The sequence below is a fragment of the Nesoenas mayeri genome, assembly GCF_963082525.1.
Source record: "Nesoenas mayeri genome assembly, chromosome: 3".
Lineage (NCBI taxonomy): Eukaryota > Metazoa > Chordata > Aves > Columbiformes > Columbidae > Nesoenas > Nesoenas mayeri.
Window position 1 is genome coordinate 3,647,685 of NC_137544.1, and position 71,147 is coordinate 3,718,831.

Genomic DNA, 71,147 nt, shown 5'->3' on the forward strand with positions numbered 1-71,147 from the left:
ACCTGAGCTGGTGCAGATGTCCCTGCTCATGGCAGGTGTGGCACTAAATGAGCTTTGATAGTCCCTTCCAACCCAATCTACTGTATGATTTTGTGATTCTATCACAATTGGGGGAGACCCTCAAGAAACCTCGATGCCAGGATGGGTGCATCCTGAAAACTATTCCCCATGATGGATCTGGTGCCCCAGTCTTGCCCCTTGTGTCGGTGCCTTGCAGACAGTGTCCAGAGCTCATCAGGAGGATGCCCAGACTGAATTGCTGCCCCTCTGGGGAGCAGCTCTGTGCCGGCAGCCCCGGCTGGCGCTGCGTTGAGCAGAGCTGGGCCCGGCGGCTCCGCGGTGGAGTCCTGGCAGCCGGATCTGGGGGAGGTGACTTGTTCCCGCGTGTCCGGGTTGGTGAAAGCGGCCGGCGAGTGGTGAGGAGAAGCCCAATGGAGCATGGACCTGGCGGCCAGGAGCCTTTGTGAGTGGGACCAGCGGGTCGGGGTGACATTGCACACACTGGCAAGCAAACAGCATCTCTTTGGAGATGAATTTGCTCAAGTTTCTCCTGCTCCCGTGCCGCTCATGGCAGGAGTCCACCTCTAAGCACCAAAGTCTCTACCTTTTTTTTTTTTATTATTAATATTGTTTTTCACTCCCAGTGCACCAAAATCTCCCCCAGCCTCCAGGCATAAGCATTTTCTAAACTGTTTTGCTTTTCTTTTGTGTTTCCCCTAGTTAACACAGCAGCTAAGAGGGCAGAGAGAGCTGGAAGGTCAAAATTAGGAATTACCAGCTTCAGAATCTTCTTGTCTGGGTGACCTGCACTGGGACAATTTTTAATACACTCTCCAACAGCCATAAATTTTGTGTGTTCAGATTGTGGAAGAGTAAACTGGAAAAAGGCTCTTCTTAGTCTAATCGCTGTAACTCATTTACCCCCTTCCCGATTTCTCCAATTCTTCTCTCTTTTTTATGCCTCTCTCCAACTCTTTGCCACTACATGTTCATACCTTCCTCACTCCCTCCTTCATTCTTTGTTTTTCCCATTGCTCTTCACTCTATATCTTTTTCTTGTTTCCCATGACCACTACGGGGAAATAACCCCGCACATTTCCACAAATGACCATTCATAAACTTTTAAATTTAATAACTCAATTTACTGGAACTTTAAAGGAAAATAAATAGCTACTCTTATATCAAGCATCTTCTTTATTTTTCTTGACAAGTAACTGTGTTTTTTGCAGATGCAGAGTTGATTTTATAGATATCGAATGCGTATGTTCCTGTGAATGTTCAACGGAGAATCCCTCATTCAAGCTATTCACATTTGAATTCAAACAAACACCAACACTCATTGCTAATGTTGGCTCAGCACGCAGAGCTGCAGTGTTTGCCCGTATTCATCTTTTCTGGGTGCAAAAACCAACAGCTAAAATTTCCTCCTTTCACTTAAGGCACAAAGACCAGAAAGGATGAGTCTGGATGAGCCTACAAATACACAAAACAAACCACTGCTGGGCGATGCTGGAGGACTCTGCACCACAGCAGAAACAGCAGAGCTGGAGAAAAGCCGGCTCAGGAGGGGAAGGATCTTTTATATTTATTCACAAAACATATTTTTCACCATGTTTTTGAATTTTGTGTGATCTAGCCTTGATGTAATGGCTTTTTTTTTTTTTTCAGAAAGTCTAGAATCATTAGCCCCCAGGAAGATCTGTCACCTTGTGCAGATGTTTTCATGGGGCTTACTTCTTTCCAACTTTTTCCTGGTAAGAACAGTGACCTCCATGATCCCTGTATTGTTTACACAGGCTGTCTCTGTACCAGTAAATTAAATATTTCCAAGAATGGTAATAAGAAATGTCTAGCCCATCACCATGAATATAAACCTGGGCTCATTTTCCCTTGTTTTTGCAAATCTTTCCCAAAATTCTCAGCAGTGAACATAGACTTAGTCTAGCCTACTTCAGAGTATGAGGTACTGAATCACAGAATCGCCTGGATTGGAAAAGACCTCAGAGATCATCAAGTCCAACCCTTGGTCCAACTCCAGTCCACTGGCTAGATCATGGCACTAAGTGCCATGGCCAATCTCAGTTGAAAAACCTCCAGGGCCGCTGAGTCCAGCACCTCCCTGGGCAGCCATTCCAATGCCTGACCACTCTCTCTGCACAGAATTGCTTTCTAATAGCCAGCCTCAATTTCCCCCGGCAGAGTTGAAGCCCATGGCCCCTTGTCCTATTGCTGACTGCCTGGGAGAAGAGCCCAATCCCCACCTGGCTAGAACTGCCCTTCAGGTAGTTCTAGAGAGTGCTGAGCTCCTCTCTGAGCCTCCTCTTCTCCAGACTAAACAAGCCCAACTCCCTCAGCCTCTCCCCATAGGGCTTGTGTTCAAGTCCCTTCCCCAGTCTTGTTGCTCTTCTCTGGACCCGCTCCAGCACTTCAATCTCTTTCCTGAGCTGAGGGGCCCAGAACTGAACACAATACTCCAGGTGTGGCCTCCCCAATGCAGAGCACAGGGGAAGGATCACTGCCCTTGTCCTGCTGACCACGCTACTTTTGATACAGGACAGGACACCATTGGCCTTCTTGGCCACCTGGGCACACTGCTGGCTCATGTGGAGCTTCCTGTCCATTAGTCCCCCCAAGTCCCTTTCTGCTTGGCTGCTCTCCAGCCACTCTGTGCCCAGCCTGGAGCGCTGCAGGGGGTTGTTGTGGCCAAAGGGCAGGACCGGGCACTTGGCCTTGTTGAACTTGTTGAAGATTTCCACTGTGCAGCAACTGGTAATTGCCAGATTAATTAGACTCATAGGATACCGCTATCGAGGTGCTCTAGGAAAGGCAAATGCAATGGATGCAGTTGTAGAAATTTGGTACCTTGACCACTCTTTAAAACTAGAGATACATTAGCCAGCAAAATAAATAATGATGGTCTTCGCTGGTTTTAAGCTAGACCCCCTTGGTTTTCACCTGTAATAAATTATGTTTGGCACATTTTTGAGGGGCAAGGAGGTCAGGAAGAAAACTATCCCATCCCATCCCATCCCATCCCACCCATCGTATCCTATCACCTTTCAAGGGTGTCAGACACCTACGAGCTATCTGGAAACCCCTTCTGTTGTAAATTTTCATACAAGCAGATAAAGGTCCTCACATAGTTCTTCTAAAAACATGTGGTTTCTTTCTGTGGGTCATAGTGCCCAGGGGACCTCCCATTTCCACTGCTCTTGGTTCACTTAATCCATAAGAGGGAAAGACAAGGGGATGAACAGCTCAGTGAGACAGCAAAGGGAACAGGGATCTCTTGACTCCTCTCATCTGGCTCTTTGCCGTTGAAAATTTGAAGCCAAGTCCTTGGCATGTCTAAGTGAGATGAATCTTATGCTGTGCAGCAAGACATCAAAAGCTCAGATGTGGAGGCCAGGTTGTTTGCAGTCTTGGTTCATCTTGCTGCCTTTGTTTTTCTGCTGAACTGCTCATGGATTTCCATTTGCTATAAACTGTCCACAGGCCAGCTGGCCTGGTTTGGCCATCACCGTGATATTAAACTCTATCAGCTTCCAAACACAGTTTGATTCTGTCCAAAATGCCTCTTGGGCTTGGTCCTTTGTCCGTGGTAGCTCCTGAGCTTGCATTTGGAATCTGATGAAACTGGGGCTAGTTGTCCTGTCCTACAACAGCTCTCAGGACAGTGTCAACCATTTAGGATTACAGTGCTGGTTAAATTATAGCATGGGGGCATCCTAGGGTAGCTCAAGATCACAACCTGTCTATTTGTTAAAGAAAGGAGGAGTAAATCACATCTTCTGGACTTCACAAGCCATGGTGAAAATTTTCCCTGGTGAAAAGTATCCAGCCATGAATTGAAGACCTCCACGAAACAAAGATATAACCACTTCTGTTATTAATTACCCTCGCTCTTAAGAGCTAGGCTTTCTTTCTAAGTTTATTCTGTTTAAATAAGAACAAGCATCAGGAGGTTTTGCCTTCCTCTATTCAGTTAAACAGCTGTTTTTATTTTTTGGTATATTCTCCCTGTGGAGATACTTGTGTCCTGAACCGAATCACGCCCCAGCACAAACCTTTGATAAGCCACACTGCTTCAGTTCCTTATCTTCCCTCAAGGTGACATTTTCTCCATTTCACTATATAAATCCACATCCCTTTTTTCCAAAACATGTTCTTTTCCAGTAACATCACCAACCACAAACATGCAGCTCAACATGAGTCAGCAGGGTATCCTTGTAGCAGTGAAGGCCAACTGCATATTGAACTGTATCAGCAAAAGCATGGCCAGCAGGTCAAAAGGAGTGATTATTTCGCTCTACTTGGCATTTATGGGACAGCATCTGGAGTCCTGTGCAGTTTGGGGTGAAAGAAAAACAACAGCAAAAGTATGAGTCCTGCTCTGGTTCTGTCCAGTTTGATGCCTCCGATGCATTTGCCTTCTCCACAGTTACATGAATTTATCTGCTGTGATCAGACTCACCCAGCTCTTCTTTTTTCCTGTTCTGGTGATGAGGTATTTGCAAGGGAGTCTTGGTTTCAGTCTTCTGGCACGTGAACAACGATTTTGCACCATGTACAATTTTACACTAAGAATCTCATGGGGTTTTTTTCACTGTGAATCCTATTTCTATAGCTCCAGTCCTTAGGGTGATCCAGTTCTTTCTGTATATTACCTTAATTTTTTCCTGTATTGATGGCACACGCTGGCTTTGGGTCCAGTACATTACTTCTTTACACTTGAGTTTTCGTTCTAAGAATAACCCTTGACAAAATTCTCAGTAACCTCCCTCTTGCCTAACTTCTCCCCTTTCAAGGTTATACTTCAGCCAATTTACAGTGCCTTTTTTAATACCCTTCACGTCACCTAAAGTAGTTTTAAATGAACTAGTGCTCTTCACTAAAGTGCATTTGATGAGATCTGATGCCTTCTCTTTACTAAGAAACGCTATTCCATGAGGTTGGTCTGTTGAAATCTGTTCAGTGGAGAACACATGATGCAGTGTGTTCCAGTATAAGTTGGGGAGGTTCCAGTATAAGTTGGGGAATGATCTATTAGAGAGCAGTGTAAGGGAAAGGGACCTGGGGGTCCTGGGGACAGCAGGGTGACCATGAGCCAGCACTGGGCCCTTGTGGCCAGGAAGCCAATGGGACCTGGGGTGGGTTAGAAGGGGGTGGTCAGTAGGTCAGAGAGGTTCTCCTGCCCCTGTGCTCTGCCCTGGGGAGACCACACCTGGAATCTTGTGTCCAGTTATGGCCCCTCAGTTCCAGCAGGACAGGGAACTGCTGCAGAGAGTCCAGCGCAGCCACCAAGATGCTGCAGGGAGTGGAGCATCTCCCGTGTGAGGAAAGGCTGAGGGAGCTGGGGCTCTGGAGCTGGACAAGAGGACACTGAGGGGTGATCTCATTAATGTTTACAGATATATAAAGTCTGAGTGTCAGGAGGATGGAGCCAGGCTCTTCTTGGTGACAAACAATGGTAGGACAAGGGGTAATGGGTACAAACTGGAACATAAGAGGTTCCACTTAAATTTGAGAAGAACCTTGTTGGGGGTGAGGGTGTCAGAGCCTGGCCCAGGCTGCCCAGGGAGGTTGTGGAGTCTCCTTCTGTGCAGACATTCCAACCCGCCTGGACACCTTCCTGTGTAACCTCATCTGGGTGTTCCTGCTCCATGGGGGGATTGCACTGGATGAGCTTTCCAGGGCCCTTCCAACCCCTCACATTCTGAGATTCTGTAATTCTGTGATGCATTTTATTTCACATTCTTGCTCCCCTGTTTGTTCTCAAAGCCTTGCATAACATTGAGATCAGATCATACTCACCTGGATGACTTGTTTTTAATTCTCTTCTTGCTCTGAACTGTAATACTGTGTTCTCTGTTCTCAGTTTTTACAGTGGAATCACAGACGGAAAAGACTCCTGACTTCTTGTTATCTGACCCTGGTTTTATGTGCCACTTTTCTGAATTTGGGGAATAATGAGGCTCTCCCTTGGGGAAGAATAAGGCTCTCCCCTTCCATGAGACAACATCAGTGAGGCCATTCCCAGTTCTTCTCCATTTCTTCACCCCACTTCTTCCTGAACACTACAGCAAGATACTCGTCCACGGGCTGCACTGATGCTCTCTGCAAAGCCATCGCACTACAAGAGCAGCTCTGCTTTGCCTCTGATCTTCCAGCTAAAGAGATTTTTACTCTGTTCAGCACTGCTGGCGAGTTACAGCACAGCTTGACTTTTTTTCCAGTGCTCACTTTCTCTGTGTCCTTTTTGATTTCCGAAATGACAAGTCATGGCTCTAAATTTATCCCTCTCCCTACAACAGGGAGCGGAACAGAAGATATTTTAGCTTGTAGGAGTGTGTCTGACCCTACTGGGCTACCCTGTCTCTAATCTCTTTGTCACATATAAGCATGGGTACTCTGGCCATTCAGTCTTTATTAACTGGAACCGTTAATTGGATCCTGAAGGAAAAGATTTCCACTTCGGAACATCCAACAGAGAGAATATTTACCCCCACGCTGAGCACTTTCTTTTCCCCTGATGAGCAATGCTTCAGATGCAGCCTCAGGCTACTCTAGACACTCAGCAAACTCTAATTCAAGCCTATTCGTATTTGATCTTAAATACTCGGCACAACCTAAGCAGTCACTGCAGAACTGACAGCACCAGCGTGTGGTTGCAGCTCCTGACATTTAAAAGCATTTCACCTGGTTGTAAAGCTCACAGGACCTGTAGGCACACAGTGAAACGTGCAGAGGTGCCCGCTGTAACCCAGTGTGCACAAAGCTATGGATATTTGTAGGAAAACGCAGCTGTGGGAAGTGTGGCAGATTCATAGAGATGTTGCTCAGGCTGACTTGGTGGCCAAGAAGGGTCTGTCGAGGAAGAAGGTGGTCGGTTGCTGCTGCTGCTCCTCTCCTGCTTTCCAAAACAGGCTGTTCACGGCTGTTTCTGAATGAGACATGAGCTGGCTTTGCTGTGTCTGTCTCCTCTGTTTGCGGAGGCTCATACTGGTTCTACGAAACCTGTAGCTCCTCCAAGTGTCCCTGCCTATTCCAGCCAATCTTCCTAAGCCTTTAAACCAGATTTCCATTATCATAGAATCATATAAGAGTCTGGGTGGGAAGGGACGTTCAAAGCTCATCCAGTGCCACCTCTGCCATGGGCAGGGACATCTTCACCAGCTCAGGTTGCTCAGAGTCCCGTCCAGCCTGGCCTGGGATGTCTCCAGGGATGGTTCATCCACCACCTCTCTGCCCAACCTGGGACAGGCTCTCACCACCTTCAGTGCAAACAATTTCTTCCTCATGTAGGGCACTTCCTTTAGTTTAAAACCATCACTCCTTGTCCTATCACAATAGGCCCTGCTAAAAACTCTGTCTCCATCTTTCTTATAATCCCCTTTTAAGTCCAGAAAGGCTGCAATAAGGTCTCCCTGGAGCTTCTCTTCTCCAGGCTGAACACCCCAACCCTCTCAGTCTGGTGACGGTAGGTTTTAGCATCAAAAGGTCACCCTGGAGCTGATTAAATGGTTCCTCAGGTCCTCTTGCTGTTGCCTATTTAACCCATCATGAAACACGCTGTTCAGAAAATGCTTCAGCAGGAGACTTTCCTCCCTGCCCATCAGGGCTGCGATGCAGGACCACAGCTGTATCAGATGGATCTACGGCATAACCACAGGGTTTGAATACACAGATAATACAAAGAGGGAAGAAATGAATTCTTAAGCCCTTTAACAGAAGCATGACAAGCCTGTTCACTTTATAGGGATGAACTAATAGTTAACCAGGCTGCAATTTTTATAAGGCAACGTGCCAAGTTTCACCAGTTCTGATCTTCCTGCATAAAACCTTTTATAAAACCTTTTTTTAAGCCCTCATCAAGTCTCCATCAATTCCAGGAGGGTTTGGTTTTGAAGATATATTAATTTACAGTTTTCAAGAGGCAATTAGTGATGAAGCTTTCTCAGGAATGATCTGGTAATTTCCTAAATTCAGTCAGACGCCAAGAACCCAGCTTTGAAGTCATGAAGCATATGCACCTCCTGGGACACAAGGAATCTGACCCATATTCTATGGAAAAGCACCCAGAACTATGCTTTCAAAGCACCACAGCTTTTAAATAGTAATAATTCAAAAATCAGTTCATAAAGAATTTAGCAGATTACGTTATCCTCATTTGCCCTTTCAGAAACAGAAGGAATGGGATGGGATGGGATGGGATGGGATGGGATGGGATGGGATGGGATGGGATGGGATGGGATGGGATGGAATGGAATGGAATGGAATGGAATGGAGGACAGGACAGGACAGGACAGGACAGGACAGCATAGCATAGCATAGCATAGCATAGCATGGCATGGCATGGCATGGCATGGAATGGAATGGAATAGAACAGAACAGAACAGAACAGAACAGAACAGAACAGAACAGAATAGAATAGAATAGAATAGAATAGAATAGAATAGAATAGAATAGAATAGGAGTCAGAAGGGACCTTCAAAGCTCATCTAGTCCAATCCTGCAATGAGCAGGGACATCTTCACCCAGATCAGGTTGCTCAGAAGACTCCTGTTCATTTGACTGACACAACACTTTCTTCTAGGCTCCAGAGAAACCATATTTGCCTCCATTACAAACTGCAGTCACTGTATAAATGTCTGTTTAATTATCAATTAAAAAGATTTATCAATCAAAAAAGATTTATCAGACCTCTATGCAGCATCTGAAGTTGAAGTTTTCTACAGAATTCAATATTGTTTCAGTCTATGAAAAGTTCTGAACAAAAGTTCTGAACAATTTCTGAACAAAACAAATGCAGATGGTATCAGATATCCTGCCCTTCCCATACAGATAGTAATGAGTGCTGGGTAAAGTTTTGGGGACAATTCATACCCGAGCAATTGTTTTCACTCAGAATAATTGCACACAACTTTGGCATCGAGTTGTCCATGTGTTTCAGATGGCCAGCCCTAAAGATAATCTGATAGCACAGGAACCTGTAGATCTGTCCTTGATGAGTGGCTGCTTAATTCTACAACAATAAGGGATTTTCCCTAAGTGTCAAGAAAACAAACCCAAAGTTCCCTTTTCATTGAATCATTGAATTGTAGAGTCACAGAATCACAGAATGTTAGGGATTGGAAGCGACCTCGAAAGATCATCGGGTCCAATCCCGAATCATAGAATAGTTTGGGTTGAAAGGGACCTTCAAAGCTCATCTAGTCCAACACCCCTGCAATGAGCATGGACATTCTCAAGTAGAATTGAGGTTAATAAATGAAAACTAAAAAAGCCTTGGGATGGAAAAGACAAAAAGCCTTGCAAAAATACGTCAGCTTTCTGGACATTATGCAGTGTCCCACGATTATGACAAAATGGAAAAGCTTCACCAGAAACTAGCTATTCCCTGAAAAAAAAAAAAATCTGCTAAAAATAATTTATTATGTAAATTTAGACCCAAGGAACATTTATTCTGCAGTGTTGGGTGCATATGTCTGCTCCATTGCATCCTGGCTCCTGCGGGCTGACTTCAGACTTGCCCACTCAGTCTCTGGTTGCCAAATCCCCATGTTGCTGTGGTTCCAGGAGAGGTAACTGGGAAGCTCTCCCACACCTGCAGGCTCCTTCCTCCCAGCTGTCAAGAGGATGAACCCGGTTTATGGGAAACCATCTATTTTGGAGAGGGTTTGGCGAAAAAGTGTGGATGGCAGCTCTTAGGACGTGCTGTATGCTCAGACATACTGACAGATATTAAATGGAAAATAGCGCATAAATCAGGTTCAGCTGGCTCTCTTGCTGTTATAGCAAATTTTGTATAAATAGAATAATTTATCTGCTTCTTTACGGGAGGGTTTTGCTCCCCACCTCTTTCTTTTCCATTCCTTCACTGGCTACATCCACACCAGTAAATGAAACAGTGCCAGGATGGGGATAGAACATAAAATTTAGCACAGCCACTGGCACACTTTTAGTCTGAGCAAACTGGCTCCTAGGCAGAGCTCAAGAGTTAGAACAGAGACTAATACCCAGCAAGCTGCCCAACACAGATCCCTTTTTGGGAAGCGAAGAGACCTTAATATCCTGCATATGGCTTGGCCGTGCCAGCCAGCATCATGGATGCCTTGGATTTATTGCTATGGATGCGGTCACTGTGAACACAGATGATTTTCAGCCCCAAAATATCCTTTACCTTGTGCTTGTTGCTCTTTCACTCCCCTTGCTGGGAAAACATCAAAGGGTAAAACGTCTGGGTGTTTGGATAATAAGATCACAATCTATTTCAGGAATGAAAACAAGCAGATAGAGAGCCCTAAAAAACATGAGTGCTCATCCAAGAGGCAAATGGTCATGGGACTGCAGCATATGGAGGGTGATTCTCTGCTCTTCTGCAGCCAATTACTTATTGGATTTCACAGACAAAACCCTGCTGGTGCGAATGCATGTAGCAGAGGAGAGTTTGCTTGCCGAAAAGCCTAAAATCGTGATGATTTGGGAGATGTGGTCTCACCCATGAATCCAGGCCATAGAATCATAGAATGGTTTGGGTTGAAGGGACCTTCAAAGCTCATCTAGTCCAACCCCTGCCATGAGCAGGGACATCTTCACCAGCTCAGGTTCCTCAGAGCCCTGTCCAGCCTGGCCTGGGATGTCTCCAGGGATGGTTCATCCACCACCTCTCTGTCCAACCTGGGACAAGCTCTCACCATCCTCACTGTAGAAAATTTCTTCCTCAATATCTGGCCTGAATCTCCCCTCCTTTAGTTTAAAACCATCGCCCTTTGTCCTAAACTACGACCAACTTTGTCCACCTCCGCAGGGTCTGCCTCATGTCCTGGGGTCCTTTGGGGAGATGCAGGACAAGTGGACAGAGACCTGGATGATTCCTGATCCTGTTCTCCAGATGGGAAAGGAAGACATGGGAAAAGCCCTTTCTCCTGCTGAGGCCAAACAAATCCTCTTGGGGAACCTCTTCAGGACACGTTATGGGGCAGAGGGAAGCAGATGGCTGAGTCTTTAGGGCTCTGGGAGGAAGAATCTCTGGGCATTTCACAAAGAGTCCTGATTTAGCTGCATTTCCTTCTGCTTGGACACTTTTTAGATGTCCATGCTACTCCTGCTTGACAGGGATGCTGTTTCTTAGGAGACTCTATCAGAGCAAGTATGAGCTTACGGTGCAGGGCAGCTGGTGAGCCCTGATTAATTAACCCATTATCTGTTATTATGAACCAAATGCATCCTCACAAATACCTATACAAGTTCTCTCCCTCATGCAGGGAAGTCTGTACCCCCTTGCCCTGAGCTTATATTAAAATATTGGTGTGCACAGCCTGTGGGTTGAGTTATTTCTCCTCAACTGTGGAGCAGCAGCTGTGGGTTTGGGAACACAGCGCAGGATAATTAGTGCAGGATCAAGAGAAAAAGTTATCACGCTGGTGGAGTTTTTTTGCACAAGAGACATGTTGTACTTTTCATGATGTCCCATACATCTTCCATTCTTCAGAAGACTGTAGTAACATTTACTGACTGCTATCAGGGCCGGGTTGCAACAAGCGGTGTTGAAATACAAGAAGGGAACTGCTCCAAACCTTATTTTACAGGAGGGAAAATGAATCCAAAAGAGCAGGTTGACTCTCACTGTAATATTCAAAGGTTCCTCTGGTACAGATAAGATTCGAGCCAAATTGTTTTGAGTGCAAGTCTTTCGGCTTTGCCACACAGTGGCAAAGACACAGAAAAAGGCAGGCAGGGAAACCCACCTGAGTGCCAGTCGCTATTTTGACGCATATTTCTAAAGCACCTCTTACTCCTTTTAGTCAGTGTGATATCCGATAAGCCCTCGATTTAGGGAATGTATTTAATGCTTTTCTTTTTCCCCTCTGACCTGAGATGGAGAGAATCCATTTCCACACATTGCCTGGGGACTGTGGAGCCATCAGAACTAATCTGAGGGAAGCACAAGGTTTATAAATAGTGCTGGGGTGTGCAACCACTGCCCGAAATTTTCTTTTACCCTCCTTCATGGAGGAAATGGTGCTGTGTCCCCACTGTCCATGGAGCTAAAGCCTTTGTTTTCTTTCGTGGCCACTCTTTAGCTGATGCCCCATCCCTGGAGACATCCCAGGCCAGGCTGGACGGGGCTCTGAGCAACCTGAGCTGGTGAAGATGTCCCTGCTCATGGCAGGGGGGTTGGACTACTTGGACTTTAAAGGTCCCAAATCATTCTGTGATTGGATATTAGGAAAAAATTTCTTCCTGGAAAGGGCTGTTGGGCATTGGAACAGGCTGCCCAGGGCAGTGGTGGAGTCACCATCCCTGGAGGGGTTTAAAAGATGCAGAGATGAGGTTCTTAGAGACATCATTTAGTGACAGTGTGAGGGTAATGGTTGGACGGGATGGTCTTGAGAGTCTCTTCCAACCAAAATGATTCCATGATTGTAAGATCCTACTAAGGAAGCATTTAATAAATACAACTGCCCACAGCACCGTCAGCAAGATGGAGACCACCCCACCAAGAAAGCGTCTGTCCCTTGGTCTGGCGGTGCTTTGTGAGGATGAAGGCCATGAGGCACATGGGGAGGGAGAGGGAGAAAATGTGAGAGCCCAGACAGTGTCTTCTGGAACGTTCATGGTGTTTAATCCCCACACTTTCATTGCAGGGGAGCTGTATGAGACTTCAAAAGACCCCAAAGCACCAGCCCTCCCTGTGCAATCACACAGGGACCTCCCGCATGGGAAGGGACAGTGAAGTAGCTTTTATCTTCAGCCAAGATAAACTGCACAGGTGAGCAGCACTTTAACAGTCCTGCCCAAGCCCTGAGAGTTTGTGTTTAGCACTGGATTCACACCAAAGGCTTCCCAGTCTGCCCAGTAAAATGAGGAGAGTTAGTCCTGTGCTCCTTCCAGGCCATCTCAGGACCAGACTGAAGCAGCAGTGTAGACATGGTTTTATTTTAGGTTACACATGGGATTCCAGATCTAGAAGAGACCCCTCTTCTCTTTTGGATGGGTCGATGATGTGGAACAATGCAAACCATTGTAAGGGGAGAATTAATCTTCCTTATTATGAACATTTGCATATATCTATGAGAAGAAAATGTCACTAATTAGACTTTCAAATCTTCCTCAGATATTGAAATCACCTAAACTGCCAGCATTAGTAAGACATTCAAGTAACAACCTGGACAAACTCAGAATGAACTCACCACCAGAGGTGAGTATAGAAAGTCAGGTCACCGTATCTAAACACCTCTGCAATCCTTCTTGTGTGCAATTACCTAGAACGGGCTGTCATCAAGGGCTGCCTGTTTGCATCTGCACAGATAGTTCCAGCCTGTTTCCATCATGCAGGGACTGAACAACCTTGAACTTGCACCACCGAAGTAATCACGGGCAGGATGGTACTGAACAGCTATTCATCTTCTGCAAAGAGAGTCCTAGAAACATCTGATGACCTGATTTTCAGGCTTTGTTCTTCTTCAGAGATAAAGCAGGTGGAGGCGAAGGAATTGGAGTTTCTCCAGGTGAGCAAGACGTGGTTCTGCATCAGAGCCCACATCCACCCGCCTGGTCCAGTGTCCCATTTTGGGAAGCAGCCATGGCCAAAGTAGCTGGCAGAGCCGCTCTTCGGGACAGCTCTGGCGTCTGCTGTCTGTGTCCACCACCAAAAAGGCCACCAGCATCCTGGCTGGTACCAGCACTGGTGTGGCCAGCAGGCCCAGGGCAGTGACCATCCCCTGTGCTGGGTGCTGGGGAGGCCAAACGTGGGATCAGTTTTGTGACCCTCATACCAAGAAAGCCCTTGAGGTGCTGGAGCGAGTGGAGAGAAGGGAACGGAGCTGGTGAGGGGCTGGAGCACAAGTGTGATGGGAGCAGCTGAGGGACCTGGGGGGTTCAGCTGGAGAACAGGAGCTGAGGGGAGACCTTCTGATCTCTGACCTGCCTGAAAGGAGCTTGGAGCCAGGGGGCTTGGGGTCTTCTGTGATTCTGTGTGGGGAAGATGCTGAGCTCAAGACTGGACTCATCGCAATGCACAGAGCCACCCCCACCACCCACTGCTCTCCCCAAAACCAAAACCACTGTATGGGCATCAGGGGAGTGGTTCACAAAATGCGAGTGTGTGGTGGAAGGTCAGAATTTTTGGCCACACTGGTCTGGGACCTGCAGGGAGCTCTGCAAAGTCTGTGCATTATTCCAGGCAAGGGGTGCTGGGGGGCTAAAGATGGGACATGAGCCGGCAATGTGCGCTTGCAGCCCAGAGGGTCAATCGTATCTTGGGCTGCATCACAAGGAGCGTGGGCAGCAGGTGGAGTGAGGTGATTCTGTAGCAAATTATCATCTTGCCAATACAATAGGCTCAAGCAGCATCTCTAAGCAAAGCAGATTTTATTAACAATTTTGCAAAACCAGGTGGCCTACCTAATGATAAGCACACGGAATAGGGCAAAAAGCACTTGCTTATATCCGTTCCCCCCCGAATCCCATCCATAAATTCCCTCTCCTGTTCCCTGCTGGTTGGTACTGCAGGGTTTACAGACTACCTCCCACCTGCCTCAATTTCCCTGTCTCATTCATCTAATTCTAACAGCCCCCTCCCTTTATCGATTTATTTAAAATATGGATTCCTGGCTGCCCTTCCCCGTAGTTTAACTTTTTAAATACAGGAATCAGTTTGTATTCTGGGATTAGCTTGAAGAGACTTTGTTCTACATTAAAGATTCACAGTCAGATGTCTCTCATCACCCCTCTCACTGAGGGTGGGTGCCAGGCCTGGTGTAGAAACAACATTTCAGCCCCTCTGCTCCGCTCTGGTGAGACCCCCCTGCAGTGCTGGTCCAGCTCTGGGTCCTCAGCACAGGACACACATGGAGCTGCTGGAGAGGGGCCAGAGGAGCCACAGAAATGATCCGAGGCTGGAACAGCTCTGCTGGGAGGACAGGCTGAGAGAGTTGGGGTGTTCAGCTGGAGAAGAGAAGCTCCAGGGAGACCTTATTGTGGCCTTTCTGTACTTAAAAGGGGCTGATAAGAAAGATGGGGATGGACTTTTTAACAGGGGCTGTTGTGATAGGACAAGGAGTGATGGTTTTAAACTAAAAGGGGGAGATTCAGGCCAGACATGAGGAAGAAATTGTTTACAGTGAGGGTGGTGAGAGCCTGTCCCAGGTTGGCCAGAGAGGTGGTGGCTGAACCATCCCTGGAGACATCCCAGGCCAGGCTGGACGGGGCTCTGAGCAACCTGAGCTGGTGAAGATGTCCCTGCTCATGGCAGGGGGAACTGGGGGGGCTTTGAAAGCCCCTCTCAACCCAACCCGTTCTGTAACTCTGACCCTGGGGCTGTTCCCGCCCCGGGCCTCGCCCCCATCGCCCCGCCCCTTTCCCAAACCACGCTCTAATAGCCACGCCCCCTTCCCTAAAGCCACGCCCCTTTCTCCAAGCCCCGCTCCCACGCCGCTTCCCCTCCCCGTTACGTCCCCTCCGTCAGGCCCCGCCCCTTCCCCCAAGCCACACCCCTTTCCCCGCCCACCGCTGTTAAATTCCCCCATGAGGCAGCGGAACTGTTTCTCTCGTCCCGCGCGTTCCGCCGGGCCCTTTGCGCCAGCTCCGTTTCCGGTAAGGGCAGGAGTGGGCGTGGATTGGACCCGGTCGCGTCACCTGAGCGCCCGGCATCCGGGACAGCTCCCCGGTGAACTTCCGGTCGGTACTGCGCTCCGCTGCGAGCGGCCGGTCCGGGGGTCCCGCCCGGTGTCAAGCACCGCGGGCTCCCCGCACCTCCCCTCAGCCGGGCCCCGCTGAGCGGGAGCCCCGGGAAGGCCCCGGGGGGTTGTGGTGTCACCCCGTCCCTTGGGTTCCAGGCCCGTTCCCTTCCCCGGCGAACATGGAGTTCGCGGAGCTCATCAAGACCCCCCGGGCGGACAACGTGGTTCTGCACCAGCCGCTGTCGCAGGCCCTGGAGGGGACCCTGTGCCTGACCGGCCATCACCTCATCTTCTCCTCCCGGCGCCGCGATAACGCCGAGGAGCTGTGGCTGCTGCACTCCAACATCGATTCCATCGAAAAAAGGTATTTTATTCCGATTTTCCTTGCTTTGGCGCCTCGTTTGGGGTTGGAAAGTGGTTGGCAAGACTGGCTGGTGCCTCATGCTGCTCACATCCAGCTCTGGAGAGGAGAACACACAGAGCAGGTTGATTCTCAGTCTGTTTAGATATTTGTTTGCTTTATATATATATATATATATATATATATATATATTTGTCCTATATAGAGTTGGAATTTTTATGTGTAAACACGTTTGTCATTTGTGCTCAAGTATTAATTGTTAACCATAGGTTGGATATTAGGAAAAAATTCTTCCTGGAAAGGGCTGTGGGGCATTGGAATAGGGTACCCAGGGCAGTGCTGGAGTCACCATCCCTGGAGGGGTTTAAAAGACATTTAGATGAGCTTGGAGCCAGGGGGGTCGGGCTCTGCTCCCCAGGAACAAGCGCCAGGAGCAGAGGAAACGGCCTCAAGTTGCGCCAGGGGAGGTTGAGGTTGGATGTGGGGAACAATTTCTTCCCCAAAGGGCTATTGGGCATTGGAACAGGCTGCCCAGGGCAGTGCTGGAGTCACCAGCCCTGGAGGGGTTTAAAAGACATATAGATGATGCTCTTAGGGACATGGTTTAGTGGTAGAGTTGGGTTATGGTTGAACTCAATCTTGAAGTTCTCTTGTAACTGAAACGATTCTATTCATCAGTAGCTCTTGAAACGCCTTTTATAAAGGATGCAGCTTTACCACCGTTCAACAGAGGTGGAAGCTGAGGTGCTGATGAAGTGATTTGCTTTGTGTCACCCCGCAAAACCGGCGGCAGATGCGAAATCCAGACTTTCTCAGCCCTGTGTCAGCCTTCTGCCGCTCGACAGCATCACCCGCTTATTCCCCAAACTGCTCAATGAAATCAGTAAAGTAACTCTTTAACAGCTCACTGCTTATAGGAACAACATGGTGAAGCTGAAATGTAGCTGCAGCTGAATTTTATATTGAGCTGTAGCTCAATTTTATTTTCACGCATCCTCTTTTGCTGCAGGGAATTGAGAGATTCATTTTCTTACCCTCGCTTCTATCTGCTTTATGTGGACCCCCACCCCATCACACTTCCCTCACCGAGTGGCTGTCACGTCTCACCTGGTTGTTGTGTTCTTTTTCACCTTCGTCTTTTTTCACTTTCCTTGTCGTAGTTATTTATTTTCCTTAATTAAAAAGTCAGCCCACTGTTTTCCTCACATTTTAAGGCAACCTGGGAGAATATACTTCCTGGCTGCATTCAAGAAGAGACTGGACAATGCCTTCAGACACATGGTGTGAATTTTAGGTTTGTCCTGTGCAGGGACAGGAGTTGGACTCAATGATCCTTGTGGGTCCTTCCAGCTCAGGACATTCTGTGATTTCTGGTAAAATTTCTAGTAAAATCAAGCAGCAGCAATTAAAAATAGCAGGTGACCTATGAGTCTGAAAACGGGTGAAGCGCTGGATGCTGATTAAGTTTGTTCCCATGTTCCTGGTTTCTCGGAGCATTTCTGAGAAATGCTGCATCTTGGCCTGAGGGTGGAGAGGAACAGAGTGATGGAAACCTGAGGAAATCATTCCCATCTAGTTCTGCTCCATCATCAGGGCGGTTTGGCCTCCCCGCTCCTCGCAGCTTAAACTAAACCAGCCGTAGCTCCATTTTGAAAACCATTGTACGCAAGCTTTTATTTCTTTTTTATTTTTTAATGAGTTTAGTTGCAGTTACAAAGTAATTTAATACCAAATGAGCAAGGAACATTCGAAAGTTGTGGCGAGGGAGTGGTGCGTCATGTACATGATTTATAACAGATTTAACTACGTCTGCAGATACTCTCAGCCCTAATCGTTTCTAGAGCAGATGTTTTCCTCCCTGAGAGAAGCTTTGCGTGAATGTAACTGCAATGAAGCTTTGTGATATAAAAGAATAACAGTATGTTTTTCCTCCGTGCAGGAGAGAATGGAATAACAAGGCTCTTAAACCAATAAATGTTGGAGAAAGGTCCAGTTTAGCACCAATAAAGGTTGTAGAAAGGTCCAGTTTAGCACTGCCTCATGTTATCGGTGCACAACAGTTGTGCTGGGTTCATGAAGTCAGTTCTCCCACCTTCATAACGTGAATGTCTTTTGTACAAAACAGTGTTTTCCCTCATTATTTGATGATCAAACGGCTGCTAAAATTTGTGTAGCTTTTTAAGCAATTTAAATATGACTTGTAGGGTTTCTTGAAGTGCAGCAGTCTCTAGTGATCTCCTATGATGTTTTTGCATAAAGAAATATGGAAAGGAAGAAAGGAAGCACAGCCCTGATGATGAGTTGTAGCTGCACTGTTACTACATTGAGGATCTGTGAAACAGAGCTGCAATGAGGGCAAGTGATGCACACACTGGCTCTGCTGGAGTTACAGAACTGCTCTGTCGAAACGCCTGCAGTTCTTCCTTCAGCACTGCCCAGATGTAATAATAATTGTAAGTTAAATTAACTTTTGTAGCACAGGTGAAGCAACCCAAAGCTTAGTGATGGGGATCCCTGTGGAGCGTGGACAGCTCTGCCCTTCCTTTTACTTCCTTTTTCCCTTTACGACAAGGGGCAATGGATACAAACTGGAATACAGGAGGTTCCACTTAAATATGAGAAGAAACTTCTTCTCAGTGAGGGTGGCAGAGCCTGGCCCAGGCTGCTCAGGGAGGTTGTGGAGTCTCCTTCTCTGCAGACATTCCAACCCGCCTGGACACCTTCCTGTGTAACCTCATCTGGGTGTTCCTGCTCCATGGGGGGATTGCACTGGATGAGCTTTCCAGGGCCCTTCAACCCCTGACACTCTGGGGTTCTGTGATTACAATCGTAGAATCATTTTAGTTGGAAAAGATCCTCAAAACCATCAAATCCAAATGTTAACCCATCTCTGGCACTAAACCATGTTCCGAAGAACCTCATCTCCGCGTCTTTTAAACCCCTCCAGGGCTGGTGACTCCAGCACTGCCCTGGGCAGCCTGTTCCAATGCCCCACAGCCCTTTGGGGAAGAAATTGTTCCCCACATCCAACCTCAACCTCCCCTGGCGCAACTTGAGGCTGTTTCCTCCGCTCCTGGCGCTTGTTCCTGGGGAGCAGAGCCCGACCCCCCTGGCTCCAAGCTCCTTTCAGGCAGGTCAGAGATCAGAAGGTCTCCCCTCAGCTCCTGTTCTCCAGCTGAACCCCCCAGGTCCCTCAGCCGCTCCCATCACACTTGTGCTCCAGCCCCTCACCAGCTCCGTTCCCTTCTCTCCACTCGCTCCAGCACCTCAAGGCCTTTCTTGGCCTGTTGGGCCACGAGGGACTGAAACTTGGTCCTTCAGGTTTCACTGCTTCTTGCATTGCCCTTGGCTGCTGCAGGCACTGCTGTGGCGTATGAGGAGACTCAGCTGCTTTTCATTAGTTCACTGCTTTGTGGAATAAAACCTACAGCATTTCTGTGAATGCAAGTGGCTGGTTAAGGTATAGAAAATACTCAGTTTCTGTTCAAGCATCATCCTTCTTTCGGGTATTATGAAGGACTGGAGAGGGCGTCTGTGCGCTGCACGTGTGTTGTAACCCAGAGGGTTTTCTGCGTTGAGTTGCGGTGATAAAGCCTTAACTCCTCTGAGGTCTGCAGAGCAAATGTCTCTGTGGGACTGCAGGTATCAGAAACCAAACTTCCTTGTTTAAAATAACAGACGAGTGTAATGTAGCCAGACTGAAAGGTTATTTTAAAAATTAATTTCAACTCAAATGCTTGTAGCAATCCTCAAAGTTTCACCACATGACTGTAATGAAATACAAAACTTGCAGCTCAAGCTTCCAGTACTATCAGGAAATACCTGGTTTGGGTGTTTTAAAGGAAAGCTGGGAAGAAAATCTTCTCTATCTTGTGATATTTACACTTCCACTCACTTCCATATCACAAGGATGGAATTACAAAACAAAAGTGGAGATCAGCTGGCAAATAGCAAAGAGAGGGTTTGTTTTTTGTTTATTTTTTGAAATTGTGGTATTACAGACAAATTATTGCTAAAGGAGTTTTGTCACGTAGGCAAGTGTTGTGGGGAGAGCTGTAATACCTCATCATACCTTCCAAAATCCTGTTCCTGAGAGACTCTTTCTTCCTGTCTTGCTGTAGGTTTGTGGGATCACTGGGCACCATCATTATAAGATGCAAAGATCTGCGGATTATTCAGCTGGATATACCTGGAATGGAGGAGTGTTTGAACATTGCAAACTCCATAGAGGTAAGAATTCATCATGATAAATCACACTTATGGTCTCAGATGTTGATCAGACCTCAACCTTCACAGCTTTTTGTTTTCGAGTTACGAAGGTTTTAATGGCTATTCTGGAAGGCAAATGAGAGTTGGCATATTTCCTTCCAGTTGTTATGATATTGCTTGTTGCTTGTAGGTGTTCTTTAAAAAAACAAACAGCTTCCATCTTTTCTTGATCAAATATCTTGCATTAAGGAAAGTGAAGCTCAGCTTCATTATGCTGGAGCATGAGGAGGCAAAACCAAATCCAGCTGGATGAGTTTCACGTATCTCAAGCCAAGTTAAGTGCCTGAGTTTAAGTTCTGTGGTTAGTCACCAGGTAAATGTGGCGTAGGATGTGTCCCATTAGTTATATCTGCTCAGGGGGCACCTTTCTCATCCTTTAATGGTCCTGTTACATAGTGTAGCCTGCAGACATGATGCACAAATCCCCGGTTGCAGTTAAATTGTCTGTTATCTCTGTTTATGCTACTGTTTTTATGTGCATTACACTACCCTGCAGGTCACTTAGTATTTCAACCTTAACAGCTGGATACTTTTGGGTGGCTTAAGTTTGCCCCACCAACATTAGAGCAAAACATTATTTGCCTTTTATTTTTAAAAAAATAGCAGTTTGAATGAATTAAGTATTTATTTCTCACCATGCAGGCACTTTCCACCTTGGATTCTGTCACTCTGATGTATCCCTTCTTCTACCGGCCCATGTTTGAAATCATTGAGGATGGCTGGCGCTCTTTTCTGCCTGAACAAGAATTTGAGCTCCTCAGTTCAATGGTAGGTTGGATCTTGAGGATTTGCACGGACGTTTGGATGTACTTGTGCAAGTAATTTGTGGTTATTTCATCCAGTAGTAGCAGGAGTGGAAATCTTGGATGGTAAAAAGCTGTTCTGTGCTGGGTGGAAAGTGAGTGTTGTTCAATTATTCATTCTGGAAACATCAGGCATTTCTATTTATGTGCTAAATATTCCTGTGGTTCACCTTCTACAAAGGGATTTTTGAGGCCTTTTTGAAAGTTACCTGGGAGGACGTGAAGGTAGGAAATGTTTTTGTCGTTTGGGGATGGGCTTCATTATTGTAAGAACCAATTTAGAATTGCTAAGGATTTCTTAGCCAGATGCCCAGTTTGAAACATTCTTCACTCTGGTCCATGCTGGAGAGATATTGGGGTGTTCACACAGCAGGAAATTTCCAGCTGTGTTCTTCCAGGTGCTGTGAGCACAAGTTGATATTATTTTGGTACCTGTAGGGTAGGAATTGTTCTTGTGGCATTGCCTGTTGTATCTGTTATTCCAACTTCCTTTTCGAATGCTGGATTTGATGTATTTGGAGCTGGCTTGGTTGCAGATCGCCTGTTTCAGTAGTGCCTTGGGTTAGCATCTCTATGTTTCATGTCTTTGTTTCACATTAAATATGTGCACTTGCTGCATCATCTCAGGTTTCTGAGGCCACATCCATTAGTACAGCATCAAAAAAGATCAATTTTTTTTCTTCTATCTGCAACTCAGCTTGTCTGCAGTGTGTATTGCTTCCTGTTTATGACTAATAACAGCGTAATATGATGAGCCTGACCAGATTCATGATGAAATCACTAGAAAATTAAAGGAGTTCAAGAATCTTCCTATTTTTATCTCATAATGGGAGTACTTTCACATACCTCATCTTCATCTGTTGCCAAAAGACATACAAACTGACCTGTTAGAATAACTAGCACCACAGTTTTGGTTTTAATTTCAGCTGGGCAAGTCTAACGTGCGATCAGAGCGTTCTCCTGTTTGGAGGCAAAGCAGCAGCCGCTTTCCCAGCTCAGCAGAGGAACCTTTGCTGACGCCATGATGAGAATCACACAGTATCACAGTATGTTTGGGATTGGAAGGGACCTAAAAAGATCATCTAGTTCAATCCCTCTGCTGGAGCAGGAACGCCCAGGTGAGGTCGCACAGGAACATGTCCAGGCGAGTTGGAATGTCTGCAGAGAAGGAGACTCCACAACCCCCCTGGGCAGCCTGTTCCAGTGTCTGTCACCCTTACTGAGAAGAAGTTTTTTCTCAAATTTAAGTGGAACCTCTTGTGTTCCAGCTTGATCCCCTTACACCTTGTCCTATCATTGTTTGCCACCGAGAAGAGCCTGGCTCCATCCTCATGGCACTCACCCTTTATATATTTATAAACATTAATAAGGTCACCCCTCAGTCTCCTCTTCTCCAAACTAAAGAGACCCAGCTCCCTCAGCCTTTCCTCATAAGGGAGATGCTCCACTCCCTTAATCATCTTTGTTGCCCTACGCTGGACCCTCTCCAGCAGTTCCCTGTCCTGCTGGAACTGAGGGGCCCGGAACTGGACACAAGATTCCAGGTGTGGTCTCCCCAGGGCAGAGCAGAGGGGCAGGAGAACCTCTCTGACCTACTGACCACCTCCTTCTAACCCACCCCAGGTACCATTGGCTTCCTGGCCACAAGGGCCCAGTGCTGGCTCATGGTCATCCTGTTGTCCACCAGAACCCCCAGGTCCCTTTCCCCTACACTGCTCTCTAATATGTAATTTCCCAATCGAAAGACCTGAAGCTGCAATGGTGTCTGGTGAGAAGGGAGGAGTGTGAGGGCAGAACTGAAGGCGCAGCAGCAGGAAATCCCTCAAACCTCAGTGGAAAATTGCAGCAGATGGTTCCGCTTCTATTCACATTTTGCTTTCTACATAGCTGAAATCCCTCTTAGATTTCAGGGATCCAATCACTTCTGATGGTTGTATTTACCATCCAGATGCTAACGTAGATCTGGTGTCATGCTCCTTTTTTTTTGTCCTTTTTCTTTCAGGGGTTTAAAAGTGCCCTGGTAGCTTATTTGTGGATCTCTTGGCTTTCTGAACATATGTTCCTTGAAAGTCTTAAATTTAAAAACCTAATTGCTTTACAGCGTTACATTTCAAGGGCAATAATTCATCTCTTTAAAATACGCGTGTCTAATCGCTGTTGGTTAATTCTTGGCTTTTAACCCAAAACTTCAGGCACTACTCCTGTTAAAACAAATGATGACAAAAGCCATGTCCAAGTGGCTTACTCCTCCTGAACAACAGATAAGTGTTGTTGACCAAATATTTCTTGTTCCATATTTAAGCTTTATATCGTGACAGACTAGAAAAAGTAAATGGCTGTTGTATTCTTTTCTTCTCCCATAAGTCAAATGAGTGGCATTCAGGTTACCTCCCTATCCATTAAATCATCCATCTACATCTGTTATGCTTTACCTTCCCCAGTATGGTAACAACTTGTCAAAACTGCATTTCACCCACGCTGCAGTTCTGGTAATGTATTAATTCCATAATTGTCTGCTGGGGAGGGTTGTTTTAAAATTGGCACATTCTATAACGGCAAAATAAAACTGTGAAAGTTAAGATTTAAAAATGAAGTAATACTTTTAAAATTTAGATAATGTATTATGATACTATACCATATAATAATTTATCTGTTTGTTTTGGCATTTACTGTGTCAAATGTGTTTTTCTCACAACACATACACCCTCTGTGTGATTTCACTCCATTGCATTGATTGGCAAAGTGTCATCTAACGTTGCACTTAAAATTCGGTAGCAAACATTCAAATACTCATCCCCTACTGAAATACTGTCACAGCATTCCTGCATTTAGTCCATGAAGGTGTTGAGGGAAGAATCATTAAGGCAAATGACTTCATTTGATCTAAAAAAATAAAATGAGGGAATTAAGTTTTGGTGGGTTGCCGTGTGCTGATGGCTGTTGCTGTGAGGGATTGGAAGGGACCTGGAAAGCTCATCCAGTGCAATCCACCCATGGAGCAGGAACACCCAGATGAGGTTACACAGGAAGGTGTCCAGGCGGGTTGGAATGTCTGCAGAGAAGGAGACTCCACAACCCCCCTGGGCAGCCTGGGCCAGGCTCTGACGCCCTCACCATCAAGAAGTTTCTTCTCAAATTTAAGTGGAACCTCTTGTGTTCCAGTTTATACCCATTGCCCCTTGTCCTATCATTGTTTGTCACTGAGAAGAGCCTGGCTCCATCCTCCTGGCACTCACCCTTTGTATATCTGTAAACATTAATGAGATCACCCCTCAGTGTCCTCTTGTCCAGCTCCAGAGCCCCAGCTCCCTCAGCCTTTCCTCACACGGGAGATGCTCCACTCCCTTCAGCATCTTGGTGGCTGCGCTGGACTCTCTGCAGCAGTTCCCTGTCCTGCTGGAACTGAGGGGCCACAACTGGACACAAGATTCCAGGTGTGGTCTCCCCAGAGCAGAGTAGAGGGACAGGAGAACCTTTCTCCACTGTGTGTGTCACCTGTTAGTTTTCTTTGGACAGGTCAGCAGGGCTTTTGTCGAACATTTCATGAACTACTTTTGTGATAGATCCAATGTATCAAGAGAATTAAGTCATATGAAGAAATCATCTCCATATTTCACAAAATGTGACAGCAAAAACTCCACAGTGCCTGGAGGCTCCAAATTATTATCCTGCGAGATGAGACGTTAAAGGTACTACTGACAAATATATGCACAGGATAGTAAATGTCTGCTCATCCAGCTTGTGGTTATGTTTTTGCTTGAAGAACTAGGTACTACATGAGATCTGGTTTGGTTACAGGTATGTCAGGTGAAATTCTTGTCAAAATTGGGATTCTTCACTGTACTGCTGCATAGCCACTGGAATTAAGAGTATACACAAAGGGGTTGATATTTTTTGAGAAGTCAGAGAAGAGCTAATAGGTTTCTCTACTGCCAAATTCTATAACTGCAGGATTCTGGAAATTCAATTTCTTCTTAAGGTTAAGTGGAAATGAGAATTTTGCACACTAACAGTATAATTAACATGAAGGTATTTAACTGCCACAACTTTCCCCTTCCCCTTCCCCAAGAACTCAAGTTTTGGGACAGCTCAGCTGTGCTTTATCTACTCTCCTGGAGCTTCTTAAAACTGAATTTTCTGGTTTGGGGCTCAGTTCTCAATGGTGGGGATAGCCCACATTCTGCTCTTATCAGACAAGCATCAGTCTTTGCATCTGTTGTTCTTCTTCTCCACCCACATGCTGTCACTAACAGGGCTCGTTGCCTTCTGCCTGTTCCTTGGGAGTGATCTGTCTCTGCTGCTTTGCAAGGTCCTTGCTGGTTTCTTGACTTTTCTTTTAAGGCTTATTAGTAGAGCTTGAATTGTTTCACAGAGTTTTATGGAAAACCTCTCCTAGTCTAGCCTACTTCAGAGTATGAGGTACTGAATCACAGAATCGACTGGGTTGGAAAAGACCTCAGAGATCATCAAGTCCAACCCTTGGTCCAACTCCAGTCCATTGACTAGATCATGGCACTAAGTGCCATGTCCAATCTCAGTTGAAAAACCTCCAGGGCCGGTGAGTCCAGCACCTCCCTGGGCAGCCATTCCAATGCCTGACCACTCTCTCTGCACAGAATTGCTTTCTAATAGCCAGCCTCAATTTCCCCTGGCAGAGTTGAAGCCCATGGCCCCTTGTCCTATTGCTGATGCCTGGGAGAAGAGCCCAATCCCCACCTGGCTAGAACTGCCCTTCAGGTAGTTCTAGAGAGTGCTGAGCTCCCCTCTAAGCCTCCTCTTCTCCAGACTAAACAAGCCCAGCTCCCTCAGCCTCTCCCCATAGGGCTTGTGTTCAAGTCCCTTCCCCAGTCTTGTTGCTCTTCTCTGGACCCGCTCTAGCACTTCCATGTCTTTCCTGACCTGAGGGGCCCAGAACTGAACACAATACTCCAGGTGTGGCCTCCCCAATGCAGAGCACAGGGGAAGGATCACTGCCCTTGTCCTGCTGACCACGCTAGTTTGGATACAGGAGTCCTCTCCTTCCCTTTCTCCACGTCCCCTAATCCTTTACTGCTTCCATCCTTAACTGTTTAGGTTTTTTCTGATTCCCTATAGTACAGATCTCTCGCTGGGAGAAGTAAATGTTAACTTTGTAGTTTCATGCTCTTCCAGTTAGTAATGGCAATATTTTTTCTTCCAAATTGTGGACATACCCCAAGCAGAAGCCAAGAGGAGGTTTGCACTGTTGGCTTTACTATCTGATTCGTGCTGGAATATATTTTAGCAGCCTGAAGCTGGCGTTGCACAGGTAAACTGGGTCTCTGCAGAAGTAGCCGTGCTACAGAAAATAAATGATGCTAATTGCTGCCCTTCTCCTCCTTCCCACATAACAGCAAATTATAACTGAAAGACATAACAGTGTCTTCTCTCTCATGTTATAAATGGTGAGGGGAGGAGGTTACAGGCAGTGTTAAATTATCGAAGTGGGAGATAAATCAGATGGATCCATTCCTTTCCATACTGGTGATACCAGTGACGGCCACTCTCTCAAAAAGCACACTGGAGTTTTCATTTTGCCTTCTCTTCATCCATTGGGCAGTAAGTTATTTATCAGTTCTATTCTGTATCCGTGCATACTCTTTTCTTTGGAAACAAATTATAGAATCTCAGAATGGTTGAGGTTGGAAGGGACCACTGGAGATCATCCAGTCCAACCCACCTGCTAAAGCAGGGTCACCTGGAGTAAAACTGAACACCGTTGGATGAAATCTGCTGTGATTTAACACAGACACCCCAGAAAGCTGTAAAAAATGGTTGGTGCATTAAAAGCTTGAACAATTTCCACCTATGATGTGATTGCCAGAGGTGATTTAACTTTGCACCTGGGCGAACCTGTGCTTTTTATAGAATACAGATGTTGAGAGAAGCTGTTTTGAGGCTAATGAATAATGAAATAAGCTTACAACAGGGCTGGTACAAGTCTGCCTGGATATGCTACTGAACACAGGTAGCAGTTGCTGTTTCGGTGATGATAATACACACATGTTCCTTTCCCAACAGCTTTTTCTTAGGCTGCCACCAAAAGGGACAATTTTGATGTCTCCTACACTGCACACTTGGGATCTGCCGATGATGAGGCAGTGTTGTGACTCAGATCAGCTTGTTCATCTGATATAAAAGCTTCATCACCAGAAAACCTCTCTAAATCAATCCTAGTTTTCCATTGGGCCAGTCAGATGGATTTATATCCATTTGCCATTCAGGAGGTCGGAACCCTCTAGAAGAAAGGAAAGAGGAACAGAGACTTATTTCTTCTCAGAGCTGGGTGATTAATTCATACTAAACCAGCCTGCCTGAATCAGCATGGGTTTTTTGTTACTACATTACTACATAATTTAAATGTTTTCCTCTTCTCTTGCTTTCTGGGAGACCCAAGTTATCCCTCTGCCTTTTTGTCTTGCTGAAGCTTTGTTGGAGCACAAACAAGCGGAGTTTTTTTGTGGCATCTCTATGAGGTCTCTGCCCTCAAATGCTCCTGAGCCTGTACCAAAAACACCTCAACTGAGAAGTTATTTAAGGTCTTGTTCGCTGTCTGGCACCTTTGTCTGTGCAAGGGAGTTTATAAGAAAGAAAGCAAAAAGATACCTTGGTAGCAGCTGCCTGTTTCTCTTCAAAAGTTATTTTTTTATATTACATTTTAATTTATTTGTGTCTGGAGCTTTTACAGGCAAATTTGACTGCAGTTCTGCTACTACATCTAAGAATTTCACGCTGCTGCTAAAATCCAAAGATATAGACTCTTCTGGGTTGTTTTCCCCACCAAGACTCCTGCCAGCAGGTTTTGTTGGCCATAAGGATACAGGAGAAGGATGCGCTGACTGGAGATGCAGCTCAGCCAAAGCCACCGTCCTGCTATTGAGGACCATGAGCTCAGTTCCCTGCCAAATTTTAGGCAAGGTTCTGCTGTGTGCTACGTGCCCCTGGGGAAAATTTGTATCTCATGGTTATTTGGTGTCCTGTGATGGTGTCCTTAACGCAGGAGACAGGCCTGTGGTACAAACCCAGAAGCAACAAGCCCTCCATGAAGGTCTGGCCTGTCCAAGGCTGTAGTTAGGGCAGCGTCAGCTCTTCCAGCCTGGACTTTGGTAAACAAGGACTCCTCGTTAGTGAGGCCGCTCGTTAACCTTTGTTTTTGCCTGGGATGGAGCCAAATCCTGTGTCTGACGCCAGGTGTCCGGTAGCCCAAATTCTTGTGCCAAGTGCCCACGAGAGTGCGGGAGGACAATATTCAGCACTTCTTTTACAAGCATTTGTAGGTCACCATGAGACCTCTGTGCTTTAATGCTGTGCTGGTTCCAGGAGATGTTTTTGGAGGAGTGGTTGTGGTGGTTTACATAAAGCACAGCCTGTAGAAAAGAACCAACCTGGAGATGTTAAATTGCAGTTTCAGCCACAAAGCAGCTTCATTGTCTGGAGTTGGTGGATGTTCTTGCTTTTTGACTGGCAGCGTTCTTGTGGACAGCATTAATAACTCTGCTTTCAGCACAAATAGAGGTTTGCGCAGATGTTATTTGCATTTATATCAACTTTTTTCTCCTAAATCTGCCGATTTAGGAATATATTGGAGAAGATAAGGCTCTGGGGAGACATTATTATGTCCTTTCATTACTTAAAAGGGGCCAATAAGAAAGATGGGGACAGGCTTTTGAGCAGGGCCTGTTGCGATAGGACAAGGCGTAATGGTTTTAAACTAAAGGAGGGAGATTCAGGCCAGACATGAGGAAGAAATTGTTGACAATGAGGGTGGTGAGAGCCTGTCCCAGGTTGGGCAGAGAGGTGGTGGATGAACCATCCCTGGAGACATCCCAGGCCAGGCTGGACGGGGCTCTGAGGCTTGTTTATTCTTGAAGAGCATCCTTTTTGTCACATTTTTGTTGGAGACAGGATATAGTGCTGGGTTTAATCTGTCTGATTAGCATAATTATGCTGTTACGGAGGGACCAGATTCCTGGATGAACAAAAGTGTTTATGCCAATAGAGACAACTGAGCTTTCATCTGTGGTGCAAATGGGATAGGTCACTGATATTACTCTGTGTGTGCTTTATTCTGATTACGCAAGTTCTGCTTCCTTTGTATGTTATGCCATAACTGTAATATTCTGGTTTTTGACCCAAAGCCTTTATGTTCTTATCTTTTTCAGACAACTGAATGGCGTCTAAGCTACGTCAATAAGGAATTCTCCGTCTGTTCCTCCTACCCTCCGGTTGTCATTGTCCCCGAATCTATCAGTGACGACGAACTTCGGAGAGTTGCCATCTTTCGCCAGGGCGGTCGCTTCCCAGTCCTCAGCTATTATCATACAAAGAACAAGATGGTAAGCTGCGTTTGAGTAATGGTTTTACTTGAAGGAAGTGTGTGAATCTGTTTAATGAAAAAAAACCCCAAGAAACAAACCAAACAACTCATGCTCTAGACTTAATACAGATCACGAGATGTTGACTTGGTTTCTTTTCCAACTTATTCAATGCAATGAACCTGGTTCTGGGGGATGGAATGAGTAATCTCCATCTTAGAAAGAGCTATTAATGTGCTGGTTTGGGAGTGTAAGTGGCACGAGCTTGCTCGTGAGATGAGAATTGCAAAGCCACCGCTGGCACCCTTACTTGCTTCGTCTGCCAAGAGGCTTCATGCTGGAAGGACGGCAGAAACCACATTGTCCTGTCTCGGGGTGCTGGGCTGTCTCCTCCATAACAGTCACAATGACAGCACGTGTGCCAGAGCCAGCGCCACTTCTGCTGGGGAACTGTCGAACGAGCCATCAGAACAATCTGTTCCCCGAGTCTGTCAGTATAACGTGTCAGGAGTAGCAAATTTTGGGTGTCGCACAGATTTTACCACCTTTCGGTGAGCCAAAAATCTAATTGAGTGACTGATAAGCTATAATTAAGAAATGCACTTCATGCAGCTCTTGAGGAATTCTTTACTTCTTGCTGATGTAACCTAGTTTGGGGATGTTGGGGTGTCCAACCTGTGGTTTACAAACCTGATCCAGGCTTCTGAGTCAAATGCTCTAATGTGCTTTCACCTCCTGTTGCCAGGATTATAAGCCTGGAATTAGAGGGTGTCAGGTCTGACTTAGCATTGTACTTTGGGTTTGTTTTTTTTTCCTTTGCTTTAAAATCAGCCATCAACAACCTTCCTAACAGTCCTGCTTTCAGCTCGACTGAAAACTGTTGAAGGAGGATTTCTTCAATTATCTCTCCGAATTTTGTATGTTTTAAGTGCGAGGAGTATAATGTCATTTGACTTGGAGGGCTTGAGCTTGTGACAGTAGCACTGTCTGTCACGTTGCTTTTCTGTCTCGCAGCGTAGCTGGGGTTGCTGACTGGCTGCCCTCACACTTTAGTTATCATTTGAGTGGCTGGGATGCTTTCTGAATTGAAAGGCATTTCCTAAAGACAAATCTCAACTCGTAAATCTGTGGACCTATGGTTTTTATTAGTCTAACCGCTGGGTAAAATTGTACCTCGTAGGCATCTTTAACACATGAATGACTTGAGTGTTTTAAAAACAGACTTGGGAAGAAACCTGAAAAATGACAATCCTGAAAATGTTGGTTCATAAAGGAGCTGTTGGCAGGAAGCGAGGTCAATGGCTCACAGAGATGGTGCTACGGGAATAATTGAAGGGATAAAGCATCTAAGAAGATGTCTGTGATTTAGGAAGTGGCCTGCCAAATAATTGCTCAATTCAAGGATTTCTAGTTTGTTTTTTTAAATAAATTCAGTCCCTGCAAGAGAACTGAAAGAGAAAACTGAAAGAGAACTGAAAGACTCAGGATGAGGGAGAACAACAGCTGTAGGAAGAAATAGAGAATCATTCTGTGTATCCAGCTGTGCAGATCAAGGTGTTTGCCTGAGTCCAGATGTGGGTTAAGCCTGAGGTAGATGGAAGCAGAAGTGTGGTGTGAGCTGTGCCGCTTGGGCTTTACACCTGAACTGAGAGAGGAAGCTTTGTAAGGTTCTCTCACTCCTGTAAGCATTCTTGAAATGACCTGAATTTTTATGGAAAATAGGAGTATCCAATGTGAAGTTGAGCAGCACATATCTCCAGAGAGTCTGTTCCGTGCCTGGCAATGAGACCCAGCGATCTAATGCATCGGTTTGCTGTTTGCACCCCAAAGAAACCCTCTAGTGGAGCGGTGTCCTTTACAGAGTGACTTGAAACCTTCAATTCTTGGAGCTCAAGTAGTTGGTAACTTTCAATCTGGAGTCTCTCCATTTCCAGTGCCTAATTCAAGGTTATTTGTCCCCACAGGTGATTATGCGAAGCAGCCAGCCACTGACAGGTACGAATGGGAGACGATGTAGAGAAGATGAGAAGCTTATAAACGCCACTCTACAGCATGGGTTTCGTGGCTACATCATTGACACGAGGTCCTTGAACGTTGCCCAGCAGGCCAGGGCCAAGGGAGGTGGCTTTGAACAAGAAGTACATTATCCCATGTGGAGGAGGATTCACAAATGTATTGAGAGGTGGGTGAAATCACACAGTCCCTCCTCTGTGCTCAGCTTTGTAGGGTTGCATTAGCGGAGCCATGCTAGCTCCATAAAGCCTTTCCTTCTGTAAGAAATGGCCATGTATCGTGGTTCCTGTCAACAGGGTCGCATTCCTTTTTAGCAAAACAAGGTTATGTGGATGATATAGGGATTTTGTTCCTTGTTTTGAGCAACCTGCTGCAGGTTACAGGCATTGGGCAGATTTTCTTGTGCCAGCTCTTTTTGTGACCATCTACAGCTGTGCTCCAGCCTTCCTGTCTTCCCCTTTTGCAGTGGTGCAAGGGATAGAGGGATGGAGAGCAGCCCCCAGGAGAAGGACATGGGGTGCTGAGGGATGGAAGATTGGACATGAGCCAGCAACGTGCGCTTGCAGCTCAGAGGCCAGTTGTATCTTGGGCTGCATCACAAAGAGCGTGGGCAGCAAGTTGAGGTTGGTGATCCTGCCCCTCTGCTCCGCTCTGGTGAGACCCCCCTGCAGTGCTGGTCCAGCTCTGGGTCCTCAGCACAGGACACACATGGAGCTGCTGGAGAGGGGCCAGAGGAGCCCCAGGAATGATCCGAGGCTGGAACAGCTCTGCTGGGGGACAAGCTGAGAGAGTTGGGCTGTTCAACTGGAGAAGAGAAGTTCTGGGGAGACCTTAGAGTGGTCTTTCTGTACTTAAAAGGGGCTGATAAGAAAGATGGGGATGGACTTTTTAACAGGGCCTGTTGTGATAGGACAAGGAGTTTTGAACTAAAGGAGGGAGATTCAGGCCAGACATGAGGAAGAAATTGTTGACAATGAGGGTGGTGAGAGCCTGTCCCAGGTTGGGCAGAGAGGTGGTGGATGAACCATCCCTGGAGACATCCCAGGCCAGGCTGGACGGGGCTCTGAGCAACTTGAGCTGGTGAAGATGTCCCTGCTCATGGCAGGGGTGGCACTGGGGGAGCTTTTGAAGGTCCCTTCCCATCCAAGCTATTCTGATTTTCGGGACATCTAGTATTGTTTGGTTGTTTGGAGACAAGCTTTTTGAGCTAAATAGACTTGTAGTCTGACCTTTTAACCCTTAGTTTTGGGGAATCCTTCTACACAGGCATACAGTAACGTTACTGAAGCTGTTGGTAAGTAATTGCTCCCCTGATCACTGTAGGCCAACTCTTGAGGAGCTAATATAAGGAATTTCTTGGCTGTTTCATTGAAGTATTTGGCTTTCCTTCTAAAAATTTTGTGTGGACTTCTGTTTGGTGATCATTTTACACGTGGACATAAGCATTAGATAGGGAGGAATGGTTAAACCACAATATATAAAGACTAAATATCTCATGCTATTATTATTAGGCTTTCTCAGCTATTTTGAGATCTAGTCCGCTAGTTGCATCCTCCATTAGACCAGAGCACACGCTGGAATCAGCATTAAGTGGCATTTGATCCATCTGTAGTTTGGTCCCCCTGGAAGACATAGTGTGAAGCCACACCAGAGAAGTATCTGTTTTTATCGGCTGCATGCTAAATACCAGCTTTCCATGGCTTGAGGGCATATTGCAACAACTGCAGAAGTGATACAAAATGTGTCCCCTTCCCCACCTTTTTCTTAAGAAATTAGCTAAATTAATCTTAAGGTGGTTCTATGTCAAGAAGTTGAGTCTAATTTAAAATTTTCTGGGGTTGTGACCTGGTAACAGGTGACTTCCAGGTTAAAAATCCCCCAAATTTTCTGGTGTAGCTTCACTGACACTTGATAATGTCCAGGTTGTCACTACACTTACACTTGGTAAAGAAAGTGAGATCACCGAAAACGTGTTTTACATGGAAAGTGCGAGATGTGGCCGAACGCACACAGAGGTCAGGTAGGATGGGGAAAAGGCCGTACTGTTGTAATGCTTGATGGAGCAATTTATGTTGGAAGGCAAGAGGCTATTTATGTCCAAAGAGCGTTTTTCTGCTGGCAGTCGCCCAGGGTTTGGCATTAGCCATGAAAGCATGAGGAGACATGACTTCTATAGGGTCATAGTTTAAAATAACAGCATATAAATCATAGCGATTTATTCTGATATCCTTGTATTTCTATAGGCACATTGTCCTAGTTGTTAGTGCTTATGTTTTCCATAATATTTTCCTTTTCCCACAGGTTTAATATTCTGCAGGAAAGCCTCATCAAGCTCGTGGAAGCTTGTAATGACCAATCGCACAATATGGACCGCTGGCTTAGCAAACTGGAGGCTTCCAACTGGTTGACTCATGTCAAGGAGATACTGACTACGGCTTGTCTGGTTGCTCAGTGTATCGATAGGTAAGTATGTTTTCAGAAAGCCTTGAGTTTCTCATCCGCTGATTAGATTGTTTGTTAAATACCTTTATTTCCACTTTATTAGTAATTGACCACTGCAAACTGGCTTGTACTCATGCAAGATACTGTTTCCTCATGGTTAAGGGATCACGCTTGCATTTTTAGTAGTACAAGCACAAGAGAGGAGAACTTGACTAAGAATAGGTATTAGATTATTTAGTTCAGGTATATCCCGATGTCTGATGCAATCAATCTAATTTAGTTAGTTTTACTCAAAGTTTAGCTTAGAATTTGCCCATCTTAAATGCTGTTTTGGTGGCCTAGTAAAGTGACAACACAGAGGTTGTTCTTTTAATAAATTGTTTTAGTTGGAAGTTTCCAATACCTCACCTTGCTTCTCAAGATTAAAACAATGGCTTTTCCTTGTTTTCCCCAGGAGTTAGTCCAGTGCTTTTTCCTCTTGAAATTTGTATTGCCATAGTCCTATCTAAGCAATCCTGTTCTTCCCTTATGTCAGGTTAATTGAGGCCACAAGCACTTATTTCTTTAATAAATACTGCTGACTTGGCTAACTTACCATCAGTCCTCAGGCTGCAGAGCAAAAGCTGACGCTGCCAGGCTTTGTAAGACCAGACACAGGGGTTTAAATGTGAGTTCCTTGTAGCTCTGAGAGGGGAAAACCCTTCTCAATGCTCAGGGAAAACTTTAGGAGGTTGAAATGCAGTCTCATTGGTAAAACAGCATTATTGGATTAAAACATAAGCAGCTGCGCTTTTTAAAAGCACTGACGGTGCGTGCTTAGTTATTGACTCGTGCCAGAGAATGATTGCTCTTGATCAATAGTTTTATCTGTAATTCTTTCCTGCGTGCATGCAATGAGAAAGATCGGTGATGAAACTCTTTTGGCTCGTTGGGATAGTGGACAATTTCATAATGTTTAACGTCGGCTTTGCTTTTTTTCTGTTTACCCGGAGCTGTGTCGGGCCAGCTTGGCATTGGAGATCATCACTGAGCCGATGAGGATGGTTCAGTTATATTTGCCACGGGGAAGGGATGCCCTGGACAGGTCTTGCAGCATCTTTAAAGTCTAGGGACAGAAATATAAAAGGTGAAAATAGCATTATTCTGATGTGCCCTGCTTTGGGAAGACCATAGGCTTGCAGTCAGCCTTTGCAATTTTGCTTGGCTCTTTATCAGCTGCTGCATGGGGGAGGAGGAGAGAAATTATCTGAAGATTATCATAGAGGCACCGGGTTTGTTTTAGACATTGGACTATAGACAAAGATGTCGCAATGTTTAAGGTATAGATTTTTATGCTTTTTGCTTCGAAAAGCGAGCCATGTCTGTGGGGTTTCTCTTTTTGTAGGTTGATCTTTTACCCCGCGCTTTGCCGCTCACCTTGGATCTCTGCACAGAAACAAACGCAACCTGCAGCTCGTTTTCTCTGTTCTGGGTGTTGGCAAAACTGAGAGAGTGGGTCAAGGTTTGGGAAGACTAAGGGGAATTAGTGGTTTTTAATACCATCCAGTCTTTCTTTCAGGAGCATGTGGGTGAGATTCTGATATTGTACCCAAACCCAGCCAAGGATGGAGAAGAGGGGAAAGAATTTGCTGTCCCCTCCGGGGCTTGGGGAGTGACAGCAAAGTGCTAAAACCTTCTTGCCCCAAACTCTCTGAGCTCCCTCTGCTCCTCACATTGTTCTGCTGATTCACTGGTGCTGGCAGGTGAGCGAGGAGCTTTTGTGCTTGGCTCTTTGACAAGTGTCCTTGCTCAGCACACTAACTCTGCTGCATTTCTGGAGGCCAAGCTCTGCCTTTTCATTCTTTCTCCTGAACTGGCTTATTTGCCACTACTTTGCTTGCAGTAAACCCTAATTGTGACCCAAATGCAATTAAGCCCAGGTTTAAGCAAGAATCTTATAGCATTGTTGTGCAGAACATCCAGGGGGATGATACCTCTTCGTTGCAATGGTTATGGAAAGATTTCAGAGTATGTAACAAAGTCATAAATGACACCAGTCAATTTTGAGATGCGTTTCCATGCTATAACTCAAAGGGGTACGAATTCAAATTGTTAAGCACTACAAAAGAGATTTCACTGTACATTTTCAGTCAACGCGGCCAAGTTTCTGGATTTCCAGACTCCTTAGCAAGAAACTAAGCTCTGTTTAGCGTTGGTGAAGGTCCAGGTGGAGAAGGTGATACGCTTCCATGTGGGGTAGAAGAGAAGAAAGGGTCACCAAAACAGTCAGGGTAGTGACACTGGTGTCCATCGGCATCTGTTGGGATGCGTAAGTCTTTGGGATGTGCTCAGCTCATTCACACTGTTACTCCTTTCTGTTCTTTTTCTCTCGCAGGGAAGGTACGTCAGTGTTAGTCCATGGGACTGAAGGAACTGATTCGACACTCCAGGTGACTTCTCTGGCACAGATTATCTTGGATCCAGGTTGCCGGACCATACGTGGCTTTGAATCTCTTGTTGCGAGGGAGTGGCTACAGGTAAGAAAGGCCTTTGGGCAAAACGGCAATTTATTCCAGTGACAGTTTTATTGAGAAATAGCCTGAGAGGCAGCAGACAGGTTGGGCCCTGTTAAGCCCTGCTTAATGTGAATGGCCTTTGTCCTAAGAGCAGCATTGTTCCTGAGTCATTTGTACCCCTGGCACTTTCACAGTAGTTCTTTGTTTTTGGGGAAGTGCCTGTTATATGTGCTCAGGGTAAACATCTCTTTAGAGAACACTGTTCAGACTAAACCACAAAAACATCGTTCTGCTTGTTGTATTCTTGCAGCTGATATCCTCAGCCTGGTCCTTCGCTGCACTTACCCAGGTTTGTTCTTGGTAAAATTGTCTTATTAAATACAGTGCAATTTATATTTGTATTTATTTATAAAAAGCAGCAAAGTTGGTCATGGTTGCTAGCAATTTGTCACTGGATGCTTGGTGAACTTACAGTTGTAGAAAAGAGCAGTTACAGCATAGTTGCATGGACACAACTAGCTCTGAGTCTTTGCCACATGAACTCCCACCCCATTACTTTGTGTGTGATGCTTTATCTTATTTCTTGCATATAGGCCGGTCACCCTTTCCAGCAGCGCTGTGCCCAGTCAGCCTATTCGAATAGCAAGCAGAAATGGGAGGCCCCCGTGTTTCTCCTCTTTTTGGACTGTGTGTGGCAAATCCTTCGTCAGTTCCCTTGCTCTTTTGAATTCAACGAGCAGTTCCTCATCATGCTCTTCGAACACGCTTACGCTTCACAGTTTGGGACTTTCTTGGGAAACAACGAAAATGAAAGGTTGGTGAGGATGTTTGCATTGAACCCTTTAAATATTGGGCTGTATCTGACCAAAAATCAAAAGTCTCTTAGTTTGAAAAAGGGTGAAGGTGTTTGTGTGGTCCCCTTGACACAGGTGAGCTTCTCATGTCACATAGTCTGCAGCATCTCAGGGAACTTGTCCCTCTTAAAAGTGGGACATTGTGATGAAAGACATCTGTGGCATGGTTATAGAGTTGAATTAGTTTTCTCCAAGACTTAGACTGTCTTTTCATTGAAAAATCTCCACCCATCACCAGTTTATATAGTCCCTGACACAGAAAATCTTTGCACAAAACAATAAAGAGCTAGAGTTCAACAACAATGTGAATCGTAGCTGTGGGAAGCCAACTTGTCCACACAGGCCTGGAGAAGGTCAAGGCAATCAAAGGCCAAACTGGAAAGTCTGGTTCTTACCTCAGCTGCCAGATAAAACCATGACTTCTGTAGGCTGCTGGTTCCAGTACCCCAGGGAGAGGAAGGCGCTGCTTTTTATCCATTAACTGCTGAAAGTTAGAAACATGGAAGAGTTCCTTTCAGGAGGATCTGCTTCGCAGTTACACTTTTGATTGTTTAACTATGAGCATCGCGATTAGGTTTTGAGGTCCTTTTCGCCATGCAGTAGCACAGCTTCAATAGGAGGATGAAAAATCCCTTCAGCCATAGCCTGTGACTTGGAGAAATGTGAATTAGCTGAGGTGGTGAGTGGATGCTGTGAGCACTGGGATGTTTGTGCAGCTTTGAAAGGAAGCAGCCAGGACTGTGTTTTGCTGGAGTTTGCCTCGTCAGGTAATGATAGACCTGTGCTGAGCTTCCTTACAAGCTCGTGGCATTTAAGTTTAGTAGTTGATCTGCTCAAATACCTTCTGATTCCCAGCCTGGGTTGGGTGCTGTGCTGTCCTGGTGGTGCAGCTCTAGGCATGCCCTGAGTAGGGCTGCTGGGAGGAGCAAACAGAAGGGCAGGAGCTTCCCACACCTGCCACAGAGGTTTGGATTCCTGTTTTCATCTCGCCAGTTCTGTTCTCAGGACTCCTGACTCCAGTAAAATCATGTATTATGGTCTCCTGCTTAACTGGAGAGCACTGAATAAGTAGAAGGGAAAACCAGAGCTGATATTACAGATAAGGAAGGCAATTTAAAGCTTCCTATAAACCTCCCTGCTCTTAAAGTCGCTTTTGCATAGAAGAGACTCGTCTGTCTTTTGCAGGGCTGCTGAACTAGTCATCTGCAAAACCAAGTTAGACTTAAAACCAATAAGATGAAATTTGAAAGGGTATTGAATGTTACATGTAATAACCTGCCTGTCACATCTGCATATGTCAGCCTGTGAGCACATAAAATGTTTGGAATCTGATGTTAAGCTTGTGCTGCCTGAAGTATTCACAGGGATGGTGAATCTTCTGCCTGGTTGGCAGTTGAATTTGCTGGTGCAAGCAGAATGAGATTTGCCAGAATCTGAGGAGTTGAGGCCCCTGTGTGACTCCTGGAGATGGGGTTAACCCCTGAAAGCGGCAGAGCTTTCTCTCTAGACGCGAGGAAGAAATTTTTGACACTGAAGGTGGTGAGAGCCTGTCCCAGGTTGGCCAGAGAGGTGGTGGATGAACCATCCCTGGAGACATCCCAGGCCAGGCTGGACGGGGCTCTGAGCAACCTGAGCTGGTGAAGATGTCCCTTCTCATGGCAGGGGTGGCACTGGGGGAGCTTTGAAGGTCCCTTCAACCCAAACCATTCTGTGATTCTCTGCACTCAGATGCTTCCTGCCACCAGCAGGACATAATCAGACGTATCCATTGCACAATTCCAGCGATAACTGCTTTAGGAAAGACATTGAAGTGCTGGAGTGGGTCCAGAGAAGAGCAACACGACTGGTGAAGGGACTTGAGCACAAGCCCTATGGGGAGAGGCTGAGGGAGCTGGGCTTGTTTAGTCTGGAGAAGAGGAGGATTAGAGCTGAGCTCAGCACTCTCTAGAACTACCTGAAGGGCAGTTCTAGCCAGGTGGGGATTGGGCTCTTCTCCCAGGCATCAGCAATAGGACAAGGGGGCATGGGCTTAAACTCTGCCAGGGGAAATTTAGGCTGGATATTAGGAAGAAATTCTCTACAGAGAGAGTGGTCAGGCATTGGAATGGCTGCCCAGGGAGGTGCTGGACTCACCGGCCCTGGAGGTTTTTAAAGTGAGGTTGGACATGGCACTTAATGCCATGATCTAGGCAATGGACTGGAGTTGGACCAAGGGTTGGACTCAATGATCTCTGAGGTCTTTTCTAACCCAGTCAATTCTGTGATTCTGTAATGTACTCTGAGAATTGCAATATGATCCTTCCTCGGTGCAGAGCTGCCACACCTCCCAGCTCTATCTTAACATAGGAATGCAATCCCTTTCAAAACCTGGCAGTTGAACCATTTTGGGGAGGTGATCAATTATTAATCTAGACAGAAGGCAGCTTCCACCCAGCTTACAAGTGCTATTTCCCCATCTTTTCTTTGACACTAATTATAATCTGCCAGGTTGAGTAAATTGCTTGAGGTTTACACCCTGTGTGGTGTTGGTGAAAGGTACTGAAGGGATCAGCCTGAATTGTCTGGGCTAGTAACAGATAGGAAAGCAAGACCTGGCCAGGCTGGAGGGCTGGGCAGAGAAGAACCTGATGAAGTTCAACGAGGGCAAGTGCAGGGTCCTGCCCCTGGGGAGGAACAACCCCAGGCACCAGCACAGGTTGGGGTTGAGCTGCTGGAAAGCAGCTCTGCAGAGAAGGACCTGGGAGTTGTGGGGGACAACAGGGTGACCGTGAGTCACCAATGTGCCCTGTGGCCAAGAGGCCAATGGGACCTGGGGTGCATGAGGAAGAGTGTGAGCAGCAGGTCAGGGAAGTTGTTCCTCCCCCTCTGCTCTGCCCTGGGGAGGCCCCATCTGCAGTTGTGGGTCCAGTTCTGGGCTCCCCAGGTGAAGAAGGACAAGGAATTGCTGGAGAGAGTCCAGGGAGGGACACAAAGATGCTGAGGGGTCTGGAGCATCTTTGTGATGAGGAGAGACTGAGAGAGCTGGGGCTGTTGAGCTGGAGAAGAGAAGCTGAGAGGGATGTGATCAATGGATCAATATGTCAGGGTGGGTGTCAGAGGATGGACCAGACTCTGTTCAGTGGTGCCCAACGCCAGGGTGAGGGGCAACGGGCACAGACTGAAACACAGGAGGCTCCATGTGAACATGAGCAGAAACTTGTTTGCTGGGAGGTGCCAGAGCCTGGCCCAGGCTGCCCAGAGCGGGTGTGGAGTCTCCTGCTCTGAGACATTCAAACCCGCCTGGACCCACCTGTGTGATCTGCTCTGTGACCCTACGTGAGCAGCTGAGTTGGACTAGGGGATCTCCAGAGGTCCCTTCAACCCCAAGCGGGCTGGGATTCTGTGAAAGCTTGTGGCATTCTAGTCTGTGGAGTTCTAACAAAATGAGTCTCCTCAAAAATGAAAGCTGACTTGTTTCTATGCTTCGTTAGGTCTAAACTGAAGCTGCCGCAGAAGACGATGTCCCTGTGGTCCTGGGTGAACAGGCCTGAGGAGCTGAACAAATTCCTGAATCCTCTTTTTGAGGCCAACAGCCTTGTCATCTGGCCCTCTGTTGCCCCACAGAGCCTGCTGCTCTGGGAAGGTAAGCCAGGCTCTTTCTCTTACAGATAATATATATTTTGTGGCTACTTGTAAAACTTTGGAAGAGTTCACTCGTGTTGTCTCTGCTCTTTACTGGGGAGCATTCCTAGTACCATTTAACCTCTTGCCGCAGTATTACTGCAGTGATCTAACCTAATGTATAGATGTTGGGCAGGCTTCAATCTTTGTTCTCCATCATAGAATCACAGAATAGTTTGGGTCAACCAAGACTTCCCTTTCTCCATTACTGACCAGGATAATCTGTGTGCAGTAGGTTCCCTGCTGCAGAAACTTTCTCCATCCCATATACGTTGAGGATTTAATTACAGCAAAGCAAGCAGGGTGGATGCTGGATATGGTCTGATCAGTGTACGAGAGGAAAAAAGGAATGAAGACCCCCAATTTTTTCTTTATTAACCACGTTTAATAGAGTGGTGAACTTAGAGAGGTGGGTCAGTGTTTCTAAATGCTATTTAGTGGGGAGGGTAAGGGAAAAAGGCATAAACTGGATGTGTGTTACTTGAGAGCTGATGGAATATGAGTGAGGTTTTGTCCTTGTAACCAGAGACCCGTCTGACTTGTGCTGTCTCTGGCCTTTCAGGTGTCTTTCTTCGGTGGAACAGATCTTCCAAGCACCTAGATGAAGCCCAGCAAGAAATGATCAGAATTATGAACAACAACAAGGAGCTTCAGGCAAAGGTTAATGCATTGAGGAGGCAGCTGGCAGAGATGGAAACAAATTCATAGAGTGAAGAACCCATGAGCTGGCAGGGCTGTGCCTCAGGTCTTTCCGTTCCAATCCCTTTTATGTTAAAGACTAAACATGGAAAGTGCATGATTTGCAGAGCCCTCTGGGTACAGTTGACCCTCTCACTGCTGAAACCGTCACACTATGTACCTCTCTGCTTTTTGGGAGGGATTTTGGTTTTGTTTACAGAAGACACACACAACTGGGCATAGCGTCCTCTCTTGGCAGCTTTTCCGTTTCAGAATTGTGTGCAGTATCAGCAGAAGCTGGAACTCTTACCTCCACCCAACTGCATGGATGACCAGGATGGACCAAGAGAACACGATGTTTCAGGTTTATTTTGGACTTTTTCTGGTTTTGTTGAACTTTCTAAACACTTGGCAAGATAAAAATATGAAATTCTGTACAGATAGGGAAAGGCATTTTGTCTGAAAGCACCTTTTTTCTCCAAGAGTAAGTAAGGCAGCTTAATTTCCTGGGAAAACTAGAAAAAGGGATAACCTAACTACAGGTTCTGCCAGGCTGTGTGATACTTTCAGTATCCTTCACGTCTAACACTTGTCTTCTTATGTGTTAAGCATTGGCTTGGGAGCAGTAAGTTGAAAGCAAACCAGAGCAAGACATTTCAGTGCAATACAGAAGCGAACTAGGGATTCTGCTGCTAATGTTTAAGCCATGGGTAAATCTCTCCTAAGGAATAACAAGCTTTTTATTCTACCTGGAGATAAAAAATAAGGTTATTAGTTGGCGGAGGTGTTCACTTGCAAAACAGCAGCTCAGCGCTGTCCTTTTAACTCGAGTCGAGCGGCTCTCTTGGAACTTTGTGCTGCACTGGCTGGTTTTGTACATTGGAACAGGTTCGCAGCATTGCTGGGGTGCAAGAGCAGCGCTCGACCTACAGCTCAACAAAACCCTTCTCTTCCACCCGGTGTGCTTTGTCCTCTTGTGCTCTTACTCTACATTTTGTGGAACATCAAAAGCAAAAGTTGGAAGTTCGTGTGATCTTAACATATCAAGTAGCTGCTGCAGATTAAGAGGCCGTCACACTACAAAGATGTTAATAATTTAGATCATTTGTAGCTGCTAAAACTGCTTAAAGACTTTAGGGATAAGCTTTTTTTCCCCCAAGTATTTTGTAGCTGATCTTTTGTGTTTCTAAAGACATAAGAGCGGGTCTGAAATACTAACTCACCTGGGCATTTGTTCAGCTTGGTTCCATTTGTAGCTGTACATGACTGAGAAGACTTGAATTAACAGAGCATGTGGCTGGGAATTATCTTAAAAGACATTTGCTGTTGGCCTGTTTTCTGCTGGAATGAATGGAGCTGCGTTAGGTCAGGGTTGGTCTCTGGAAACTGTTGAGTTTCCATGTAATCTATGCTCGTTTGGAATGAAGCTGCCTTTATTTAAAAGCCACTTCACATAAAGATAAATCTAGGTGAAAATGCAGGATCTTTAGTTGTCATAGAAGTATCTGGAGAGATATCTTCTGCAAAAATAATGTGACCACTAAATATATTCTACGAAAAGTTCTGTAACCAAGGAAGCCATGTAAAATTATGTGATAGCAATCAAGTGCTACCTTAATGCCTTTTGCTTTGGTCCTTATTTCCTTAGTTATTTTCTTCTTGACTAACCTAAACTTAGTCCTAAAGTCAGCTGGCTTAAAAAATAAAAAGATCTCTTTTTAAAACATTGTTCCCTTAAGGCAGAAGAATAATTCCCTGTACTTTTTAGGTTTGGAGAGCAACAATCTTGTTGACTAAATCAAGTCTGACATAGGGAAGGTTTCTCATGGTGGCTGATGGTCTGTACAGTCTGACAGGGGAGGCACAAGTTGCCCATTGCCTTCCTCCCACCTCCAAACTTGAGCTTCTGGAGTTACATATTTGCCCTATATGCAGAAACTAAGCCCTTAAAACAATTTCTCGGCCTTTAAAATTATGTCTACGGGTTCTGCACCTGCTTGGGTGTTGTATCCATGTCCGAGTCAGGATTTCTGCTGTTCCTGTACATCTGAAATACATTATCAGTAGCCAGATGGGAAGGATTCAGAAGGCATTATTTTCCCTGTAATAGACTATACATAAAACACGCTTAAAGGTTATGCAATTTCCTAACGTAGTAATTATATATTGAGCTAAATAATAGAGAAGCAAAGAGGGTTTGTGGTTTTTTTCTTTGATTTAATTGCCTGGCTGCTCGAGTCTCTCATGCAAACTGCAGGCGTCTGAGGAAATTGGGTAACCAGCTGTGACAGCCAACAAAAGGCAGAAAATTCTCTCCGAGCTGGCGTTTCATCCTTTGCTTGTGTTTGGGGACCGAACCTGCACCCAAGCGCTGTGTTCTTGCCTTGGTTTGGTGGTGGTGGATCAGAACCTTCATCTCACTGTGCTCGCGTCCTTCTGAGCAGCCACAGCGGCTTCTTCCCCGATTCCTCCGCCGTGCATCATGTTGTGCTCACAGCAGCAGCTCCAGGCTTGGCTTAACCTGCAAATAATCACTTTCAGGAGACGTTACCTGCGAGGTACTGCACGTGGTGGAGCTGAGACAAGATGTGTAGACCCTTCTAAGAGGTCTTCTCCCAGGAGGACCTGCCTCAGACTTGCACACTCTCTTAACCTTTACATTCCCACTGCTTCCCAGGCTCCGGTCTGGTGGCTACTGGTAATACAAACTGCAGCCCAGTTCTTTGCTTACCTGCATGTTCACTGTATTTATTCACATATTTAATGCTGATGATGGGTTTGCTTCCTCTGAGAGGGGGATACCTGCTGGGCTTTGCTCTGTGAAGCCACCACCACCCTGTTTGCATCTTCTCAAGCTCTGAGCCCTGGGGCAGCGCCTGGCTCTGGCTCTTCAGTCTGTTACTGCCCTCAAATTGCTGACACCTCCGCTTGTGCTCTTCTGCTATTTGTGTGAAATAAACTGGGCGCTGAGGAACCCCTTCCCCAAACTCTTGAGGTCAATCAATGCGAACGCTCTGCCGTTTACCAAAAAGAAAGGAGCTAACTTGCACAGTTTTCATAAGGGAAATACGTACCTTCAATATTTTGATTGTACTGAGCTAACTCTTGAATGTGGCGACCGGTTCAAGTGCACTATTGTCCACGTTGCATATGATATAACTTAAATTGCACTGTACAGCATATTGGCGTTTGATGTACGCTTTGCTAAGGCCTTGGGAAGTGCTGTCGTGTACAGGCTCCTGTATGAGGGGAAAATGTCTATACTAGCGCTCCTTTTTTTGTAACTGTGACATTGAACAGCACTGTGTGATGTGTGCTATGTATCTGTTAACTCATACTAATTAGTGATGGGTACACTTCTGTCCAAACATCTGGAATTGCTAATTGGACTCGGCTGCTGCATCAGTCTTCTCTTTCTCTTTTAATTGAATAAGTCACAGGGCTGGGAGTTGTGTGCTGTTGTTAGAATATACTGTACATGTACAGAATCCCAGCTGCTGTGATGTTGAATATACTGCAAAAAAATGTATCAAATCTGAGGAAAAATGACTCAAATTGCTCAGCCGTGTCGGGGGAGAAAAACAGATACACAGCGGCTGTAAACTTTGCTGTAGATACGGTGAAAACGTAGTAGAAATGTCTGTCCAAATTAAAACCTTGAAAACTAAAAAGTTCTTTAATTACCGTGCTGGATATTCTTTATTAGTCCTGCCTTCACTTTCCATGGGAGGGATTGTGTGCATTTGATTTGGATGTAACCTGCAACTTTGGTTCATTTTGGCTCGTGTGTGTTTTTTACAGCTCAACACAGGGCTGTGATGGTAGAAAAGGAGTTTGTGCTGCATGGAAAGGAGAAGGATAGAAGGATGAGACCCTGCGTGTGGTTCGCAGAACTCCGCACATGGTCCTTTGACACCAGCTCTGCACGTGATCGATTAACACATTCACTAAGATTTAATCCTTGAACTCTAAAGGTAGGAAGACAGATATCTTCAAGCAGTGCAGCAAAACTTTGCAAGAAAGTCCATCAGTAGAGCTGCAGTCACGGTTACCTGTTGATTTTTTTAAGGGTGGTGGGGTATTTTCATGTACTTTGCAGGAGAAAATGAACAAAAAAGGACAAGCAGCTCTTGGAAACAGTGGCTGAGAAGCAGGGAAACTCTGGATCTCTCTTGGCTGATGGGTCTGTAGGTTGTGTGGTTTCCCTATGGCATCATTTTCAGTTTATGCAATTTCTCTGGAAAGTGAAGAATTTTTGTGATTTTTGGTATTTTAGCAGAATCCCAGAATGTCAGGGGATGGAAGGGCCCTGGAAAGCTCATGCAGTGCAATCCCCCCATGGAGCAGGAACACCCAGATGAGGTTACACAGGAAGGTGTCCAGGTGGGTTGGAATGTCTGCACAGAAGGAGACTCCACAACCCCCCTGGGCAGCCTGGGCCAGGCTCTGCCACCCTCACCAGGAAGAAGTTTCTTCTCATATGTAAGTGGAACCTCCTGTGTTCCAGTTTGTACCCATTACCCCTTGTCCTATCATTGGTTGTCACTGAGAAGAGCCTGGCTCCATTCTCCTGACACTCATCCTTTATATATTTGTAAACATTAATGAGGTCACCCCTCAGTCTCCTCTTGGAGACTTGGGTGTGTATCCTGCTCTACAGCTTGTGCAGTCCCATATGGTAACACAGTGGAAGGTGCTGAGGGTTTTGATGCAAAAAGATGGATATTAAGTCCCTATTTGTGCAAAATGTTTGCAAAAGTCCCAGCTTTTGAATCAGAGTGGATCTATTAAAACACTTGTAGCTATAATCAGGCAGCCCTATTTGGTTTAAGCTTGAATTTTGGAACAGGGAAAGTAACAATCTCATCAAGCATTGAATTTCTTTTTATTTAACGTTCCTTCTTCTATTCTTATTTGAGCATCATTAGTCCAACAGTTTAAAATCAAATAAGTGCTCTGAAATGTTTAAAAACAATGTGAAGCCAGGTGTTGGACTCAAACTACAATTGAGATGCCAATCATGAAAAAACAATGCTTTAAAAAAGCTCTGCTGTGCAAACAACCTGTTCAGGGCAGCTGGGATGGGTTTCTTTAGCCCCTATTGTCTGCGTATAAAACACAATGTTTAGATTCAATGTGTAGAAACACCTGATGGGAGGGAGTGGTGACAGGCAAACTCTGCTTAATGCCTGGTCTGTGACTCACCTGAGCTCCAGCCTGGCTTTCCAAACGCCCTTAAGTCCTCTGGCATCAGACCTGCCATCTTATAGAATCATAGAATAGTTTGGGTGGGAATGGACCTTCAAGGCTTATCTAGTCCAACCTTGCCATGAGCAGGGACATCTTCACCAGCTCAGGTTGCTCAGTTGGGGCATCCAGCACCTTTCTGGCCAACCTGAGACAGGCTCTCAGCACAGACAATTTCTTCCTCTTGTTTGACCTGAATCTCCCTCCTTTAGTTTAAAACCATCACACCTTGTCCTGTTGCAACAGGCCCTGCTAAAAAGTCCATCCCCATCTTTCTTTCCATCCCCTTTTAAGTCTGGAAAGGCTGCAATAAGGTCTCCCTGGAGCTTCTCTTCTCCAGCTCTCTCAGCCTGTCCCCCAGCAGAGCTGTTCCAGCCTCGGATCATTTCTGGGGCTCCTCTGGCCCCTCTCCAGCAGGTCCATGTGTGTCCTGTGCTGAGGACCCAGAGCTGGACCAGCACTGCAGGGGGGTCTCACCAGAGTGGAGCAGAGGGGCAGAATCACCCCCCTTCACCTGCTGCCCACGCTCCTTGTGATGCAGCCCAAGATACAATTGGCCTCTGGGCTGCAAGCGCACATTGCTGGCTCATGTCCAATCTTTCATCTCCCAGCACCCCCAAGTCATTCTCTGCAGGGCTGCTCACCATCCCTTCATCCCCAGCCTGGATTGATACCAGGGATTGCCCTGGTAAGAGATTTAGATTGGATCTTGGGAACAGTTTATTCCCAGAAAGGGTTGTTGGGCATTGGAACAGGCTGCCCAGGGCAGTGGTGGAGTCACCATCCCTGGAGGGCTTTAAAAGACACATAGATGAGGTTCTCAGGGACATGGTTTAGTGTCAGTTTTAGGTTGATGGTTGGACTCAACGATCTTGAGGGTCTTTTCCAACCAAAATGATTCTATGGTTCTATGATTCTAAGTCATGGAAGTGCTTGTGACTGGGGTCTGGGAAATGTCCTGTTCTCTGTGTTCTCTCCTTTAACATCCACTGTTGATGGAGACCCAGCATGGAGATGCTTGTACCTTCTCTCTGACCAGCATGGTCATTGTTATACACTTGCACTAAGCCAGCTCAGCTCTTTTTCTCATGGCATTGTCCTGCTCTGGGGAAACATTTTCTGGGCAGGAGTCCAGAATGTGAAAATCAGACATTTAAAGTATTCCAGGCCCCCATGAGCATCCAGCTCATTGGGCTGGAACCTTTAGCTCAGCAACCTGAAAAGGAATCCTGAAATATTCAAACACTTTTGTTAAAGGTACCTAAAGGAAATAATCTGGCAAGCTTAACTAAAGAAAGAAAAAGATGTTATACAAACTATTAATATATACTCTTTTTTTTGAGGTCTTAATTTTCGGTTAGCACAAAGACCAACATTAAACTGTCAGAAACAACAGAATCAACCACATGTGACAGCTGTTGTTCACATCACTTAATGCCTGGCTGGGCACAGCTACAGGACATCAGCAGAAGACTCTGCACCAAGCACTGAGCACTTAAATCAAAAGGAGAAAGCACTGCAGTTTCTTAAAAGTAAAGTGATGAATGAAATTGCTTTCAAAACATTTCAAAAGTTGGGAGAGCGAACCAAGCAGGATTGGCCACTCTTTCCAAGGCTTTCAGACACTAACAAGTGGCCACTTCTTCAAGCCTCAGCTCACCAAGTGGGGATGTCTTGGAAAATCAGGCTGTAACAGAAGCTACAGAGGAGAAAATCCTTTGCTGGCTATAGAAGCTGAGTGCTCACAACTCCTGGCTCCCAGGTGACTAATTGAGTTTGAAAGAACTGTTAAGGCCCATTCACAAAGCAGCTGTCTCTCTTTAAAAAAGAGGGGAAGCAACAGTAGGAAAATAAACACAAAGAACACTCTTTTTCACTGCGGAGCCTCAAAAAATGCATTTAAAACCCCTTGGGAAGCCACTCTATGGGAGTACTAGCAATATCACTCTGTCTGCTGTAGGTTGTGCAGTATCTTCAGCAAACTGAGTCGAACTAAAGGGTCGTCCAAGCCCTTGTCTCAAAGGTCTCCAGGGCACCACACATGGAGGAAAAACTAACAACTGACCTCCTGATGCTGTATTGCTCAGGGACACCCACTGACAACTCTTGTCTTTGTGTTAAATAACCCTTGATGGATTTTTCTTTCCCATATTTGGCTGCTTTTTGAATGCATGTCATGTTTGGCGTCTCCGATGTCCCATGACCGTGGGTTCCCTGGCTGAACCACACACCCTGCCAGACAGCACCTCCTTTTATTCCAGGTGCCACCGGATAATTTCATTTGGTGCATCTTAACTCTTTTTTGAGGAAACAGTTGTTCCTTAACTTCTCCGTGCCAATATTTCATAGACCTCCATCCTATCATCACCACACCAATGACTTTTCCAGGCTGAGGAGTCTGAGAGCAAATGAAAGAGGAAGCACGCGCCTCTAGTGCGACTCCATGGATGGTCTCAGGAACGGCACCATAGAATCATTTTGGTTGGAAAAGACTTTCAAGATCATTGAGTTAACCTCATACTGACACTAAGCCATGTCCTTAAGAACCTCATCTATGCATCTTCTAAGCCCCTCCAGGGATGGTGGCTCCACCACTGCCCTGGGCAGCCTGTTCCAATGCCCGGTGTTGCCCTTCCAATGAAGACATTTTTCCTAATAGCCAATCTAAACCTTCCCTGGTGCAACTTGAGGCCATTTCCTCTCATCCTGTCACTTGTTACTTGGCAGAAGAGACCAACACCCTCCATGCTACAATGTCCTTTCAGGCAATTGTAGAGAGCAAGAAGGTCTCTCCTGAGCCTCCTTTTCTGTGGATCCAGCCTTGCAGTGAGGGCAAACAGATCTCACCTGGCTTGCTGCAGAGGTTAAAAGAGAAGATTCTGTTGTCTCCAGGGCCTTGGTACACACATGCAGTTGAGCAAAAGGACTTTTTCTGTTCAGGAAGGATGATGCATGGAGCATCTGAAATCACTCACTGGTGGTTTTACCTGCTAGCCTGACTCAGTGTAAAGTTCTCTTCTAGATCAGTATCACACCAGGATGGCAGATCCCTCAGGCTGACAAAGAGTGATTTAATAAGCCAGTTGCCTCCTTTGGCACCGAGGTAACCATCTGGAGCATTAAACTGGCACGAAGAGGAGACTGAGGGGTGACCTCATTCGTGTTTATCAATATGGAAAGGGTGAGTGTCAGGAGGATGGAGCCAGGCTCTTCTCGGTGACAACCAATGGTAGGACAAGGGGCAATGGGTTCAAACTAGAACACAGGAGGTTCCACTTAAATTTGAGAAGAAACTTGTTCCCAGTGAGGGTGTCAGAGCCTGGCCCAGGCTGCCCAGGGAGGTTGTGGAGTCTCCTTCTCTGCAGACATTCCAACCCGCCTGGACACCTTCCTGTGTAACCTCATCTGGGTGTTCCTGCTCCATGGGGGGATTGCACTGCATGAGCTTTCCAGGTCCCTTCCAACCCCTGACATTCTGGAATTCTGTGAACACAAACCAGATGGAGCTTCTAGCAAGCTGGGCCTGAAATGCCCTGTCCTGTACGTTCAGCTGTGACCCAAGGCACAGCTGGATAACCCTGCCTCTGAGCCAAACTGTGAGAAACATCGCAGAGCCATGCGAGGTAAGGAAGGTAAAACAGAGGTAAGACGGTCAAGATGTGGCAGGCAGCAGCTTGAGGGTATAAGAGGAAAAACCTCAAGATGCGAAGGAGAGAACCCAACTCCATGAGGTGGCTGATGGCATCTCAGCAACGTGGACAACCCATTCCAGCAAGTGGCTGAGGCCAACTCTCCCACACAACAAGTGCCTGGTTGGGCACTGAAGACACTTTGGGTGTTTGTCTCAGTGGTCAGCACAGTCTTGTAGTTCACTGGTCTTTGCTTGTGTGTATCTTGCTCACAGAGCCTCTGTGCATGACAAAAGTTCCTCAAAAAGGGCTCCAGGGAGAGAGGGAGGGTTACAAACTACTGAGAAGCTTGTGCGGTTTATATTTTTATCATATCTGGATTTCAAGGTTTTGTGGGTTTGGATTTTTTTGTTGTTTTAAATCCGCATCTGAGAGACTGCAAAGAAGAAAAGCCAGTCTGAAGCTCCGAAACACACGAATGGAGAAATATTGGAAATGCAAATTAAAAGAGCCAAGGGGAAGAGAGTAGGATGTGTTCCAGCAAGCTGCTCTGCCTCTCCAGGCTGTGATGACAGGGAATATCCTAAATATTTATAAGAGAAACATGTTTTCTTATCTGTTGTGTAGTGGCTGGGTTGTCTGCCAGGACTTGAAGATATTGAAGGAGCAGATCCTGAGCTTTGAGAGCAAATCCCTCCATTAGCATGACCTACAGCATGAGATAAAGCGATCTAAAGCTACCAGCAATGCTCTTGGAACAGCAAATCAAAGTGTCATCATCTCTGGCTCTGAAAGGCAGATGCCACAGGCTTGTCTTGACATTTACACCGCAGGAAAACTGTGACCAACCCAAACAAGTCCAGTATCTTTGAGCTACATTTAAAGCACAATGGTATTTCCTTGTCATTGTTTTTTCTTTCACTGCTCGAGGGGGAAAAAAACTGTCAGCATTGAAAAGAGCCCCACAGTGGCACTAAATAAAAACACTTGGGTTTTGAAAAACAAAGTGCTAACAGCCTCGATCTGCTGAGTTTCAGCATTATTAAGATCTTGAGGTTCAACAAGGCCAAGTGCAAGGTCCTGCACACCTTTCAGGCAGTTCAGAGATCAGAAGGTCTCCCCTCAGCTCCTGTTCTCCAGCTGAACCCCCCAGGTCCCTCAGCCGCTCCATCACACTTGTGCTCCAGCCCCTCACCAGCTCCGTTCCCTTCTCTCAACTCACTCCAGCATCTCAAGGCCTTTCTTGGTGTGAGGGGCACAAAACCAGCCCAAGGATTTGAGGTTTGGCCTCCCCAGCGCTGAGCACAGTCCAGCAGTCACTGCCCTGGGCCTGCTGGCCACACCAGTGCTGGTACCAGCCAGGATGCTGGTGGCCTCTTGGCCACCTGGGCACACGCTGGCTCATGTTCAGCCACTGTCACCAACACCCCCAGGTCCTTTTCCACCGGGCACTTCCCAGCCACTCTTCCCCAGTCCTGTAGCATTCACGGGGTTGTTGAGACCCAAGTACAGGACCCGGCTCTTGGCCTTGTTGAACTTCTTGAGGCAGAAGTTATATCTAGATTGTCATGTTTACTACTCGCTGTGGAGCCATTCTCTGCAAATTGCCTCTCGAATCCTTGTTCCCTTTGGGACCTGGTGATCAAGCACTTGTCTCTCCTGTTTATTTTGGAAAGGCTACAAATTTATGGCGCCCGAAGCTGCACTCCTAGCAGGCAAACAGTGGCCTGAAGTCAAGCAAATTAACGCTGACGTGATTTGAAACCCTTTGGATTTAGTTCAAGAAAATGCTGAGTTTTGATTTAAAGGGAATGAAAAGAAAATTGAATGATTTAAGCAAAAATCCCCCTTTTGCCCCAAGGACAATTTTTTTCTTTGCTGAGATTGCTCTTTTTTGTGTATGGAAAATTCCCAACCTGCTTGAGTTGGCAAGCTCTTGTTCTTAGCCAACGCATAGGCTGATGTATGTTTGTATCTTGCTCCAACAAAAAGCTGTGGATAAATAAGGAGCTGGAGGCAACATGCAGTTCCTTTCCCCATTCCAACAGCCTTCATATTGCCAGTGGGGGCATGGAAAAATGTCAGTTACAGTTCAACCTGCAGGAATGACGGCAAAATTATACTAGTTAAGAAAATAAAGTATAATTCCAGCTCTGTCACCTGTCCTACCGGGGATTGCACTGCAAATGCAGAAAAGATCCTTAAAAGTTGATCTACAGCACCTATTGCGTGAGAGATGTAAAATGAGAAGGAATAAACTGATTTCATTTCAATAAGAGGACTATTAAATTTCGAGAGCGAAGTTTTTAGACTCATAGTGCTAGATTACAACAATTATCTAACGATTTGGGGATGGCAAATGGAATTCTTCAATGCTTTGCCCCTCCCTCGCTTGTAGCGTGAAGCCTTATTAACATCAAGCAAAGGCAAAGACATTTTCAAGCCAATTATTCATTGATGCTCTGCATGTTGCTACTGGCTGCTCGGCTCAGTCTTTAACAGCTGTGAGAGGCTGGGGGGGTCGATGGGAAAGGTGTCTGCCTGTTTTTGGACACATTAAACATGATCCCAGTGCTTGATAAATGATTTTGCAGCTGCGGTAATGCCTCCATTTTGCAGAGATGGCCTTTTTTTTTTTTAGATTTTATTTTAAATGCTTTTTAACTTTTCTGAAGTTTCCCTCTGAAGTCTTCTGCCAAAAATCAGCTTTATTTGAGAGGGAAAGTTTGGAGGTTAACTGAACAGGACACTTAGGAGATGAGGGATTGGAGTCCATGAGGTCTTGCAGATTTGAGGAAATGCACTGATATGTTTTCAGCAGGCTTTTCTTGGGTCAATTCGTGGGGGTTCCACTCTTCAAGATCACTGAAACCCAGTGGTTCCCAGGCCCGGCCACACTGAGCAGTTGTGCATCTTCTCCCGGATCTGGCAAGTCATAGATTTTACAGGTTTTGAGCCCCTGACAGGGAAGCTTTACATTACATTATCAGATGAAACCAGAGGCCTTTTGAGAAACACACTATTTATTCTCCAAAGTCTATTTAACAAATGGCCTCAGTAAATAGAGTTGGGAAAGCGGCTTTAACCTGATCACAGGGCTTTTCCTCCTCTGTTTTATTCCCTTGCAGAAGATGACCCTGACAAACAGCATGTCCTCTCAGGCTCTAACCGGCCTCAGCCAACCCCACCTGAGGTCTCTTCTGGTCCAGCTGTGGCAATGTGAAGAAAGGAGGAAGAAACAGGGATGTCGGTCTTGTGAACATCTGGAAATTTCACAGCAAACCGTTTTCTGAGTATTGTGTTTCAGGGCTGCTACTTGGTGTTTGACAATTTTTCATCTCTTGGGCAGATAGATGTGATCTTCCTCCCTTCTTGTCCCAGTGTGCCCACCTTGGGCGGTGTTGTGATTACGATTTGCTCTTAGAATCACAGAATAATAGAATCATAGAATAACAGAATCATAGAATAATAGAATCACAGAATCATTTTGGTTAGAAAATACCCTCTAGATCATTGAGTCCAACAGTTAACCCAACACTGGAACTAAACCATGTCCATAAGAACCTCATCTACGTGTCTGTTCAACCCCTCCAGGGATGGTGACTCCACCACTGCCCTGGGCAGCCTGTTCCAATGCCCCACAGCCCTTTGGGGAAGAAATTTTTCATAATCCAATCTAAACTTCCCCTGGTGCAATCTGAGGCCATTTCCTCTCATTCTACTGCTTGTTACTTGGGAGAAGAGACCAACATCCTCCATGCTCCAAGCTCCTTTCAGGCAGTTCAGAGATCAGAAGGTCTCCCCTCAGCTCCTGTTCTCCAGCTGAACCCCCCAGGTCCCTCAGCCGCTCCCATCACACTTGTGTTCTTCCACCATAGCGTTCAATGTTTCTGCCGTGCTCTTCAGCCCAACTGCTCTTACCACAAGAGCACTAGAGGTGGGATCTTCTCCGTGGGGCAATACTGTGTGTTTCTGCTAATTATAGAGACTGTTTTGTGCTGAGTAGTGAAACAATTTGGAGAGATCATATCTACACGGGGGCTGTGATGTCGCCCTTGTACTAGGATGACATCAATAGCTCAGCTGCTCTAAGACAGTGGATGGCCTTGTCACTGCTGTCTGTGACAGCCAGGAAGGGACTGGAGTGAGGCAGAACCTTTCCCTTCAATAAATGTAGATTGTAATTATAAAGGAGTGTATTCATTGTCCTATTCATCAACATATGTGTGTTTACTGGGTAAAAGCATTTATTAAGAAGCTCTGTAATCCATCAGCACTCCAAGGAGAGTAAACCACAAGGTGGACCACAGTAAATCACTCCTCTTGGATCAGATGGTCACTTAACCATTTTCTTGGTTTATGAGTGTCTAAGAAAGATGCATCACTGCGTTGACAGCGAACCTGAGTTATATAAACCATGGCACAAATGTTTTTCCAAAGCCTTCTGGTCTGCCTTTTGTGGTTTCCATACATTCTCTTCCTCAGCATCAAGGGTTCCATCCATACACCAAGGTTGCTTCTGCTTAGCTGAGCATCCCAACAACCACAGTGGTCACCTCAGAATGTGCAGGAGATGCTGGCAGCCTCAGAGGGACAGCTTGGATTGCAAAGTTATCAGGGAATTAGTATCCGCTAGCTCAGGTACACACTGAACAGCCCAGCTATTCGTTGGAATATCTGTAAGGCCAGACTCAGATGAACCTTGATAGAGGATGGCAATTAAATTCATTGCATTAATGACCATTGTTCTTTGTGGTGCGTGACAAACCTGGTGTGATGTTTTGTCCGAATTTTTAAGATGATAGTCTGTTTGTCACGTCTCACAGGGCAAATTCCTTGACCCCTGCAGCATCTGCTCACCTCGAAGACCTGTATGAGCTTGTTTTCATACCAGGCTGTGTGTTGTTTGGAAGAATACAGACCTTTAGGAGAGCAGGACATGATTTACTGGGCAGAGAAGACTTACCGTGAACAAACCCTTTTCTGTTGGCCTGAGAGCTGTCTGATATGCTGCTCCTGCTTAGACTGGAAGCTCATCCTTGTCATTAGCTGCGCTAACCATGCATCTTGTTTCCATAGCCTACTTGAAATGAATCCTTGTGTGGAAACCTGCACTGTCAAGGCCAGTACGCAAGGAAGAAAAATGGATGCTGTGTGCACCCCGAACAACATTAGAGCATCTAGTTCTGCAAAAACAGCTGCTGAGGGTATATATTTCCCTTCTGTCTTTGCTTTAGGCTTTGGGTTACTCATGTTTGTTAAAGGATGAATGTATTTGGTCTTCATAAAAGCTGCGAAGGGCAGGGAGGTTGGTTGTGACTGTTTCAGTTCCGAGCTTTCCATGCGATGTTTTCAGTGTGCTACGGGAGCTCTGCTGGAAAACTGGGAAAGTCAGCAGAAGGGAAGCGAGAGTCAGTGTGAATTAGAGCATCCACGCTGAGGTGTGAAAACCCTCCTTACGGGGAAGCAGCAACTTGCTGTGGATCTCTTCGCAACATGATGGCCTCTGTACAGGCAAGTGCTCACGGAGGGTGTGACTTAGGGCCTGATTTTTCCCTGCCTGGCTCGTTACCAATACACACAAACATATCTCAATTCATCGTTTTCATATGTGGGATGTAGCCTTCATCTGTTTCCTTTGTTTAGATATAAAGTTGCAAGACAATAGGTGAATGGGCATGTATAGAAAAGTCTTCAGGGAACAAATGAAGCTGTTTCCTTCTGCAAAGTAGTGTGGCCAGCAGGATCAGAGAGGAGACTGTTCTCCTGTGCTGGGACATGGGGAGGCCAAACCTCCAATCCTGGGGGCAGTTTTGGGTCCCTCACGCCAGGAAAGCCCTTGAGGTGCTGGAGCGAGTAGAGAGAAGGGAATGGAGCTGGTGAGGGGCTGGAGCACAAGTGTGATGGAGCGGCTGAGGGACCTGGGGGGTTCAGCTGGAGAACAGGAGCTGAGGGGAGACCTTCTGATCTCTGAACTGCCTGAAAGGAGCTTGGAGCCAGGGGGGTCGGGCTCTGCTCCCCAGGAACAAGCGCCAGGAGCAGAGGAAACGGCCTCAAGTTGCACCAGGGGAGGTTGAGGTTCGATGTGGGGAACAATTTCTTCCCCAAAGGGCTGTGGGGCATTGGAACAGGCTGCCCAGGGCAGTGCTGGAGTCACCATCCCTGGAGGTGTCTAGAAGACGTGGAGATGAGTTTCTCAGGGACATGGGGTAGTGACAGTGGTAGTTAATGGTTGGACTCGATGATCTTTTTTCTAGCCAAAGTGACTCTATGATTCTATAAAATAATGAACGCAACTCTAGGAATTCCCGCTAGCTGGTTCCAGCACAGCTCAGGGCTTCTTGAGGACTGTGTAACCTTCAAAACTTCAACCAGTGGCCTTTCTGGTACATTCTCAGGATAACCAACTGTTCCCTTGTTATTTTATATGTTTCTTGGATATAAAATAAATCACAAATTATTCTGTGGGTGACACAACTACACTGCAAGCACTTCAGAGCAGCAAAAGTGGCAAGCATGGGGAGAGATCGAGGCCCTAAATCTGAAGAGAGCAGGTCATTAAGCTTCTCTTTTTGCCCTGAGACAGGATCTACCAAATGTATATCTTTGCTGATGGAGGTTTACCTTACCTGCTCTTCAGTCTCTTAGCAACAGAAACTCTGTTCTCTCCCCAAGTCAGGCTTTCCATTACTTCCTTACAGATAAAAGTTTGTCCTAATGAATAATCTTGCTGCTACTTGAGTATGTGGCTTCAAAACCAATATATTATTGTTGTTATTATTGTTGTGGTAGTGGTGATGCTTTCTACTATAAGATTGGTCCCTTGTGTCCTCCAACTACTTCTGCTCTTCATAGAACCATCTCTATTCCCTTCTGCTTTCCCATTTTTTTGGATGATTCTTGTTGCTCTGGACTGTCATTAGTTGTGTCTCATCCCTCTTGTAAAATCCTTCACCATGAAAGTGGGAATTAGCATCACGGTTATAGAAGAAACCAGATAAAATACCTGCTGTCAGTGCGTTAGCAGTATTCACGTGTCTCACAGTGCGGTGGACAAATTACTGTGTCTAAGAGGAGCTGCCTTTGCAGGATTGCGATCCTAAGTTCACAAAAATATGCCGATTAGAAGAGGGCAGCGACACAAAAGCATCTGGAGAGTCCTGAGGGCTTTATCCTGGAATGTTACTGTGCAGGATGCCGTTCGCTTCCCTTATGCGTAGAAATGTGACTGCAGTCTAATATGTACGTACACAGTGCTGGAGTAAATCCTGCTGCAGAAACTCCTGCTTTCTCTGACCAGCCTGCCCAGAGAAATGTGACCTTTCAGGCCCTGATCTTCCATGGAGCGTTGAACAGCAATTGAACCAAAGAGCATCAGGCTCACTCTTTTAATTGAAAAGAATGACTTCTGAATAAAATCTTCCCCATCTCTTCTCCTTCAAGGAAATGGCAATCCAGTGTGCTGCACACGTCTGGGTGCAAAAGCAACGCCGGTCACTCTTGGAGGGAAGATGACAACTGACTTTGATCAGTACGAGGGTCTCCTTTGCCTGCCAACTCAATGTGACACCTTGTTGTGCACAGGCACAGCCTGTGTCAGATCTGGCGGGGATGATGAACGTCAGGGTTAAACCAGTTCAGCGCCACAGGGAGAAGATGTTTCTTCTTTTCACATTCTGCGTGGCTCAGCTGTCATCAAAGTGAAGCTCAGTCTCCCTCACTGGTGACTCTTTGTGGCTACTGTGGCACATTTGGACACAACGGGACACAACTGGTTTTACTACCTGTGGCCTCAGCCCAGCAGAATGACCTCATTGCCCTTTGGTGCAGAAACCAACGTAGGGGGGACTTTGTTCAATCAAGAGGATCTTCACTGGAACAGGGAGTGTAGGAATCAGAACCAGACAGTTAGGACACCGTGCTTCAAAACTGGAGATACACACTATCAGTACACACACTTGCATTTACAGCCCCGTGTGTTTGGAAAACTCAGCTCCTGTGCAGCTTTTAGCATGTCATGAGAGTCTGCTGGGTCATTCTGTGCAGGAGATGGGCATAGGTATTCCAAGAAGAAAACTCATCCTATCAACATACATGGTATTCTAAATAGGAGGCCACATAGAGAATAAAGTTAGTGGAGCTGCATGTCCACAGCAAGGATCCCAGTGAGTGTTAGACTCTGGGGTAAGGTGGCCACTCAGATACTGTTAGACTCTAAAAGTGAAGACTAGTCTTAGAAAATGAATTAATTTGATATCAGTATATTCAGCTGGGATACGATGGCATTCTCCATTGGACACACTTCTTTTTAGGCTGTTTTGAAACACACAAATGGTGGATGTCTCTACAGGGCAAGAGCGCAAGACTGTAAATGCTTCATGCGGTTATAAACCCAGGCCCATCATTTTTGGATCTGAGCCACAGGAATATGACCTGTGAGCTGACAAGCCTTCTGGAGAAAATGCAGTCCAGTCTCCACGTGCTCCAAAGCTCTTTGTGCTGTGGTTTTGAAACTGTGCTTCTTGCTCACAAATTCTGCCTCTTCATTTCCCTTCCTGGGGACGTGATCTTCATTTGAAGCACCTGTGTAGGTATTTCACACCAACAACAGAGGAAGCAACTTCTACAAATCAAGGGTAGGTATCAAGAGGATGGACCAGACTCTGTTCAGTGGTGCCCAATGCCAGGGTGAGGGGCAACGGGCACAGACTGAAACACAGGAGGCTCCATGCGAACATGAGCAGAAACTTGTTTGCTGGGAGGTGCCAGAGCCTGGCCCAGGCTGCCCAGAGCGGGTGTGGAGTCTCCTGCTCTGAGACATTCAAACCCGCCTGGACCCACCTGTGTGATCTGCTCTGTGACCCTGCGTGAGCAGCTGGGTTGGACTGGGGGATCTCCAGAGGTCCCTTCAACTCAACCAGTCTGGGATTCTGTGAAATCTTTTTCTTTCCCTCAAAGGCATCACTGTAAAGAGAGCTTTGGGGTGCCAGATACCTTCCAATTTGGCCTCATACAGAGATCCATCTGTGTGCAAGGCCTCTGAAAGGTCTACCTCATCTCAGGCTACAGTTTTATAATGCAATGCTGATCTCCTTTGCACTTTTGCACAGGGTTTGTTCTTTCCACGTGACTGGGAGATGCACTGGTGGCTGGAGCAAAGGGCTCCCTTGAAGGTAAAATTAGGTCCCAGAAGGCCCCCCTGTGAGTCCTCACTGGCCTGGGATTGCACAAATCATAGAATAGTTTGGGTTGAAGGGACCTTCACAGCTCCCCCAGCACCACCCCTGCCATGAGCAGGGACATCTTCACCAGCTCAGGTTGCTCAGAGCCCCGTCCAGCCTGGCCTGGGATGTCTCCAGGGATGGTTCATCTACCACCTCTCTGGCCAACCTGGGACAGGCTCTCACATGCAATTTGTTGCCCCCATCTGCTGTACTTCTCTCCAGCCCGCCTCTGCATCATTTACTCAGACCAAATGTCCTGAACTGTCTGTTCTTGTTTGCAGACAGCCCACCGCAGGGCAAGCCGGTCTGCTGGGGCTGACACCCTGACACTCCCCAAATCGATGTGCTAATACCACATGGAGACAGCGAGGACAACGTCATGATGGGTGCTGGCCAAACTTTCTTCTAGAGAGGGGCCTTACTTGGCCAAAACTGTAGAAACCCAGTAACGTGACATAGAATCATAGAATCATTTTTGTTGGAAGAGAGATGCCACCCAGGCACTCCTCATTTCCTTGGAAAACGGTAGAGCTGAATGTGGCAGGAAGTTCTTAATGAGCAACCAAGGGGGATTAGAAGACCCTGGTGCAGTTTGTGCAATATATTTGGACTCGAATGTGGTCCTGTGTCACTTTCTACAATTTTTAGCAGTGTTCTGGTGTTTTGCAGCCCAGGAAGTAGGGCTGGATGTGAGAATCTCACTCCTAAATCAAAGTCCTCCGGCCATTTGTGGCTGAGGGAGTAGGTGACCTCAGGCAGCAGAAGATGCTGCTGGCAAGGGAAGCTTGTGTGTTGTTCACCTTCTCAAGAGAACATTGAGTATGTGGATCAGTAGGATGTCTTCTAAAAGACAAAGGAGACGAGCTGCTAGCAAAGAGGACATGGTGTTTGATGGATCACTGATTTGATGGACCATTGCAAGTCCATGAGACGAGTCTTCTCCTTGCCAGCAGCATTTGTACAAAGTGCTTCCAGAGCTTCATACCCTTCTCATACCTTTCTTCTGCTGAATTGCACCTCTAGCAAACATTATTTCTTCTTTTCCCCTTATTACAAACACTTCTCTTTCACAACCATAAACAACGTTAACTCCCCATGCAATCTTGAAGATCAAAGGCTTTGAGATAAGATTACATTGCCACAGAGATGTTTATAAGACTTTTTTTTCTTCTTCTTCTCATGTTAATGAATTGCAACCCTTGGCAGGCAGGTTGAGGATTGTACCAGCTTAGCTACGTAGAATTAGAAGGCACAAAGCAGGTGTATTATCCAGCATGGATACTACAAGATTACCTGAGTATGAAGGCATATGGGTGAGTTCGTGGAGGAGGAAAACATTAATGACTGTAAATAAACTGAATGTGAAGATACTATGTCTGGTTCAGGAGGTCCCTCAGCTGTAGATCACAGAGGTGTGAGAGTATTGCGGGGAAAAAACTGCTGTTAGAAACAAAAATAATGGATTAGGGTGATCTTTGCTTGATTTGCGGGGGTTGCTTTTATGTTCTTAGTTCGGTTCACTGAGTGATGAGCAATACCTGCCTAATCACAGGATGAGGAACCTCATGGTGCTTTGCAAAGTAACCACTCACTAGAAGAATGCTGTTTTTCAAGGCCATTTATTGTAAGCAGAACACGGAGCCATAAGGAAGCCAAGTGCAGTAATTACATTTGTGAAATGTGGGTACTTTCTGCTGGCTGGACCCACCTGATTGTTATTCATACAACGGAGTCATTTGTGTGTGCTGTTGAGATTATCAGTTTCTGTTTTAAATATGATTAGTGCCTGAGTCATGTTTACCCTCACTCTCAGCAGAACTTATTTGCTGTGTCTGAAGATGCTCCTGAAGGCAAACCAGCCTCCTCCTTTGACCTGGATTTCACATTTGAACGTATCTTTTTGAAACGTTACCTATCTTTTCTGAAGTCTGTTATATTTCACAGTGCTTTGCAGATTATAGTTTTTCCATCTTGCCTGATTTCTGCCCATAAATAAGTCACAGTGGGGAAGAGGAGAGATAAACCACCGTCCAGCTTTTGTTTTTTTGTCTCCCTCCACATAGAAAGGCAAATGTCTAATTATTTATTCCTGAAGTCTAGCCATCAGTGTTCTGCCATTAATTACCCCAGAAGATAGTTACCATTGTCTTAGAGGACTTTCCCCTTCATCTTTCTCATGATAGAGCTCCTGTTTTTGTTTTTTTGGGGTTTTTTTTGAATACTCCAAAGCCTTTCTGGCATTTTAACTCTGATAAATGAACCTGCTCTTGAACTTTGGTATGTATTCTTTCTTGCAGATAGAAGTATTTTCCATCTGTATGCTGATTATCCAAGTCTTACTCCCAAGTATACAAATCCTGCAGAACTCAGCATTTTACCATTTTACTTCAACAGTTGATTAATCAAAAGGTTTTCTTTGGTAAAATACTCTTGTTGCTGGCCCTTCTTCTCACCCAACAGTGTCATCACCAGCAGCCCTTGTCCTGCTCAACGAGTTGAGCAATAGGTCACCCGATCCTGGTGAGAAATGTTTTCACTGTATCTTGAATTAGTTCCTTAACCATATCTTGACTTTTCACAGACGGGCAGGATTTGTGACATCCATGTCTCACAGCCCAAAACAGAGGATGCTTTGCAGTTAGAAATATTATTTTTGGCAGTATTCGCAAAAAGGGCAAACTTGGTACAGAGTGGCAGCCTGTCCCCACTGCTTTACCTGGTACAGGGTGGCAGCCTGTCCCCACCGCTCCCCTCACACCTTCCAGACTGCTCCACAGCCTGAGTTTATCTTTGCAAACCTGAACTCGACCAGCACCATGTTGTCATAGCATCACAGAATTATTTTGGTTGGAGAAGACCTTAAAGACCATCGAGTCCAACCATAAACCTCACATTGTTCCTAACCCATGTCCCTAAGAACCTCATCTACATGTCTTTTAAATACCTGTGGGGATGGTGACTCCAGCACTGCCCTGGGCAGCCTGTTCCACACCAAAGCTCGGTTGATGGCTGGTGATATTACGTCTTGGGGGACCTTGTGTGTCTGCTCTGGTGAGACCCCCCTGCAGTGCTGGTCCAGCTCTGGGTCCTAAGCACAGGACACACATGGAGCTGCTGGAGAGGGGCCAGAGGAGCCCCAGAAATGATCCGAGGCTGGAACAGCTCTGCTGGGGGACAGGCTGAGAGAGTTGGGGTGTTCAGCTGGAGAAGAGAAGCACCGGGGAGACCTGAGTGTGGCCTTTCTGGACTTAAAAGGGCTGATAAGAAAGACGGGGATGGACTTTTGAGCAGGGCCTGTTGTGATAGGACAAGGAGTGATGGTTTTAAATTAAAAGAGGGGAGATTCAGGCCAGACATGAGGCAGGAATATTTGCCCCTGAGGGTGGTGAGAGCCTGTCCCAGGTTGGGCAGAGAGGTGGTGGATGAACCATCCCTGGAGACATCCCAGGCCAGGCTGGACGGGGCTCTGAGCAACCTGAGCTGGTGAAGATGTCCCTGCTCATGGCAGGGGGGGCACTGGGGGAGCTTTGAAGGTCTCTTCAACCCAAACCGTTCTGTGATCCTCTGACTGGGTCCAGCCGACCCGCCTCTCAGGGTATGACGTCACATCTGCGTGGCGTCACATCACTCTCCCCTTCCTCTCCCCAATCCCCTCCCCGGCAGCCGGTGACGTCAGCCCGCAGCCCCGCCTCCTCTCCCCCCTCACCCCTCACTCTCCGGGCACCCGCCGCCAGTGGGAGCGGAGCCGAGCGGAGCGGCCGGAGCCGGGAGCCCGGAGCCCGGCGGGGTCCGCGGGTGAGCGCGGGGCCGGGCGGTGGGGCCGCGGGGCCGGTTCGGGTGTGCGGGGCCGAGGGGCCGCTCGCAGCCCGGGGCCGAATGAATGGGGGGCGGGAGGGGGGCGGGCGCCGTTTCCCGCCCTGTCTCATCATCCCCGGGGGAAGCCGGGCAGCCCCCCCGCCCCTGCAGAGAAGCCGCGTGAGGAGAAGCTCCATTAGAATCATGGAGTCATTAGATAGTTTGGGTGGGAATAGACCTTCAAAGCTCCCCCAGTGCCCCCCCTGCCATGAGCAGGGACATCTTCACCAGCTCAGGTTGCTCAGAGCCCCGTCCAGCCTGGCCTGGGATGTCTCCAGGGATGGTTCATCCACCACCTCTCTGCCCAACCTGGGACAGGCTCTCAACACCCTCAACACAAACAGTTTCTTTCTCATGTCCTGCCTGAATCTCCCTCCTTTAGTTTAAAACCATCACCCCTTGTCCTGTCGCAACAGGCCCTGCTAAAAAGTCCATCCCCAGCTGTGTGGCTGTAGCACTTTTATCTTCAAACCTCCTGCCTTCCCTTGGACCGTCTTCTCAGCAGAGACATGATGTGGGATTACATGTTTTCTTCATACATGTAGCTCGCACCAGCCTCTTTACTTCACCTTTGTAAGCCCAGTGTGAAGTAAATCTTACTTACCAAGAGCCTCATGCTGTTCAGTAGCTGGTATAATGTTTTGTTTTGTTTTGTTTGGTGGCTGAGGTCAGATGCCTGGTCGGTCCCTTGGTGTTTGAGGCTGACGTCGTTTCTTGGCGGGCTTTGAGTGGGATACGGCAGCGTCCCGTGGTCATGCATCACCTCTGGAAAACAAGCCGCGAAGGTTGTAGTGCGTGTCAAGGTTATTTTAACTGAGGTTAACCAACAGCTGCCTGCCAGAGAGAACAGAGAGCAACCTAGCCACCCTCTGCCCTGCCCTGGTACACAGAGTCACAGAACCGTTTGGGTTGGAAGGGACCACAAAGCTCCTCCAGTGCCACCCCTGCCATGAGCAGGGACATCTGCACCCAGCTCAGGTTGCTCAGAGCCCCATCCAGCTTAGCCTTGAACACTTCCAGGGATCCACATCTTCTCTGGGCAGCCTGTTCCAGTGCCTGACCACCCTTATGGGGAAGAACTTCTTCCTTGTATCTACTCTAAATTTCCCCTCTTCCAGTTTAAAGCCATGACGTCTTGTCTTATCTCTACATGACCTTGTAAAAATCCCCCTCCAGCTTTCTTGTAGGTTCCCTTTAGATAATGGAAGGTTGCTATAAGGTCTCCACGGCACTTCTCTTCTCCACCTGAACACCCCAGCTCTCTCAGCCTGTCCTCCCAGCAGAGCTGTTCCAGCCTCAGATCATTTCTGGGGCTCCTCTGGCCCCTCTCCAACAGCTCCATGTGTGTCCTGTGCTGAGGACCCAGAGCTGGACCAGCACTGCAGGGGGGTCTCACCAGAGCAGAGCAGAGGGGCAGAATCACCAACCTCAGCCTGCTGCTCACGCTCCTTTGGATGCAACCCAGGATATGATTGGCCTTCTGGGCTGCAAGTGCACATTGCTTGATCAAGTTGAGCTTCTCATCAGCCAACACCCCCAAGTCCTTCTCCTGGGGGCTGCTCTCAATCCATTCTCTGCCCAGCCTGTATTTGTACTTGGGATTGCCTCACCCATGTGTGGGACCTTGCACTTGGCCTTGTTGAACTTCATGATGTTCTCACGGGCCTACCCCTTAAGCCTGTCAAGGTCCCTTTGGACGGCATCTCGTCCCACCATGGGACATAGCGGGGGATGCAGGGTTCCCTTACCCTGGTTTGAAGCTCTTTGAACCAGCAGAAATGCTGACAGGGGACATGTGACAGCTTTGGTCTTTCCAGCTGTCCCAGCTGCATTAAGTGTTGGTTGAGCTGGGACTGTCCCTTAACTGTTGCAGCTTGAGTGCCCCCAAATGTAGTGATGTGATGGACTTCCCAACTGGCAACACTTAGGATCACAGAATGTCCTGAGTTGGAAGGGACCCACAAGGATCATTGAGTCCAACTCCTGTCCCTGCACAGGACAACCCCAGAGATCACCCCGTGTGTCTGAGGACGTTGTCCAGTCTCTTCTTGAACACTGTCAGGCTTGGGGCTGTGACACCTCCCTGGGGAGCCTGTTCCAGTGTCCAGCACCCTCTGGGTGAAGAAACTTTTCCTAATGTCCAACCTAACCCTTCCCTGGCACATCTTCCTGCCGTTCCCTAGAGTTCTGTCATTGGTCACCAAAGAGAAGAGCTCAGCCCTGCCCCTCCTGCTCCCCTTGTGATGAAGCTGCAGCCGCCCCGAGCTCTCCCCTCAGTCTCCTCTTCTCCAGGATGAACAAACCCAGTGACTTCAGCCACTCCTCATATGGCTTTGCCTCTAAACCCTTCACCAACTTCATAGCCCTGGTGCCCACTTTAGCACCAGGGAGTAAGGCTTTCCTGTGGGACAAGCAAGGTGGCATGCGCTTCATCTCCTGGATGTCCAAGATGGGCAGCACCTTTCCACTTGAGCTCTTCTTGATGCAGTTGGAAAAAGCAGAGGAGCTTTCCAAGGTGTAAACCCTTCCTCAGGTCTGAAGCAGAAACTGTTTTGGAGAACGATAATTTGGAGTTCAGCGAATTGGTGTGGACCATGTACCCGAGGATGTTTTGAAAGTACGAGTGGTTGGGAATCTGTGAGATGCTGAGCCCTAGAAAGTATCATCTTAACTTTCTTTGAAAGAAGCGAGTTTTAGATTTCTTTGGTCAGCTCTGGTGGAACATCCCGTGGCCTCTCAGCAGCTGTGCAGCCCCCAGAAGTACTGTAGGAGCTTTTGGGTTTGGTTCTGATCTGTCTCTCCTGCCTCTTTCCTATTTGAGTTAAAGCTTATTGTTGTGGGATTTTCCAGACTAAACCCATGAGTTTCTTACCTTTCTTATCACCGTAATGTTCTATTAATAGCTAATACATACGAAACTACTGGCTTCTATAAACATGTTTTTGTATTTTATATGAGCAACATGTGCTTGCTGCTTTTATAAATATTTGGAAATCTTGCACAGGAGCAGCAGCTGGCAGTTAACTCGCTCAATGTCATTTTACGAACCCGTTTCTTTTTTCCCCTCTTTTCCCTCTCCCTGTGCTTTAATCTTCTTACCAAACTCACAAATTTCCTGCAGTCCGAGGGAGATTATTGCTTTACGTTTGAACATGTGTTTGCTTTGTACTAACCCCTTGCAGGGCTACTAATTAGTTTAAAACCCATCCCTCAGAGATGACCCCGGGTTGTGATGTTGTGTTAGTTAAAGCAGCTGCCTCCACAGCTTCAGGGTCCTCCGCCTGTCATGAAGCTAAGGACATTTCAAAATCAAGCAAATGTGAACAAAGTGATACCCCTGGTTGTTGCTGCTCTCACGCTTTTCTCTCTCTCTCTCTCTTTAAGGTGTGGGACAACTCCTACATTCCATCAGGTTTTTGATTGGCTTTCAAAAGAGGCCGTGTCCTATAAATTGCCATCTCCGCTCTGCTTCTGCTCTGTCACCAGCTGAGGGACAGGTGAGTACAGCAGAGGGAAAATTCCTGCCTGCGTTGCTTAATCCTCAGAATTAGCGTTGGTTGTTAATTTAAATTACTGGGGCGGAGGAAGCGATTTCCACATTTCAGGGTAAAGTTTCCTCATTTTACTTAATCTAAAAAACAAAAGAGTTGGTTTCCAGTATTGGTTTGGGTCAATGAGTAAAACTAGTGATTGAGAAATTTTCAGGTCATTACCCACCCTATTTGGAGGGTGGTGTTTTAAAAATACATATTGTTTTATCATGGAATTGCTTAGGTTGGTAAAGATGTTTAAGATCGTCAAACCAAACCATTAAAGTTTTCTTTCCATTTCCTAATAGTATGGAAGTGTTACTCTTTGGGATAGTAAGAAAGAGGAATCTATCAATAAAAATGTTTTTTACATCACTTACATTGATAATTTTTGTATTCTGAGCTGTTAATAACTCCTTGAAGTTATTTAGGATGGGAAAGTCTGATGTAGCAGAATGAGCTTTTCTGTCCAAGTTTTGCAAGTAATTCACTGCGTTGGGGCTCCCTTTATCTCATGGTTGGTTTGGGAAGTGTTTTTAAGGAGTGCTATTAATTTCTTTATATATTTGTGCACTTGATGGCAAATTTTAGAATAGCTAGTTACACCATTTTTTCCCCCTTCATATTTGAAATAGAAATAAATGCCTGTCATAGGCGGGATTTTTGCATGGTCAGCAAGGGGTGTTTCAGTGCCTGATATAAAATGTGTTTATTGCTCTTTTGGGTCAGCCTAGACTTGCGAGTAAATTCTCAGCTTAAGCCTGTGTGGTTTTGCTCCAGGTGCATTTGGAGAAAAAACAGGTGAGAAACCAATCTGATCCTAACGTGGCATTTTTAGTAGCAACAAACTTTAGTTTGGACCTTGTTCATAGAGCTCAAAATGCCTTTTCAGATACTCCAAGGGGAAATTTTCTGCAACAGAGGTGGATGAGTCTCTCTTGGTGCTCTAAGAGCTTTTTGTTGTCCCAATGTAAAATGAGAAGGGATTATTGTGGCTCTTTAAAGGGCTAATGCTGCCAGTCCTCTTAGGTTGGTTTCCTGGGGAGAAACATGTTTTATGGGGTCGAATTATCTGGATATGTCTCCCTGCTGCCTTGCTCCTCCTCACCTCCAAGTACTTTTGTACCTCTTGACTGATTTTGAGTGGGGTTGACAGGGACTGAGTCTCAAAGCCAGCAAGAACGTGTCTGTTTTGTGAAACTGGGCTTGCAGGAGAAGGAAAAATCTTATCAGCGCCTTGGCTGAGCTGCAGAAAACAGTTGGGGTGAGAAGGGACCTCTGGAGATCATCTGGTCCACCTCCCCCTGCTCAAGCAGGGTGGCTGGATTGGCCTAGATGATCTTTCGAGGTCCCTTCCAATCCCTAACATTCTGTGATTCTGTGATTCTGTGACCCAGAGCTGTTTGCTGAGCACTGTGTCCAGGTGGGTTTTGAGTATCTCCAAGGGTAGTGGAGACTCCACAACCTCTCTGAGTAACCTGTGCCAGCGCTCAGTCATCCTCAGAAACAAAAAGTGCTTCCTGATGGGTTGGAATAGATGATCTCTAGAGGTCCCTTCTGATCCCAACTATTCTGTGATTCTGTGGTGTTCAGAGGAACCTCTCTTGTTTCAGTTTGTGCCCCTGGCCTCTTGTCCTGGGCACCACTCAGAAGAATTGTCTCTGTTCTCTTTGCACCTCCCCTACATTGATAAAATCCCTCCTGAGCTTCTGTTCTCCAGGCTGAACAGTCCCAGCTCCCTCAGCCTGCACTCATGGGAGAGATGCTCTTGTCCCTTCATCGTCTTCATGGCCCACCAGCAAACAAGCTGGATTGTACAAATCAATGCCAGATAATCAAGCTAGGAAAAAGAAGTATAAGCTCTTAGATAGCAGTTAGTTACCTCTGAGGTTGAATCCTCGAAAAATGGGGCTGCTTCTCTTTCAGTGCTCAAGGAGTTAGCTCATTTGCTCTAGTTTTATAGATGGAGTTAGATGTAGGTACGTAGGGTTGGTGTCTAACAAGGAATTGCAAGAAACTTGCGCAAAGCCTAGAGACAACAGAGCAATTTGTTCTGTGACAGAAGAGATGCAGCTTTAATAGAACAAGCCTACTATCAGGGAGACTGATCCCCCTCATGAGTTTGTGGCCGTGAGGTGCAGCAGAGCCTCGGCTAATTCATCAGGAGACTAATTGACCAATGCAATAAATAAGTGAGCAAACAAGTCTAAGGGGGAAGAAAGATGCATCTTAGAGTAAGCCACAAGCACCTTCCATGTGTGCAATATCGTATGATTGGATGTCTTTTTTGGATTGGATTGGACTGGGTTGGATTGGATTGGATTGGATTTTCGTGATGCCAAGAAAGTTTACTGCTAGAAAGCACCTATTGTTGGTGTAACAGCTGAATATTTCTCTCTCATAGAGCCAGTCTGTTATCACTGATTTCTCAGATACCAGAGCACAATCCCTGCCATTTTGGCTTTTTCCTTTGTCTTTCATACATGTCATCACCAGTACCTGTCTCCTCCCTGATTTCATTGTGTGTGTACATAAGGCTGGTTGAAATGTTCTCTGCAAGCTTATGATTCCTATCTCACAGAATCACAGAATCCCAGAATGTCAGGGGTTGGAAGGGCCCTGGAAAGCTCATCCAGTGCAATCCCCCCATGGAGCAGGAACACCCAGATGAGGTTACACAGGAAGGTGTCCAGGCGGGTTGGAATGTCTGCAGAGGAGGAGACTTCACAACCCCCCTGGGCAGCCTGGGCCAGTGTTCTGTTACCCTCACTGAGAAGTAGTTTCTTCTCAAATTTAAGTGGAACCTCTTGCGTTCCAGTTTGAACCCATTACCCCTTGTTCTATTATTGGTTGTCACCATGAAGAGCCTGGCTCCATCCTCCTGACACTCACCCTTTATATATCTGTAAACATTAATGAGGTCACCCCTCAATCTCCTCTTCTCCAAGGTAAAGAGACGCAGCTCCCTCAGCCTTTCCTCACACGGGAGATGCTCCACTCCCTTCAGCATCTTGGTGGCTGCGCTGGACTCTCTGCAGCAGTTCCCTGTCCTTCTGGAACTGAGGGGCCACAACTGGACAAAATATTCCAGGTGTGGTCTCCCCAGGGCAGAGTAGAGGAGCAGGAGAACCTCTCTGACCTACTAACCATCTCCCTTCTAATGATCAGTTTAAATATGCAAATGTGCTTCTTAATATGCACTTTTTTTGGGGGGAGAGTATCTTCTTAAGCCTGTGATGGGTAGTTTAGCAAGTCTTCTTTATTTAAATAGCAGAATTCCATGAAGTGTCAGAAAATTCTCAGCCTTGTGTGCTGCTATAAGTGAAAGGAACAGCCACATTAACTACTTGTTTGCTATTCTCTGCAAACTAGAATTGATAGCACTGGAATTCATCTGCAGCAATTAGCTGCTCTAATTTCTTCTTGTGACCATCCTTCACTCTCTCTTTTTTTATAACATATGCACCAACAACTCATATGAGAGAGGAATCGACAGGGTAATCTCAAGCAAGGTAGTTTTAAATATGTTTTCATCTGGGGTCTTACTTGTTCTGTCACTTTGGGAAAGAGAGTTAAAAGTTGTCTGAAGAAGAATTTAAGTAACTGCACCTTGGGAATTATCTTTGAAAGAAGTAAACTGGAACCTCGGAAAGACCAATTGTGGATGCACATGGGGTTTGTTCGGGGTTCCTTCCCCAGCATGGAAGATTTGGAGAGAAAAAAACAACACAAACTTGAGCGAAGCTCAGTGTAATTTAGAGGTATTTTTTGCAGTGTGTTACTATGAGCAAATCCTGTCTTATTTTTTTTTGGCGAAGTAATTAGGATGCTTTCATGAGTCCTGGGTCAATACTGCATTTCCTTTGTTCGCTTCTCGGCTGCTGTCCATCATGTGTATTAAGTTTGAGTAAAGCAGTGCTCTTTAAAGAGATTTACTGCTGCCTCTGCCTTGGCATGTTGCTGATGCAATATAAAAGGGTTGGTTTATTTGTGACAGTCTGCAAAACTTTTAAGTCAAAAAGTACCTGCAGTGAAGCTGTGTAATTGTAGCAGCTCACCTTGTTGAAC

General features: G+C 46.3%; 1 protein-coding gene across 1 annotated transcript; it reads left to right on the plus strand.

Annotated features, from left to right (window-relative positions):
* The first annotated feature begins 15,798 nt into the window (after positions 1-15,798).
* MTMR9 (myotubularin related protein 9) lies at positions 15,799-41,756 on the plus strand. Its single transcript, XM_080341141.1, has 10 exons — positions 15,799-16,050; positions 20,169-20,277; positions 20,959-21,084; positions 29,300-29,473; positions 31,417-31,634; positions 33,767-33,928; positions 36,282-36,423; positions 36,996-37,216; positions 40,727-40,878; positions 41,479-41,756. Exons 1-10 carry the CDS (start codon positions 15,866-15,868, stop codon positions 41,622-41,624), a joined length of 1,635 nt encoding a protein of 544 aa, XP_080197267.1. The 5' UTR covers positions 15,799-15,865; the 3' UTR covers positions 41,625-41,756.
* Positions 41,757-71,147: the final 29,391 nt, after the last annotated feature.

Excerpts from the sequence above, each read along its gene's own strand:
- MTMR9 (XM_080341141.1), top strand. The coding sequence starts at position 15,866 with ATGGAGTTCGCGGAGCTCATCAAGACCCCCCGGGCGGACAACGTGGTT. Across the intron at positions 29,474-31,416 it reads ATCATACAAAGAACAAGATG|GTGATTATGCGAAGCAGCCA; the intron begins GTAAGCTGCGTT and ends TTGTCCCCACAG. Across the intron at positions 40,879-41,478 it reads GAGCCTGCTGCTCTGGGAAG|GTGTCTTTCTTCGGTGGAAC; the intron begins GTAAGCCAGGCT and ends CTGGCCTTTCAG.